The following is a 72,089-nucleotide window of genomic DNA, read 5'->3' on the forward strand; positions in this document are numbered from 1 at the left end:
GCAACAAACAAAGCCTCTTTGCAACAATGCAGGAAGCAACTAGGAAAGATGTGAAGAGGGCATTCAGAGTGCTTCAAGATCGTTGGGGAACAGTTCGCGGAGCTGCAATGATGTGGAAAGCAGAAACTTTGTGGCCACTCAAGACATGTTGTGTTATTTTGCACAATATGACTGTCGACGATGAGGGTGATGGTGTAGCCCAAACCAATGATTTTGAAGCACCTGGAGAACAAGTTAAAATTCTGGAAGATAAAGATGTAGCTCAGCTTAATTATGAACTTTCTGCAGATGCATCAGAATCTTCGATATCATCACGTGCACGCGTAGCTACTCAATGATTCTATCGAGCATATGTGGACCCACAAGGGACACCAAAGAGCTAATGTTTGAGTTGTGCACTTAAAATAAGTTTTATGTAAAAAGACCTATGTATTTTTGGTACCAACATTTGCTACTTACATGCGACATTGGAGTGTATGATCGACGTGCATGAATTTGCATGGATTTAGAGTCCGGATTTGAGATATGTGAATGCATGGCAGAAGATATGAGGGGCCAGCGGGCGCTGCCGCAGACGCGCCCGAGCGCGCCCGTGGGCGTATAGGAGTCCGGGTTTGTCAAATCCGGCTTTAGATGCTCTAAAATAAAGAGTAGCTGACTAGAGTTGTGGAAGCAATAGTTATTTTCAAGTCACGAAAGATATCTTCAAATCTTTGTCGTCTTTCGAGTCATTTGTTAAAATTCAACTATCCTAGCTTAAAATTGCAAGCCCAAATAAATGAGGGTACACAGCCAGTCAACTAGCACTTGCATCTCTTTAAATGATGCAAGCTCTTATTATTTGGTTGTAGATTAGCATAGCAGGTCCAATTACGCTCCTTCACTCCTATAGAGCCGGTCTCTGTTGCTCGCGCACCAAACAAAAAATTAGTAAAACATGCTCTGTCGGCACGTTTGACACCTTCCCCTCTCGTTAGGGTTTCGTCCTCTCCTCTCGGGCGGCGGCGATCTAGCTCTCCCCGTAAAGATTTTCATCCCCTGGCCTCTCCTCCCCGCCGGCGTCAGCAGGGGTCCGAGGGGCTCCTCCAGCGGGCGGAGGGAGGGGTTCGTCTTAGGGTTTCTTACCGCCCGCGGATCAACTTCTCGGGCAAGAGAACATGGAGGATATCGCATCGGGATCGGGACAGGTGGTCTCCGACCTGGAGGCGATGATGGAGGAACTAGGTCTGAAAGAGGATGATCTCCAAGATGTAATGGTTGAGGATGAGGAATTACCGGTGGAATCGACCCGGTGGATGGCAATTGCTAGGGTTCACACAGAAAAACCCTACAGCCAATATTGGTTCTTCAGAAACACGAGGATTGCATGGGACTTGGCGAAGGAGGTAAAGATCCGTCCCCTCGAGGATAACCTGTATACGATGCAGTTCGGCTGCCTCGGCGACTGGGAGCGTGTTATGGAGGAAGGTCCGTGGACTTTCAAAGGGAAGGCCGTGGTCATTGCGCAGTATGATGGTTTCACCAAGCCGTCAACAATTGAGCTGAATAAGATTGATATATGGATGCAGATCCATGATCTCCCAGATGGCTTCTTTCCCAAGATCAAGGCTCTTTCCGCCACAGTTGGGGAGTTTATCTTTGCTGAGCCAAAATCACATGACTTCGAGGGTAATTTTGCACGGGTTCGACTGAGGATTGATGTTACAAAACCTCTTAAGAATGCCATGTCGCTGGTAATCAAGAAGAAAGACGCAGTCCAGAGGGTGATCTTTAGGGTGAAATATGAGCGTCTTTCGGATTGGTGTGCAGTCTGCGGGTACTTGGGGCATCTGTTCAAGGAGTGTGGCGATGGAGTCCATCCCCCTAAAGCCCTAGTCTTTAAGGACCTAAAAGCTACTTGGTTCAAAGGTCCAGGCAACGGGCCAGGAGAAGGTCGCAGCTCATATGAAGGCAATGGATCACGAGGAGGACGGGGCAGAGGCCGATCGGGAAGGGGTCGCGGTCGTGCGCGGGGACCCGAAGAGCATAGCACCTCGGACGATCTTTCTGAAGTTGACAGAGAGCAGGAGGACAGAGATGTCGCAATGCAGGAGGCAGAAAGGAATAGAAAGAGGGGAGCCGGGATGGACTCTTCGGCAGTTGGGACCGGGGCAAGCAATTTGCTGTTACTTCCGGGACCAACTGAGGTCCGTGCTAGCCCATCCTCAAAACAGGAGAAGAAAAGGAACAAACCAAGCTCGACAACAAATGAGAAAAACAATGGAAAGAACACGGCAGCAAACAAGAACCCTGATGCGCGTTTGGCGGGTCCCCAAGTGGGGTCGCGCCTAGCGCAATGAGTCTCCTCTGCTGGAACTGTCGCGGGGCTGGCAAACCCGCGACAGTTCGAGAGCTTCGTGACCTAACGAAGCAGTTTGCCCCATCTGTACTTTGTATTTTGGAAACTCAAATAGAGGGTTCTAGAGTCGAGAGTTTGGTTGGTTCTTTAGGTTATAATAAGAGCTTTGCTGTTTCTAGCTCTGGCAGAAGCGGCGGCTTAGGAATTTTTTGGAACGAAGAAATAAAGCTTGAGATTCTCGGTTATTCTCGGTACCACATTGACGTTGTAATTGATGAAATGATGGATATAAAAACAAGGGTCACCTTTGTCTATGGAGAAGCACAAGTAGCGAAAGATACAAGACGTGGGACATGCTCCGCGGAATTGTGGGTGCTAACGATACACCATGGCTCGTCGTTGGAGATTTTAATGAAGTTTTACATGCCCATGAACATGGAGTGGGTAACAGGAGCCAAGCGCAGATGGATGCGTTTAGGGACGCGCTTGATACATGTGGACTCATGGATATAGGTTATACGGGTACAAGATGGACCTTTGAGAAAAAAGTAACAGGACGTACTTACACACGGGTGCGCCTAGACCGGGGAGTGGCAAACCCGGCATGGACTATGGCGTTTCCATCGGCTATGCTCGAGCACAAGACAGCAGCTACCAGCGACCACGTCCCAATTTACGTGAACTTCATGCATGGCGAGGCATGCAGGCGGGTCCCGCGAGCATTTAAATACGAAGTTGCATGGGAACGAGACCCCACGCTCAAACCTGCTGTCCAAAATGCTTAGGCCAATGGCGCAGGAGATTCGGTCGGCGCTCTCAATGATAGGCTCCGGTCGCTGTCAACAGATTTGTCCACATGGGAGAGGACCCACTTTGGGAATGTACGGCAAGACATTCCCCGCCTGAAAAGAGAGCTACAGGAGCTGCGGGAATCCCCAAACCGATTCGGTCCTACACATGTTGAGATTAAATTAATTGAGAGACTAACTGAATTATATCACAGGGAGGAAATCTTGTGGCGCCAGCGAGCCCGCCTCGAATGGCTTATGCACGGCGACAAGAACACTTATTTTTTTCACCTCCGAGCGAGCCATAGAAGAAGAAAGAACCAAATTAGAGCACTCCAAAAACCGAATGGCCAGACGACTGATAATGTGGTGGAGATGGAAAATATGACCAACATGTTTTATAGAGACTTGTATACGTCAGAGGGGGTCCATGAGATGGACCAAGTCTTGGACACATTGAAGGAAATATGCCCTAGAGACAATAATAAAGTTATTATTTATTTCCTTATATCATGATAAATGTTTATTATTCATGCTAGAATTGTATTAACCGGAAACTTGATACATGTGTGAATACATAGACAAACAGAGTGTCACTAGTATGCCTCTACTTAACTAGCTCGTTGATCAAAGATGGTTATGTTTCCTAGCCATAGACATGAGTTGTCATTTGATTAACGGGATCACATCATTGGGAGAATGATGTGATTAACTTGACCCACTCCGTTAGCTTAGCACACGATCGTTTAGTATGTTGGTATTGCTTTCTTCATGACTTATACATGTTCCTATGACTATGAGATTATGCAACTCCCGTTTACCGGAGGAACACTTTGTGTGCTACCAAACGTCACAACGTAACTGGGTGATTAACCGGAAACTTGATACATGTGTGAATACATAGACAAACAGAGTGTCACTAGTATGCCTCTACTTAACTAGCTTGTTGATCAAAGATGGTTATGTTTCCTAGCCATAGACATGAGTTGTCATTTGATTAATGGGATCACATCATTAGGAGAATGATGTGATTGACTTGACCCATTCCGTTAGCTTAGCACACGATCGTCTAGTATGTTGCTATTGCTTTCTTCATGACTTATACATGTTCCTATGACTATGAGATTATGCAACTCCCGTTTACCGGAGGAACACTTTGTGTGCTACCAAACGTCACAACGTAACTGGGTGATTATAAAGGTGCTCTACAGGTGTCTCCGAAGGTACTTTTTGGGTTGGCGTATTTCGAGATTAGGATTTGTCACTCCGATTGTCGGAGAGGTATCTCTGGGCCCACTCGGTAATGTACAGCACTATAAGCCTTGCAAGCATTGCAACTAATGAGCTAGTTGCGAGATGATCTATTACGGAACGAGTAAAGAGACTTGCCGGTAACGAGATCGAACTAGGTATTGAGATACCGACGATCGAATCTCGGGCAAGTAACATACCGATGACAAAGGGAACAACGTATGTTGTTATGCGGTCTGACCGATAAAGATCTTCGTAGAATATGTGGGAGCCAATATAAGCATCCAGGTTCCGCTATTGGTTATTGACCGGAGACGTGTCTCGGTCATGTCTACATAGTTCTCGAACCCGTAGGGTCCGCACGCTTAAAGTTCGGTGACGGTTATATCATGAGTTTATGTGTTTTGATGTACCGAAGGTAGTTCGGAGTCCCGGATGAGATTGGGGACATGACGAGGAGTCTCGAAATGGCCGAGACGTAAAGATCGATATATTGGACGACTATATTCGCACTTCGGAAAGGTTCCGAGTGATTCGGGTATTTATTGGAGTACCGGAGAGTTACGGGAATTCGCCGGGAAGAAGTATTGGGCCTTATTGGGCCATACGGGAATAGAGGAGAGAGGCTAAAAGGAAGGAGGCGAGCACCCCCCCCCTCTAGTCCGAATTGGACAAGGGGTGCAGCCCCCTTTTCGTTCTCCCTCTCCCCTCTTTCCTTCTCTCCTACTCCAACAAGGAAAGGAGGAGTCCTACTCCCGGTGGGAGTAGGACTCCCCCCTTGGCGCGCCCTCCTCCTTGGCCGGCCGCCTCCCACCTTGCTCCTTTATATACGGAGGCAGGGGGGCACCACATAGACACAACAATTGATCTCTTGATCTTTTAGCCGTGTGCGGTGCCCCCCTCCACCATAGTCCACCTCGATAATACTGTAGCGGTGCTTAGGCGAAGCTCTGCGTCGGTAGGACATCATCATCATCACCACGCCGTCGTGCTGACGAAACTCTCCCTCAACACTCGGCTGGATCGGAGTTCGAGGGACGTCATCGGGCTGAACGTGTGCGGAACTCGGAGGTGCCGTGCGTTCGGTACTTGATCGGTCGGATCGTGAAGACGTACGACTACATCAACCGCGTTGTGTTAATGCTTCCGCTTTCGGTCTACGAGGGTACGTGGACAACACTCTCCCCTCTCGTTGCTATGCATCACCATGATCTTGCGTGTGCGTAGGAATTTTTTTGAAATTACTACGTTCCCCAACACACAGTACCTACCAAAGTTACTACGGAAATGAACGAGTCTCTCAATGCTCCGTATAGTGCATAGGAAGTGAAAAAAGCTCTCTTTCAGAAGTACCCCACCAAGGCGCCCGGCCCGGACGGATTCCCGACGCATTTTTTCCAGCACCACTGGGACGTGTGTGGGGAGGACGTTACAAAGGCTGTCTTGAGGATAGTCGAAGGGACGGAATCAGCGGAGTGCATCAATGAGACCGTGCTGGTTTTAATCCCAAAGGTCAAAAACCCACTGCTCCTGTCTCAATTTCGCCCAATTAGTCTCTGCAATGTGTTGTATAAAATTGCGTCACAGGTGATTGCTAATAGACTGAAAGAAGTGCTGCCTGAAATTATATCAGAGGAACAGTCTGCTTTTGTTCCAGGTAGACTGATCACAGATAACATTATAACAGCCTACGAGTGCTTGCATTTCATGAAGAGGAACAAGGCCAAGAAAAACCAGTCATGTGCTCTAAAGCTTGATATGACGAAAGCTTATGACAGGGTGGAGTGCCTTACCTCAAAGCTATAATGCTAAAGCTGGGTTTCAGTAACAGGTGGGTGGACATAGTGATGGGCCTGGTAACCACGGTCAGTTTCTCTGTTTTTTTCAATGGGAAGAAGCTTCAACAATTCAAACCTTCACGAGGGATCAGACAAGGGGACCCGATATCTCCATACTTGTTCTTGCTATTAGCAGAGGGTCTTTCGTGCCTCTTAAAATCAAAGAGTGAGTCATCCAACCTAAGTGGTCTGCAGGTTGCCCCTACGGCACCACCTGTGAGCCATCTTTTATTCGCTGATGACAGCCTGCTATTTATCAAGGCCAATGGTGTGGGTGCTAACGAGGTGTACCATGTTTTGGAGACCTACTGCTAGGCAACTGGGCAGCGGATCAACCATGAAAAATCGTCCATATATTTCAGCAAGGGGGTTCCTGACTTGGTAAGACAAGAGATCAAAGAAATACTCCATGTACCCAATGAGACCCTTAATGAGAAATATTTGGGTATGCCATCTGATATAGGGAGCTCAAAGAATGGGACCTTTAAGTACTTAAAAGATCGCTTGTGTAATAAAGTTTAGGGATGGATTGAACGTACTATCTCCTCAGCGGGAAAGGAAGTGCTAGTTAAATCTGTGGCCCAAGGAGTACCAGTTTTTTCTATGTCTTGTTTCAAGCTCCCAAGAGGATTATGTGAACATCTGAATATGCTTATCAGAAAATTCTGGTGGGGTAGCAAGCAAGGAAAACGGAAGCCTCATTTGGTCTCTTGGAAAACTATGACGCAGCCCAAGGGCATGGGGGGTTTAGGGTTCAAAGACTTTGAGCTCTTTAACCTAGCAATGTTGGCAAAACAAGCTTGGAGGCTGCTACAGAATCCTGAAACTTTGAGTGCTCGTATTTTGAAAAGTATATATTACCCTAATTCGGGTATACTGGATGCCGAACTAGGGAGCCACCCTAGCCAAGTTTGGCGTGCCATCGTCGAGGGCAGGGATATACTCAGGCAGGGCCTGATCAGACGCATAGGAAATGGAGAGTCCACTCATATTTGGGATCAGAATTGGCTGCCACGTGAGGGCATGTTTCGGCCCCTCGGAAGTATTTCTCCAAACCCACCCACTCGAGTGTCAGAGCTTATCATTGGCGCAACAGCATCTTGGAACAGGCAAGTGATCCAAGAACATTTTATACCAATAGATGCACAGGTCATACTTGCAATCCCTCTATGCACAAGGAATATAAGCGATTTCTGGGCTTGGCACTATGAGAAACATGGAGTTTTTTCTGTCAAATCTGCGTACAAGATGTTGGTTGCAACTAAACTTAGATGGGAGGCTTGGTTGGAAGGGTCCGCTGGACCTTCAAGCTCCATTGCAGAGGAGGGATCATGGAAGAGATTATGGAAGACGGAGGTGCCGGGGAAAATTCGCATGTTCTTATGGAGACTCTCGAAACACTCCCTCCCAACAAACGATGTCAGGGTACATCGACATATGGCTGACTCCGACCAATGCGGGCTTTGTGGTAACCTGGACTCGTGGCGTCACTCTTTGCTGGAATGCTCATCTTCAAGGAGCGTGTGGGCACTCATTGATGAGGATATCACACATAAAATCATAGAGAATACGGAACCAAGTGCGCGGCAGTGGCTGTTCACACTCATGCAAGTGTTGTCACACGAGCATTTTATCCTTGCTGCAGTTACACTTTGGTCCATCTGGCATGCACGACGAAAGGCGATCCATGAATCTATTTTTCAGAGCCCTCAATCTACCTACGGCTTCATTGGCCGTTTCATCGCTGAACTAGATACTATACGGACGAAGGAACCAGGTCGGGTCACCACAACAGCGTTTGCTCCATCTGTTCAGCGCCGACCGAAGAAGCCTCCTATGGGATACTGCAAGATTCATGTTGATGCAGGGGTTATGACAAGAAGAGGAGGATCAGCAGCGACAGTGTGCAGAGATGAGGGTGGAAACTATATGGGCAGCTCGGCCCTAGTTGTCGAGGGAGTGGAAGACCCAGCAACCCTTGAAGCTTTCGCTTGTCGGGAGGCTTTATCGCTTGCAGAAGATATGGGTATCCAGAATTTTGTTATAGCTTCGGACTGCCAACAAGTGGTATCGGACATCAACAGGAAGTCACATGGGACGTATGGAGCGATCATCGCGGAAATAAATCTTAGAGCATCTTTATTTCATTGTATCTTTTCCTTTGAAAGTCGTGCTGTCAATTATGAGGCACATAGCTTAGCCAAGTTTTCCCTCTCGAGAGGTCCAGGGCGCCACGTCTGGTTCGGCGTTCCTCATGACCAGAGATGTATCCCACTTCATGTGGAATTTAATGAATAAACTTGGTTTTACCCCTAAAAAAACCAACAAAAAATTAGTTTTTATTTAGGATCAAACAAAAAATTAGTTAAATAATAGGGCATCACCTCCCTTCAGAAATATCTACTTTTTTGGCAGATTTAATTTTTTTGTGAATTCAAGAAAGCATTCAGAGAAATTAAATGGCCTAGAAAATATTTAAAAATCATGAATGTGAGAAATATTCACAAATTTAAATGACGACCACAAAATCTAACAATATTCATGGATTGGAAACCAAGAGGAAAACATGTGGAGCGAATAAAAGAAAGGAACAAAACTGAGAAATAAAATTATAAAAAAAAACGATCACAAAAAATGGAAAGCAGAAAAGAAAGAAAGAAAGAAAGAAAAGACATAAAATTGCTGAAAAATAGAAAACCAGATGAAACAACGTAGAAATTCAAGGGAAAAGTGGACTGGAGTCCGTACCACCTCACAAGTGTAGTGGGCGATTTGTACCGTTTAGCTATTGTTCATCGCAACTACCAACAACAAAAAAAGCAGGCTAGGGTCTCTCAAATGAAATCAATGATTTCACTGTAAATTATCAAATTGAAAAGTAAAGTTTGGATCCAATTTCTCGTGAAACCACTGCCTTCACTGTAAATTAATTCCGTCCGTAATAACGCCCGTGCCACAACGTACGCACAGACAGGTGACAAGTAACGTAGCTAGTGCAACAAAGTGCGCACTGTCCAGGGCCACTATCAGCCCCTGAGACGGGCCAGGTCAGCGGTCATCGCGGCATGGAAATTCCACCAGCCGGACAAGCTCTGTATGTCGCCATGCCCTCCCAGCGATGGAGCGCGACGCAACGCAACGCGTGTACGATGGATATGGCCGGACTGGATGGTGCCACTCGTTCAACCGGTTTCCACAGGCTAAGAGCATCTTCGACAGCCGCGCTAAAAAATCAGTGTTTTTTGCACGCGCTACCGTTCCGGACACTCCAGCGGAGGCGCAAAAACCGTGCGCATGGCATATCTAGTTCAGCGCACGGGCCGAAACGCCATCGCGCGCCGCTTATTTGCTGCGCCCACTCCCGCGCACTGGACTCTCGAGCGCTCACTCGCAACTCCACCTATCCCATCCAGCCGCGGCGCCGCCGCCGCCCGCGCCACCAGGCGACCGTTCCGGCGCTTCCCCGGCCTATCCCCGCGCCGCGACGGCTTCCTCCGCCTCCCTCTTGTCACTGCCGCCCCTCGAGCGCGGCGGTCCTCCGACGAACAGCGCGCGGCCGCTCGCTGCCGCTCGGCGCCCACAAGTTGTTCGACAAAACGCCCGCAAGGTATGTATTGCTCAAACTTCATGAATTTGGTGCATGTTGATTGTAGTTTTTATAGCCTAGTATTGAACATTGTAGATGAGTTCGTCGTATGATTCTTCCGAAAAAGAATTTGATATAGAAGAGGAGGAGGATCTTGCAATGATCCTAGCTATGCACATCAATATAAAACCGAAGCGCGGTGGTTCGGTTATGGCCGGCAGAAAATTTGGAGGGATAGGATCGATGCCCACAACAGATTGATCGGGCATTATTTTGCGGAGAATCCCACATACCCCGAGTCGTACTTTCGTCGCCGGTTTAGGATGAGCACCGAGTTGTTCAGGCGCATTGCAGAGAAACTAGCGAGCCATGACCGGTTTTTTCAGCAATGGAGGAATGCCGCCGGAGAGCTCGGGCATAGCACCTTTCAGAGGTGACAGCCGCTTTGCGTATGTTGGCATACGGTATCCCGGCTGATCTAGTTGATGAACACTTGGCTATGGGCGAGAGCCAAACCATCATGTGTGTCAAGCGCTTCGCAGTCAGAACTGTCCAAGTGTTTGGCCAGGAGAATTTGAGATCTCCCAATGCTGAAGACGCCGCAAGGCTATTGGAGATGAACAAAGCTCGCGGGTTCCCAGGTATGCTTGGCTCAATAGATTGCATGCATTGGAGTTGGAAGAATTCTCCAAAGGCATGGCATGGGCAATTCCACGGCCAAAAAAAAGGGTTCCACTATAATCCTTGAAGCGGTGGCCGATCAAGAGACATGGATTTGGCATGCTTTCTTTGGAATGCCTGGATCTTTGAATGACATCAAAGTTGTCAAGCGATCACCACTGATGAATAAGATTGCAAATGGTGATTTGCCACTGATGCAGTTTGTAGCAAATGGCCGTACATACAACTATGGCTATTAAGTTGCGGATGGCATCTACCCAAAGTGGCAAACATTTGTGAAGCCGTTGAAAAAACCGGAAGGTAAGAAAAATCTTGACTTCCACAATGCTCGGGCGGCGGCTAGAAAAGACGTGGAGAGAGCTTTTGGGATTTTGCAAGCCCAATTTGCTATTATGAGAGGACCGGCTAGATTTTGGGATCAAAAGATGCTTTGGTACATCCTGCACGCTTGTGTGATCATGCACAACATGATCATCGAGAATGAGCATGGCCACGATGTAGACTACTCTCAGTATGAGCTTTTGCGACATCCCGTGCGAGTGCGACGGAGGGCTGAAAGGGTGGCCCGTTTTGTTGCCTTCTATCATGCCATTCGACGTCCCGCAGTGCATGATGATCTTCAGAAGGATCTCATAGAGGAGTGGTGGGCATGGAATGGGCGATAAAGAGCATCATGATTTGTGCGTTTGATGCTGTATTGTTGAACTATTTGTTGTGTTATTGAACTATTTGTTGTATTGAGAACGATAAACTATTTGTTTGAGTTGTAATAACGAAATTGAACTATTTATTGTTGATTTATTTTGTTTGTGTTTGGAATGCATATGTTGTTTGTGCGAGAGTCAAACGCCACAACCCCCAGCCTCCCATGTGTCTCTCGTCGGGCGCCACAACCCCCACCCTCCCCACGCGCGTTTTGCTGCGCCGCGGGAGATCACCGGGGTTGGCGACGGCGACCAACGCGCTGTAAAACCACCACCTCGGCGCCGGTGCTTCCCGGCCATAGATTTTTCTCAGACCATCGATGTGGATGCTGGAAACATATTTGGAAAATGCTGGAACCGGCTATTAGAGATGTTGCATTTGATAATGTTTTTTGTTGGAACCAGAGCTGTGGCCAGAAACGCGGTCGTCGTCGTTTGTTACAACCTTACCCGATAAAGGCTACATCCACGTTTGTACAGAGCTGCAACCTTTTCACACCAAAGCTACATCCATCGACGACATATGTTGACAAATGTTACAACTGTACATTGAAAAATCTTCGTCCATGTTCGCGAAAGCTGCAACCGGCGAGCGTGGTGACCGTGCACGGTGATTTTATTTTTGCTACAACCAACTTCGTTTTCTTTGCTACTACCGGCTTCGTTTTTTTATAGAGCCATGGCTGGTGAGCGTGGTGACCGCAGCGGCGAGGACGGGCAGCGCTTCTCCAAGCAACATTCGCGCGAGAACGGACTCGTGGATTTGTGATACATGCTACAACCGGCATTGAAAATTGCTACCACCACGTGCCGTATAGCTACAACCGCAATCGTGATTTGCTGCATCGCACGACAATGCGTTTTTTGCTGGAAGCGATGCTCATATTTGCTGGAACGGGGCGAGCGAGTTGTTGCAACGGCGAGGGATCTGTGCGACGAGCTGCGACTCACGGACATGAGTGGCGGCGAGCCCGACGGTGAGCTGCTGCCATCTCCACCGGAGCTACAACCGTCGCGTCGAGAGCTGCAAAACAGCAGGTTGTGTGGGTGCGTGAACGACGACGAGGACGGCCAGCGAGGGTGGCGAACAGCGACGAGGACGGCCGGCATGGGCGGCGACCGGCGACTTGGACGGCCGGTGTCGGGGATATACCCCGCGGTATGACCCGGCCAGACTTGGCGACTCACTAGAGACCTGGCCAGACTTGGCGACTCACCAGAGACCTGGCTAGAGCTTGGCGACTCACTGGTGATCCGCCCGAACATGGCGATTCACAGGTAACCCGCCTGGACATTGTGACTCACTGGAGACCCGGCGGGCGGATCAGACGGACGACAAGGCCCAAGGCCCAGTAGGCTGGCTTATACTCTGGTGGGCCGGCTTAAGGAGAAAGGGATGACGAATATTTCCTTTACGAGGAAGCAAGACCCGGACTTGTATTCAACTTGTAAGAAAAGATAGACTAGTCCTAGTCCTACTAGGACTCCGCATGTAACCCGCCCCTCTAACTTATATAAGGAGGGGCAGGGCACCCCAAAGAGGGACAAGCAACAAGAAACAATCTTTAGGGCTAGACACAAAGAGCCGGCTTACCGGCGACTCTCTCATGAGCATAATGAGACCTAGCCACAAACAGCATGTAGGGCTATTACCGGATGATGTTTTCCGGGGCCCGAAGATGTCTAAATCCTTGTCTTGTGTTGCGCTCTCAATTCCGCCCAACCCCTCTCAAGCTACCACATAGATGTGTTGGCCTCGCGACTAAGTCCTGACACTAAGGACATCTGCCGTGACAATTCCACAACAGTTGGCGCCCACCGTGGGGCCTGCGCACGGTGGTGTTGAGTTCTTGAAGGGATCTGTTCTTAGGGATCGAGAAACTCGTGATTAGCCAGATAAAGATGAGCGGGCATGGAAGGATTACGCGGAGTAACCCGGCATGGGCTAGCTTAAGACAGAACCGGCAAAGTCAATTTTCTGCAAGAAGTTATGGTTTTTTCCTTATGCTGCCGCCGCTGCGTTTTGTCGTCGGAGATCGATTCTGCTGCAAGCTGCTGTACGACGCCGCTGCACTGTACGTCGTCAAGACCGACAAGAGTTCCATCACGCGCGTCAGGTTCGGAAGTACGAAACATGTCTCCACCTCAGCTGTTTCCGAGGCGTTCCCGACGCAGAGTACCAGCAGCCAGGAAATCAAGTCGGACTCCTGGCTCAAAAGGAAAGGAAAAGGGGGTTACTAGCCCACGTGAGATACATCAGGAGGTATATTCCTTAACTGATTAGACGCTTGAGCTAAAAGCTAAAGGTGAACTAGTCTGATTCGAGTACAATTCAGATTTTTTTAGTCCATCTACGACCGAGAGCGGGCATCCGAGTCAATCGGGGAAGAGGTCAAGTACTACTACTACTGGATCATCAATAGGACGGCCAACACATGACCTAACACTCCAAATTTCAAGACCGCAGCCTCGGGCGCCACGCTTCACGAACAGGATACACGTGCATAAGCTGAAGCATGCAGTAAAAAAAAACACGACCCGGGCGGGCGTGGGTTATCCACGGCCACCACAACTCGGTCAGACCCGCCTGGATCGACCCGGCCGCTCCCCCGCTGCTGCGGCTCTGCCATGGCCGACGCGTCGCTCCGTCACATCGCCTCCCGCGCCTGCTGCCTCCGCGGCTAAAACAAGCAACCCTACTACCAACTCGCCTCTGTGCCATGACCCGATACTGCTGCCTTCGTGAGTGTGTGTCCCGGAGGACGTACGCCCAAGTCATCTTTTGTCCAAGGAAAACAGGACAATGGCTCACTGTTTATGGAGACAGACGAGATCATCTCTCGTTCAAACATCAGGTGAAAATCGTCCAGTCTGTTTTAACAACACATATTAATTTTTGAGAACAATTACTTTGTCCCGTAATATTTTTACGCAGGATAATCATTCAGGACAAAGGTGTTGTACGGCGGATATGGAGCGCACACCAGTATAAATCTACACTGACGTTCGTCCGTGTCATATTGCTCGACGGATACACATGCAAGTCGTCGTCCCCGCTGCCTGGTTTACATCAACGCGCCGGCCGACTCGCCCGTCCGCACCGCCTTACAACACCACGGACGAATCGCCCGTCCGCCCTCGCGGCCGGTTCACGCGTCCACGCCGGTTTACGACGCGGAGAACAATTTGCTCGTCCGCACCGGCGTACAACGCTACGGCCGACTCATCCGTTTGCTCCTTCGGGCGACTCATCCATGGTTGATTTTAGCTTCACCGTGGTGACCATCAACTCCATGGCGGATAATTTCCGGCCTAACATATCAGGTGACATCTATCTAAGTCTATTTTTGACACATTGTTTTTGTCAAAAGAACAGTTACTTCGGACCGTATATTTTGATATGCAGGACAATTATTCATTATAAAACGTGGTTATGGAGCACGAGCTGGCAACGTACTGCCCGGTGTTCGTCCGTGTCACATTACACGGTGAATGAACGTGAGCAAGTCGCCGTCCCTGTGGCCCGGTTTACATCAGCTTGCCGGGGCCACGCCTACGATTAACTCGCCCGTCTGTGCCGGTTTACAACACCGGTGCCGATTTTCCCCGTCCGCAATGGTTTACAATGCCGCATCCGATTCATCTAAGCTGCCCCTGATGCTGCGATCATCTTTGTCGTTCCGTTTCTCGCGGCCTGGTCTATATCAACATACCAGGCCACACCTGTCTGCCCGCCGTCGGCGCTGGATGGTTCAAATGGGCAGGCGCACAAGTCGCCGCCACTAAAGTTTGGTTAACTTCAAACAGCCAGTTGGAAGGGACCATTGGCCGAGTTGCTGACACGGCTCATACAGGATCATTTATAACCCGCCGCAGTCACCTCAACCTTCTGTGGATTCACATCGCGCTATCAACACCAATGATATAAACCTTATGCTATGGTCAATATGGAGAATCTCAAAGCCAACTCCTCGAGTCGTCTTGAGACTCGGGGGCTACAATGATATGACTCGGCGGCATTGGTCGGTTTCAATGCATTCAAGAACTCCGGGTCATTGGAGGGGAAAATAACCCGGTCCCGGAGGCTACCGCCATATTGGTAAAAAGTTTAAAGGCCGTCAGAAAATTTCCGGCTTAAAAAGAAGGATTCCGGTTTAGATCCGGCTCAAGAGACTTGACATCTCCCACAAAGCACTGAAGCTCTTAAATATCCGGTTTAAAATCCGGTTCAAGGGAAATTTATCTGCCACAAAGTTTTGAAGCTCTCAAATCCGGTTCAAAATCCGGTTCAAGGTAAATTTGTTTATCACAAAGCTTTGAAACTCTCAATATCCGGTTTTTCCGGTTCAAAAAGAATTTATCTCTCGCAAAAGTTCGAGTTCTCAGGAAAAATTAAAGGGACCAAAAAGAGTCTGTTACAAAGCACAACCCAAACATAGGTACCCTGCTTTAATGACCATTGGGAGCTGATCGTATTCGAATTTAGCTTAACCCTTTAGGTGTGACCCTGATCGTATTCGAATCAGAGTCGTTAAATATTCTCATGATCACTAGGGGGCTTCCTGTTCAAACATAGGTCGTATTCGAACCAAAGAGAACATAGCTGTCGGTACCCTCTTGATCGGCACACTGCCGAGCTCACTAGGGGGCTTCTTGATCGTATTCGAATCATAGCTCAACCCCTTTTGGGAACCGACGTGGATCGTATTCGAATCAGCGTCGTTAAACAACTCTCAAGGTCATTTGGGGGCTTCCTGTTCAAACATAGGTCGTATTCGAACCAAAGAGAACATAGCTGTCGGTACCCTCTTGATCGGCAACGCCAAAGCCACTGGGGGCTATATGATCGTATTCGAATCTTAGCTTAACCCCTTTGGGACGGTTTTCTGATCGTATTCGAATCAGAAGCCTCAAATTTTTTGAAGTCTCTTTTTGCAAACAATTTTTGGATTTTATTTGAAGCTCTTTTGATCATATCTAAAGTGTATATGAGTGGTTGCTATTTAACCCGGTTTGACTTTGGATGATAAGTCGCCATCATATGACAATCATAAACATTTGGAAGTCTTGATTTCTAAAGATTGGGTTATCACCCTTACTGCACAGGTCACATAAACCGGCAGTGAAAATTCAATATCACAGGTATAATATTATTATTATAGTTATGTTTCAAAGTTATGATTCATAACAGGCTTATCTGTGACTCCTTGTTACACATCAATGGTTATATGTGAGATATTATGACCCGCCCTGCGGTAAACCGCCAAGGGATCTTGTGATCTAATTATGTGCAGGATAAGACTACATTTGGGTGGTTACCCGCCCTGGTTTTTGACGTTAAGTCGCCAGGGCATATGTTGTTTAAACTCTGCAGGATTTACAGAGCTATGACTTACATAAATGATTAAATTCAAGCCCATCATCATAGATTGAAATTGGTGTCTCAAAAGGGTTATCAATTCTTGATTTTCTCAAAGGCTATAAGCCGCCGGGTTGTACAAATTCCGGCTTACAATGGAGGCGTATTAAATCGCCATCGGCCAAGAGCCGCCGGGTATTTAAACTCCGGATTGACTTATCAGCAGATGAGGTATTCAAAGTCGCTTTGGCGCAATGGCTATTATTTTATCAATGGATATGATTTATTCTACAATGGAAAGAATAGTCCCGAGTCGCTGCAGGCTTACGACCCGGCACTTGGGGGCTACATTATTTAAATTGAGATCACATCAAATATGCAAGTCCCATGTCACTGCCAGCATGCACCATGGCACTTGGGGGCTAATGTAAAGACATTTTTTGCTCAACTTATTGAAGACCCGACTCATCACATTGTAATGAGCCGGCCCTTGGGGGCTACCAATTGCTCCTGTCGAAAATTCAAGGTACACAAGCCTTAATCTATTATATTGAAAGATCCACTACTCAGTTGGTAGAGTACAAAGCTCTTAACCTTGTGGACGTGGGTTCAAGCCCCATGGTGGAGATTACATCATATGCTGTTATTATCAATGAATCATATACAAAGTCCCAGCTCGGTAATATCTTACTGACCCGGCCCTTGGGGGCTACACGTTGCTAGTCAAGTTTACATGATCATATTTACAAAGTCCCTGCTCATTATTATATAATGACCCGGCCCTTGGGGGCTACACTGGTTGAAGTTTTTATGAGCATAAGGCAATTACAAGTCCCAGGTTGCTGCAAGCATGACAACCCGGCACTTGGGGGCTACATATGTGGAATATTCAGTTTATGACTAATGATTGAGATGAATAACCCGGTTTTCTTCAAGGTTGCAACACTTATATTGAAGCAAGTCTTAAGTTATCACTATGTTCTCCTCTTAAGACTTGGGGGCTACAGGTGATATGCATATAAGGGAGAAAAAATCTTCAAATTCTCAGTTTGGAGCAGACCAGATTGACCCGGTGTTTGCAACAAGCATGACCCGGTGTCACCAATAATAATGACCCGGCGTCGGCAACAGTTATGACCCGGTGTTATCAATATTTACAAGACGGTAATTTTGGCAATTATAACTAGCCAGCCTCTACATCTTTAAACTGGCGGATCACCAGATGAATCTTGAGTCTAAGATGTTTATTAAGCCGGAGTTTTGGAAACCGACTCAAATGGATTATTTCGTATAATATTTCTTTATAAGAGCCAATGTCAGCAAATGGATTATGAAGCTGGCCTATTGACCCGGATATTCCAGGAGAAAATGTCAAGGACTAAAGGATGATCAGGTGTCGGCTTACAAGAATATTTAACCCGGAGCACAACCTGTCAAATTTGTTCTTCAGTTATTTTGCAGGATCAGTTTAACATGGATAAATCCAAATTAAACTGGGGGCTAATGTCGGGGATATACCCCGCGGTATGACCCGGCCAGACTTGGTGACTCACCAGAGACCTGGCCAGACTTGGCGACTCACCAGAGACCTGGCCAGACTTGGCGACTCACCAGAGACCTGGCTAGAGCTTGGCGACTCACTGGTGATCCGCCCGAACATGGCGATTCACAGGTAACCCGCCTGGACATTGTGACTCACTGGAGACCCGGCGGGCGGATCAGACGGACGACAAGGCCCAAGGCCCAGCAGGCTGGCTTATACTCTGGTGGGCCGGCTTAAGGAGAAAGGGATGACGAATATTTCCTTTACGAGGAAGCAAGACCCGGACTTGTATTCAACTTGTAAGAAAAGATAGACTAGTCCTAGTCCTACTAGGACTCCGCATGTAACCCGCCCATCTAACTTATATAAGGAGGGGCAGGGCACCCCAAAGAGGGACAAGCAACAAGAAACAATCTCTAGGGCTAGACACAAAGAGTCGGCTTACCGGCGACTCTCTCATGAGCATAATGAGACCTAGCCACAAACATCATGTAGGGCTATTACCGGATGATGTTTTCCAGGGCCCGAAGCTGTCTAAATCCTTGTCTTGTGTTGCGTCTCTCGATTCCGCCCAACCCCTCTCAAGCTACCACATAGATGCGTTGGCCTCGCGACTAAGTCCTGACACTAAGGACATCTGCCGTGACAATTCCACGACAGCCGGCGTGGGCGAGGACTGGCGATGCGGCCGGCCGGCCCGCGAGATGAGAGAGAGAGATGGAGCAGCGCAGCCGCACAAGGCGTTGATGGCGACCAGTTGGTGGACCCGGTCAGCCACGCATCCCACCACGCAAGAAGGCTGCGGTACAATAAAAGTAGATCGCACGGGTCGCGATCGCATGGGTCGCGCGCGACCGGCCGAGCGTTCGGCCGGCGTGCCCATTGTAGACGTTTACCTTTTGGGAAGCGATGCTTCTATTCTGTTTTTTGTTTTCCTACGTTTTTATACCAGGTTATTGTTTGTTTATTTCTTTTGCATTTTTTTTCAAAATTTGCGAAATTTTCCATATCCATGAATATATTTTTAAAATTCACAATTTTTTTTGAAATCCTGAATATTTGTTAATGTTTTAATATTTTGTACATTTTGGAATATTTTTTCAAATTCATGAACATATTGTGAATTTATTTTTTGTTCAATTCATAAAAAAATTGAAATTTCAAATATTTTTAAAAATTTACTGATATTTTTCGAAATCCATAATTGTTTGTTTGTTTTTACCATTTTTAAAAATTTCACAGACTTTGTTTCTTCTAAAATAGCGGACCAGTAGCAGCAGAAAAAGGGTGAAACAAAACAGCATGCGGCAAGCTAACCGGTGAGCAAATGGCGCAAACTGACAAGACTACTAGCCCGCGGCCTATGCGCACACGGTGTGTTCGATACGCACAAGTTAGGATGCGTCTGGTAACCCGCATATACCTCAGCCAGGCCCGCGCGGGAAGAAAATGGCCCGTTTGGTTACCGCACTGGATGTTGGGCCTGTATAGCACGAACATTAAAGCACCTTTGGGCCTGCATCCAGATGAACGCTCAAATCGGGTGCTTTTGTGGAGCCCGGTCCGAGTGGTGCAACCCTAGGTATGTGGGCGTGAACGGTTGCACACGTGGATGCAGTCTCAAGAAGTCATGTTGTTTCCCGACGCGTCGTCATAAAGTACTCTCACCTCCCTTCCTCACCGCTCTCTTCCCTCTTCCCCACTCACACCGGTGGCAACGACCACCGGAGCAATAGCACGACGATGCAGGACGGCGGCTACCAACGGAGCGACTGCAGACCTCCACCGGAGCACATCGGCCATGGCGGTAAGTCCTCGCCCTCTCCGTAGATTTACTGCTTTCGACTCGGGCTAGATTAGATTTGAACACACGGTTGGAAAGTTAGGGAGGGGATTGAATACATTGGGGGTGGAGGATTGGATTAAAACACTACTATCAATCAGTTCTGCATCGACAACTTCTAGGGTTCGTAGGTCAATTTTTGATTACATCGGGGGTGGGGATTGGGGTACAAACTTTATTGTCTAGCCGCGGCGCTCCTGGAGTCGCGTTGAGATGACTGAGTGAGATGGTGGGTAAGTAGTGACCGTGAGGATGGGTAAATAAAGGGGTTATGGACGATAGGTTTTAATTGCGATCAACCTCGAAACTTTCTTGTGCTCTTCATGATGCGCTCTCTTCGTAATGCAGATCAACATGGACAACAAGGGCAAGGAGGTGTGCTACCCATGGAGAAGGGCAAGGAGGTCGTGCCGCCATGGAGGTTGTGCCGAGCACGCCTGAGGAGGTGGCCACAGATGAGGACGTTGTGCCGAAGGAGCCCCGGAGCGGCAAGTACCGTAACTATGGCCACTACCAAGAGCAGGGAGGTCCAACCCATTTCTGCAAGGTGATCCTTGCCCCTCAGCTTGAGTCCATCACGATGCCTATGGACTTCACCAAACACTTCCCGGCAGTGCCGCAAGAGTTCAAGCTGAGGACATGTTGGGGATCGTTGCAGAAATTAAAAAATTTCTACGCATCACAAAGATCAATCTATGGAGTCATCTAGCAACGAGAGAGAGAGGAGTGCATGTACATACCCTTGTAGATCGCGAGCGGAAGCGTTCAAGAGAACAGGGTTGATGGAGTCGTACTCGTCGTGATCCAAATCACCGATGATCCTAGCGCCGAACGGACGGCACCTCCCCGTTCAACACACGTACGGGACGGAGACGTCTCCTCCTTCTTGATCCAGCAAGGGGGAAGGAGAAGTTGATGGAGATCCAGCAGCATGACGGCGTGGTGGTGGAAGCAGGGATTCCAGCAGGGCTTCGCCAAGCGCTACTGGAGGAGGAAGAGGTGTCACGGGAGGGAGAAGGAGGCGCCAGGGCTTAGGGTGCGGCTGCCCTCCCTCCCTTGGAGATCCCATCTAGAGGGGGGGGCGGCGGCCCCTCGGGGGGCAACGGCCCCCTTAGGGTTTCCAACCAGGGGGGCGCATGCCCCCTCGGGGGCAACGGCCCCCTAGGGTTTCCAACCCTAGGCGCCTTGGGCCCTTGGGTGGGGCGCACCAGCCCACCAGGGGCTGGTTCCCACGTCACTTCAGCCCATGGGGCCCTCCGGGATAGGTGGCCCCACCCGGTGGACCCCCGGGACCATTCCGGTGGTCCCGGTACAATACCGGTGACCCCCGAAACTCTCCCGGTGGCCGAAACTGGACTTCCTATATATAAATCTTTACCTCCGGACCATTCCGGAACTCCTCGTGACGTCCGGGATCTCATCCGGGACTCCGAATAACTTTCGGTTAAATGCATACTAATATCTCTACAACTCTAGCGTCACCGAACCTTAAGTGTGTAGACCCTACGGGTTCGGGAGACACGTAGACCTGACCGAGACAACTCTCCGGTCAATAACCAACAGCGGGATCTGGATACCCATGTTGGCTCCCACATGCTCCACGATAATCTCATCGGATGAACCACGATGTCGAGGATTCAATCAATCCCGTATACAATTCCCTTTGTCTATTGGTACGTTACTTGCCCGAGATTCGATCGTCGGTATCCCAATACCTCGTTCAATCTCGTTACCGGCAAGTCACTTTACTCGTTCCGTAATGCATGATCCCGTGACTAACTACTTAGTCACATTGAGCTCATTACGATGATGCATTACCGAGTGGGCCCAGAGATACCTCTCCGTCATACGGAGTGACAAATCCCAGTCTCGATCCGTGCCAACCCAACAGGCACTTTCGGAGATACCTGTAGTGCACCTTTATAGCCACCCAGTTACGTTGTGACGTTTGGTACACCCAAAGCATTCCTACGGTATCCGGGAGTTGCACGATCTCATGGTCTAAGGAAATGATACTTGACATTAGAAAAGCTTTAGCAAACGAACTACACGATCTAGTGCTATGCTTAGGATTGGGTCTTGTCCATCACATCATTTTCCTAATGATGTGATCCCGTTATCAATGACATCCAATGTCCATGGTCAGGAAACCGTAACCATCTACTGATCAACGAGCTAGTCAACTAGAGGCTCACTAGGGACATGTTATGGTCTATGTGTTCACACATGTATTACGATTTCTGGATAACACAATTATAGCATGAACAATAGACAATTATCATGAACAAGGAAATATAATAATAACCATTTTATTATTGCCTCTAGGGCATATTTCCAACAGTCTCCCACTTGCACTAGAGTCAATAATCTAGTTACATTGTGATGAATCGTACACCCATAGAGTTCTGGTGTTGATCATGTTTCGCCCGTGGAAGAGGTTTAGTCAACGGATCTGCGACATTCAAATCCGTATGCACTTTACAAATATCTATGTCTCCATTTTGAACATTTTCACGAATGGAGTTGAAGCAACGCTTGATGTGCCTGGTCTTCTTGTGAAACCTGGGCTCCTTGGCAAGGGCAATAGCTCCAGTGTTGTCATAGAAGAGAGTCATCGGCCCCGATGCATTGGGAATAACTCCTAGGTTGGCAATGAACTCCTTCATCCAGATTGCTTCATGTGCTGCCTCCGAGGCTGCCATGTACTCCGCTTCACACGTAGATCCCGCCACGACACTTTGCTTGCAACTGCACCAGCTGACTGCCCCACCATTTAAAATATACACGTATCCGGTTTGTGACTTAGAGTCATCCAGATCTGTGTCGAAGCTAGCATCGACGTAACCCTTTACGACGAGCTCTTCGTCACCTCCATAAACGAGAAACATATCCTTAGTCCTTTTCAGGTACTTCAGGATGTTCTTGACCGCTGTCCAGTGTTCCATGCCAGGATTACTTTGGTACCTTCCTACCAAACTTACGGCAAGGTTTACATCAGGTCTGGTACACAGCATGGCATACATAATAGACCCTATGGCCGAGGCATAGGGGATGACACTCATCTTTTCTTTATCTTCTGCCGTGGTCGGGCATTGAGCCGTGCTCAATGTCACACCTTGCAATACAGGAAAGAACCCCTTCTAGGACTAATCCATATTGAACTTCTTCAATATCTTATCAAGGTATGTGCTTTGTGAAAGACCTATGAGGCGTCTCGATCTATCTCTATAGATCTTGATGCCTAATATGTAAGCAGCTTCTCCAAGGTCCTTCATTGAAAAACACTTATTCAAGTAGGCCTTTATGCTTTCCAAGAATTCTATATCATTTCCCATCAATAGTATGTCATCCACATATAATATGAGAAATGCTATAGAGCTCCAACTCACTTTCTTGTAAACACAGGCTTCTCCATAAGTCTGTGTAAACCCAAACGCTTTGATCATCTCATCAAAGCGAATGTTCCAACTCCAAGATGCCTGCACCAGCCCATAGATTGAGCGCTGGAGCTTGCATACCTTGTCAGCATTCTTAGGATTGACAAAACCTTCCGGCTGCATCATATACAATTCTCCCTTAAGGAAGACGTTAAGGAATACCGTTTTGATGTCCATTTGCCATATTTCATAATCGTAGAATGCGGCAATTGCTAACATGATTCGGACGGACTTCAGCTCCGCTACGGGTGAGAAGGTCTCATCGTAGTCAACTCCTTGAACTTGTCGATAACCCTTAGCGACAAGTCGAGCTTTATAGATGGTAACATTTCCATCTGCGTCCGTCTTCTTCTTAAAGATCCATTTATTTTCTATCGCTCGCTGATCATCGGGCAAGTCTGTCAAAGTCCATACTTTGTTTTCATACATGGATCCTATCTCGGATTGCATGGCTTCAAGCCATTTGTTGGAATCTGGGCCCGCCATTACTTCTTCATAGTTCGAAGGTTCACCGTTGTCCAACAACATGATTTCCATGACAGGGTTGCCGTACCACTCTGGTGCGTAACGTGTCCTTGTGGACCTACGAAGTACAGTGGTAACTTGATCATGATCGTCATCATTAACTTCCTCTCTAGTCGGTGCAGGCACCACAGAAACATTTTCTTGTGCTGCGCTACTTTCTGGTTCGAGAGGGGTCATCTCATCAAGTTCCACTTTCCTCCCACTTACTTCTTTCGAGAGAAACTCTTTCTCCAGAAAGGACCCATTCTTAGCAACGAAGATCTTGCCTTCGGATCTGAGGTAGAAGGTATACCCAATGGTTTCCTTAGGGTATCCTATGAAGACGCATTTTTCCGACTTGGGTTCGAGCTTTTCAGGTTGAAGTTTCTTGACATAAGCATCGCATCCCCAAACTTTAAGAAACGACATCTTAGGTTTCTTTCCAAACCATAATTCATACGGTGTCGTCTCAACGGATTTTGACGGAGCCCTATTTAAAGTGAATGCGGCAGTCTCTAAAGCATAGCCCCAAAATGATAGCGGTAGACCGGTAAGAGACATCATAGATCACACCATATCCAATAGAGTGCGATTACGACGTTCGGACACACCACTACACGGAGGTGTTCCAGGCGGCGTGAGTTGTGAAACAATTCCATATTTTCTTAAGTGTGTGCCAAATTCGTGACTCAAATATTCCCCTCCATGATCTGATCGTAAGAACTTTATTTTCCTGTCACGTTGATTCTCAACCTCACTCTGAAATTCCTTGAACTTTTCAAAGGTCTCAGACTTGTGTTTCATTAAGTAGACATACCCATATCTACTCAAGTCATCAGTGAGGGTGAGAACATAACGATAGCCACCGCGAGCCTCAACGCTCATTGGACCGCACACATAAGTATGTATGATTTCCAATAAGTTGGTTGCTCGCTCCATTGTTCCGTAGAACTGAGTCTTGGTCATTTTGCCCATGAGGCATGGTTCGCACGTGTCAAATGATTCATAATCAAGAGACTCCAAAAGTCCATCTGCATGGAGTTTCTTCATGCGTTTGACACCAATGTGACCAAGGCGGCAGTGCCACAAGTATGTGGGACTATCATTATCAAACTTACATTTATTGGCATTCACACTATGAATATGTGTAACATCACGTTCGAGATTCATTAAGAATAAACCATTGACCAGCGGGGCATGACTATAAAACATATCTCTCATATAAATAGAACAACCATTATTCTCGGATTTAAATGAGTAGCCATCTCGCATCAAACGAGATCCAGATACAATATTCATGCTCAACGCTGCCACTAAATAACAATTATTGAGGTTTAAAACTAATCCCGTAGGTAAATGTAGAGGTAGCGTGCCGACGGCGATCACATCGACCTTGGAACCATTCCCGACGCGCATCGTCACCTCGTCCTTCGCCAGTCTCCGCTTATTCCGCAGCTCCTGCTTTGAGTTACAAATATGAGCAACCGCACCGGTATCAAATACCCAGGAGCTACTACGAGCACTGGTTAGGTACACATCAATAACATGTATATCACATATACCTTTGGTATTGCCGGCCTTCTTATCCGCTAAGTACTTGGGGCAGTTCCGCTTCCAGTGACCGTTTCCCTTGCAATAAAAGCACTCAGTCTCAGGCTTGGGTCCATTCTTTGTCTTCTTCCCGACAGCTTGCTTATCGGGCGCGGCAACTCCCTTGCTGTCTTTCTTGAAGTTCTTCTTACCCTTGCCTTTCTTGAACTTAGTGGTTTTATTCACCATCAACACTTGATGTTCCTTTTTGATCTCCACCTCCGTTGATTTCAGCATTGAATATACCTCGGGAATGGTCTTTTCCATCCCCTGCATATTGAAGTTCATCACAAAGCTCTTGTAGCTAGGTGGGAGCGACTGAAGGATTCTGTCAACGACCGCGTCATCCGTGAGGTTAACTCCCAGCTGAGACAAGCGGTTGTGCAACCCAGACATTTTGAGTATGTGTTCGCTGACGGAACTATTCTCCTCCATCTTACAACTGTAGAACTTGTCGAAGACTTCATACCTCTCGACCCGGGCATGAGCTTGGAAAACCATTTTCAGCTCTTGGAACATCTCATATGCTCCGTGCTGCTCGAAACGCTTTTGGAGCCCCGGTTCTAAGCTGTAAAGCATGCCGCACTGAACCAGGGTGTAATCATCAACACGTGTTTGCCAGGCGTTCATAACGTCTTGGTTTGCTGGGACGGGTGCTTCACCTAGCGGTGCTTCAAGGACATATGCTTTCTTGGCAGCTATGAGGATGATCCTCAAGTTCCGGACCCAGTCCGTATAGTTGCTACCATCGTCTTTCAGCTTGGTTTTCTCTAGGAATGCGTTGAAGTTGAGGTTGACATTAGCGTGGGCCATTTGATCTACAAGACATATTATAAAGATTTTAGACTAAGTTCATGATAATTAAGTTCATCTAATCAAATTATTAATGAACTCCCACTCAGACAGACATCCCTCTAGTCATCTGAGTGATACATGATCCGAGTCAACTAGGCCGTGTCCGATCATCACGTGAGACGGACTAGTCATCATCGGTGAACATCTTCATGTTGATCGTATCTGCTATACGATTCATGTTCGACCTTTCGGTCTCTTGTGTTCCGAGGCCATGTCTGTACATGCTAGGCTCGTCAAGTCAACCTAAGTGTATTGCGTGTGTAAATCTGGCTTACACCCGTTGTATGCGAGCGTTAGAACCTATCACACCCGATCATCACGTGGTGCTTCGGAACAACGAACCTTCGCAACAGTGCACAGTTAGGGGGAACACTTTCTTGAAATTTTAGCGAGGGATCATCTTATTTATGCTACCGTCGTTCTAAGCAAATAAGATGTAAAACATGATAAACATCACATGCAATCAAATAGTGACATGATATGGCCAATATCATTTTGCTCCTTTTGATCTCCATCTTCGGGGCGCCATGTTCATCATTGTCACCGGCATGACACCATGATCTCCATCATCATGATCTCCATCATCGTGTCTTCATGAAGTTGTCTCGCCAACTATTACTTCTACTACTATGGCTAACGGTTAGCAATAAAGTAAAGTAATTACATGACGTTTTAGTTGACACGCGGGTCATAAATAAATTAAGGCAACTCCTATGGCTCCTGCCGGTTGTCATACTCATCGACATGCAAGTCGTGATTCCTATTACAAGAACATGATCAATCTCATACATCACATATATCATTTATCACATTCTTTTGGCCATATCACATCACATGACACATGCTGCAAAAACAAGTTAGACGTCCTCTAATTGTTGTTGCAAATTTTTACGTGGCTGCTATAGGTTTCTAGCAAGAACGTTTCTTACCTACGCCAAAACCACAACGTGATATGCCAATTTCTATTTACCCTTCATAAGGACCCTTTTCATCGAATCCGATCCGACTAAAGTGGGAGAGACAGACACCCGCTAGCCACCTTATGCAACTAGTGCATGTCAGTCGGTGGAACTTGTCTCACGTAAGCATACGTGTAAGGTCGGTCCGGGCCGCTTCATCCCACGATGCCGCCGAATCAAGATAAGACTAGTAATGGCAAGTAAATTGACAAAATCGACGCCCACAACAACTTGTGTTCTACTCGTGCATAGAAACTACGCATAGACCTAGCTCATGATGCCACTGTTGGGGATCGTTGCAGAAATTAAAAAAATTCTACGCATCACCAAGATCAATCTATGGAGTCATCTAGCAATGAGAGAGAGAGGAGTGCATCTACATACCCTTGTAGATCGCGAGCGGAAGCGTTCAAGAGAACAGGGTTGATGGAGTCGTACTCGTCGTGATCCAAATCACCGTTGATCCTAGCGCCGAACGGACGGCACCTCCGCGTTCAACACACGTATGGACGGAGACGTCTCCTCCTTCTTGATCCAGCAAGGAGGAAGGAGAAGTTGATGGAGATCCAGCAGCACGACGGCGTGGTGGTGGAAGCAGCGGGATTCCAGCAGGGCTTCGCCAAGCGCCACTGGAGGAGGAAGAGGTGTCACGGGAGGGAGAAGGAGGCGCCAGGGCTTAAGGTGCGGCGCCCTCCTCCCCTCACTATATATAGGGCTAGGGGGCGCATGCCCCTTGGAGATCATCTAGAGGGGGGCGCCCTGGGGGGCACGGCACCCTTAGGGTTTCCAACCAGGGGGCGCATGCCCCTCGGGGGGCAACGCCCCCTAGGGTTTCCAACCCAAGCGCTTGGGCCCTTGGGTGGGGCGCACCAGCCACCAAGGGCTGGTTCCCACGCCACTTCAAGCCCATGGGGCCCTCCGGGATAGTGTCCCCACCCGGTGGAACCCCGGGACCCTTCCGGTGGTCCGGTACAAACGGTGACCCCGAAACTCTCCCGGTGGCCGAAACTGGACTTCGTATATATAAATCTTTCTCCGGACCATTCGGAACTCCTCGTGACGTCGGCGATCTCATTCGGGACTCCGAACAACTTTTCGGTTAACCGCATACTAATATCTCTACAACTAGCGTCACCGAACCTTAAGTGTGTAGACCCTACGGGTTCGGGAGACACGTAGACATGACCGAGACAACTCTCCGGTCAATAACCAACAGCGGGATCTGGATACCCATGTTGGCTCCCACATGCTCCATGATAATCTCATCGGATGAACCACGATGTCGAGGATTCAATCAATCCCGTATACAATTCCCTTTGTCTATCGGTACGTTACTTGCCCGAGATTCGATCGTCGGTATCCCAATACCTCGTTCAATCTCGTTACCGGCAAGTCACTTTACTCGTTCCGTAATGCATGATCCCGTGACTAACTACTTAGTCACATTGAGCTCATTATGATGATGCATTACCGAGTGGGCCCAGAGATACCTCTCCGTCATACGGAGTGACAAATCCTAGTCTCGATCCGTGCCAACCCAACAGGCACTTTCGGAGATACCTGTAGTGCACCTTTATAGCCACCCAGTTACGTTGTGACGTTTGGTACACCCAAAGCATTCCTACGGTATCCGGGAGTTGCACGATCTCATGGTCTAAGGAAATGATACTTGACATTAGAAAAGCTTTAGCAAACGAACTACACGATCTAGTGCTATGCTTAGGATTGGGTCCTGTCCATCACATCATTCTCCTAATGATGTGATCCCGTTATCAATGACATCCAATGTCCATGGTCAGGAAACCGTAACCATCTACTGATCAACGAGCTAGTCAACTAGAGGCTCACTAGGGACATGTTATGGTCTATGTGTTCACACATGTATTACGATTTCCGGATAACACAATTATAGCATGAACAATAGACAATTATCATGAACAAGGAAATATAATAATAACCATTTTATTATTGCCTCTAGGGCATATTTCCAACAGGACCAACACTGGCTGCTCGTGGAGGGTGACTGTCCAGCTGATGGACGGCAGGGTGACCCTCGATCAGGGTTGGGTCCCCTTCGCCGCCATCCATCAGATCAGGATCGGCTACATGGTGATGTTCAAGCTGCTCACTCCGGATACGCTCAAGGTCATCTTCTTCGACGACGAAGGCATTGAAGTGGTGACCAAGTGCGGCAAGCATGACGACGCCTTCGCCCTCAACGTTTAGGACTGCCCTTCCTATGCTCCATTTATTGTCATATCTTACTGCTTTGCGTTTGAACTCATATGTTTAAGTGTGGCACTTTATTTAAACTGCGGATAGCTATGGTTGAGAACTATGTTCTGTTGTGTGTGTATGATTTTTTTCTTCACGCTGTTGTGTTTGTTAAAATTTGTGTTTATCTCCTTGATGTAATCTCAACCTTATTCTATCTCTCTCCCGTAGCCTGCTAGGATTCCTGTAAACAACCAACTCCTCTCCACGACAGGGCTGTTCTGTCTCTCTCAATATAAACCAACGTGGCTCCTCATCGAGGAGTAGGAACGCTTCCAAATCTTACATGGTAATCAGAGCATCCTCTTCCTTACACATCTAGCCACAAAAATCAAACACCAAGCACATCCGCATCGCCCCCATGTCGTCGTCAACAGGTGTTGTCCTCAACCTCGGCGCGCCCCCGTCTGAGAAGCTTGCGAGAGGCAACTTTATCCTCTGGAAACGCAAAGTGCTCCCAGCCCTGCGAGGTGCGTAGGTGACGGGGCTTTTGGACAACTCCGATGCTGCTCCCCCCAAAGATGGTGGAGATCACCAAGGCGGACAAAACTCGGCCATGGAGCCGAACCCGCTGTAACGGGCCATGGATTGCCAAAGACAGCAGGTCCTCTCATACTTACTCAATTTATGACTCTAGAAATTCTTGGACAAGTCGTCGGAAGGACTCTACCTTCGAGCTATGGACGACGGTGACAAATCTCTTTGCCTCTCAGTCGCAATCCGGATCACAACCTGAGAATCGCGATCACACAACCAGAAGGGTCCATGTCAAGCTCTGCTTCATGGTGAAGATGAAAAACCTTGTAGATGAACTAGCTGCTGCTGGCCGTCCGGTGTCAGATCCGGAGATGGTTGATTATATTCTTGCAAGGGCTAGACCGTGACTATGATCCTGTGGTTGCGGCGGTTGGTGCTGTCAAGAACTTGATCACGGCGGACGACCTCTTCACCCAAATCTCCGCTTTCGATCAGAGGATGGAGATGTTGGGCGATTCATCTTCAGGCACTTTCCATACATCTGCAAACGCGGCTTACAGAGGCCGTGGCCAAGCTCGTGGAAGATCCTATCGCGGGCGAGGAGGAAGGGGAACGGCCGTGGCGACCGCCAGCCCCCTCCTACTGGTGGAGGCGGTGCCTACAGAGGACGTCCTCGACAGCAACCACAACAGCAGCAAGGGCGTGATCAGCAACAACAACATGACTACCCTGAGTGTCAGATTTGCTATAAGCATCATCCAGGGGGTGCACGCACATGTTGGTGGCGCTATGAAGAAAATAATCAGGAGGAAAAGGGGGCACATGCTGTCTCCTATGGTGTGGATACAAATTGGTATGCCGACAGCGGAGCTACAAACCACATCACTGGGGAACTTGACAAATTGACGATGCGAGAGAGGTACAATGGTGGTGACCAAATTCACACAGCGAGTGGTTCTGGTATGGAAATTTTACATTTGGTAGTTCAATTGTTAAAAACCCCGTAAAAACTTTGCACTTGAAAAATATCTTACATGTTCCTGAAACATCCAAAAACCTTGTTTCCGTTCATCGATTCACTCTTGACAACAATGTTCTTATAGAGTTTTATCCTTATTTTTTCTTGGTAAAGGACCTAGCCACTGAAGGAAATATGCCCTAGAGGCAATAATAAAGTTATTATTTATTTCCTTATATCATGATAAATGTTTATTAGTCATGCTAGAATTGTATTAACCGGAAACATGATACATGTGTGAATACATAGACAAACAGAGTGTCACTAGTATGCCTCTACTTGACTAGCTCGTTGATCAAAGATGGTTATGTTTCCTAGGCATAGACATGAGTTGTCATTTGATTAACGAGATCATATCATTAGGAGAATGATGTGATTGACTTGACCCATTCCGTTAGCTTAGCACTTGATCGTTTAGTTTGTTGCTATTGCTTTCTTCATGACTTATACATGTTCCTATGACTATGAGATTATGCAACTCCCGTTTACCGGAGGAACACTTTGTGTGCTACCAAACGTCACAAGTAACTGGGTGATTATAAAGGTGCTCTACAGGTGTCTTCGAAGGTACATGTTGGGTTGGCGTATTTCGAGATTAGGATTTGTCACTCCGATTGTCGGAGAGGTATCTCTGGGCCCTCTCGGTAATGCACATCACTTAAGCCTTGCAAGCATTGCAACTAATGAGTTTGTTGCGGGATGATGTATTACGGAACGAGTAAAGAGACTTGCCGGTAACGAGATTGAACTAGGTATTAAGATACCGACGATCGAATCTCGGGCAAGTAACATACCGATGACAAAGGGAACAACGTATGTTGTTATGCGGTCTGACCGATAAAGATCTTCGTAGAATATGTGGGAACCAATATGAGCATCCAGGTTCCGCTATTGGTTATTGACCGGAGAGGTGTCTCGGTCATGTCTACATAGTTCTCGAACCCGCAGGGTCCGCACGCTTAACGTTACGATGACAGTTATAGTATGAGTTTATATGTTTTGATGTACCGAAGGTTGTTCGGAGTCCCGGATGTGATCACGGACATGACGAGGAGTCTCGAAATGGTCGAGACATAAAGATTGATATATTGGAAGCCTATGTTTGGACATCGGAAGTGTTCCGGGTGAAATCGGGATTTTTCCGGAGTACCGGGAGGTTACCGGAACCCCCCGGTAACTTAATGGGCCTTATTGGGCCTAGGTGGAAGAGAGGAGAGGAGGCCAGGGCAGGGCCGCGTGCCCCTCCCCCCCCCCAGTCCGAATAGGACAAGGAGAGGGGGGCGGCGCCCCCCTTCCTTCCTCCCCTCCACCTTTTCCCCCTTCCTCTCCTAGTCCAACATGGAAAAGGAGGGGAGTCCTACTCCCAGTAGGAGTAGGACTCCTCCTGGCGCGCCTCTCCTCTAGGCCGGCCGAACCCCCCCTTTGCTCCTTTATATACGGGGGCAGGGGGGCACCTCTAGACACACAATTGATCATTGATCTCTTAGCCGTGTGCGGTGCCCCCCTCCACCATATTACACCTCGATAATATTGTAGCGGTGCTTAGGCGAAGCCCTGCGTCAGTAGAACATCAACATTGTCACCACACCATCGTGCTGACGAAACTCTCCCTCAACACTCGGCTGGATCGGAGTTCGAGGGACGTCATCGAGCTGAACGTGTGCTGAACTCGGAGGTGTCGTGCGTTCGGTACTTGATCGGTCGGATCGTGAAGACGTACGACTACATCAACCGCGTTGTGTTAAACGCTTCCGCTATCGGTCTACGAGGGTACGTGGACAACACTCTCCCCTCTCATTGTTGTGCATCACCATGATCTTGTGTGTGCGTAGGAAATTTTCTGAAATTACTACGTTCCCATCAGCCACGAGGAGAATCATTCTTAGAGGACGGTGCGTGGGAGGTCTCTATCCACTCATATCATCATCATCATCTTCATCATGGTCAAATAAACAAGCTTATGTCGTCACTAAGCCGTCTTCAGCAAAGTGGCACAGTCGTTAGGGTCATCCATCTTCAGTTATTGGTAGATATGTTCTTAGCAAAAATAAATTCTCATATGAGTCTAGTATTGAGTCAGTTTGTGATCCGTGTCAACAGGCCAAAAGTCATCAGCTACCTTATCCTATTTCTACTAGTGTATCTACCGCTCCATTGCAACTTCTTTTTTCAGATGTATGGGGGCCAGCCCCTACCTCGGTTGGTAGATTTTCGTATTATGTAAGCTTCATTGATGATTATAGTAAATTTACTTGGATTTACTTATTGAAGAAGCGATCTGATGTCTTTCAAGTTTTCATCAACTTCCAAAATCTTGTTGAACGCAAACTGAACTCTAAGATCATTGCTATGCAGACTGACTGGGGTGGTGAGTATGAGAAGCTAAATTCCTTTTTTCAAAAACTTGGTATTTCGCATCATGTCTCTTGTCCTCATGCTCACCAACAAAACGGATCGGCTGACAGAAAGCACCGTCATATTGTTGATGTAGGACTCGCATTACTAGCAAATGCATCCATGCCACTCAAATTCTGGGATGAAGCTTTTTTAACTGCTACATATCTTATCAACTTGCTCCCAAGCAAAGCTATCAAACTTGAAACACCCATCACACGGCTTCTTGGTGTCACACCCGATTACACATCTCTCCGTATCTTTGGTTGCGCGTGTTGGCCAAATCTTCGACCCTATAACACACGCAAACTTGCTTTCCGTTCAAAAAAATGTGTTTTCTTAGGCTATAGCCCTATGCACAAGGGGGTTAAATGTCTAGATGTTCCCACTCGTAGGGTTTATATATCTAGAGACGTTGTCTTCGATGAATCCATGTTTCCCTTTGCATCTCTTCATCCAAATGCCGGTGCTCTTCTTCGAAAGGAAATTCTCCTTCTTCCATCACATCTTCGAAATTTTGATCACGGGGGAGACAATTGTATTGACCAATATGATGATAATCCTGCCAGTCCCTCTACTCTTATGCCTGTGCAGGTTCCTGAAGAAAACGGCGTTCAAAAGGTCAAAACCATGAAAATTTAGCTCAAGATGATGTGTTATTTCATGCTCCAGAAGAAGACGAACCTGGCGCCGATCCCGGTGATGATTTGGCGGCGCCTGGTACTCCTGCACGCTGGCAGGCCTCGGATCGGGTGCACACATCCTTTTTGGATCGCATCCCAGGCGGCCCAGATTCCCCCACGCCGACGCGTCCCCCGACAGCGGGACCAGCCGCGTGGTTGACTCCTCCTCGCGTCCCGCGCGCATGCACTCTGGCGGATCTTCTGCGCCCGCAAGTCCTGCAGCTTCCAGGGCGTCCAGTGGCAGGGGGGCCACACCGAGGTCCACTGGATCTTCTGCGCATGCGTCAGATGGATCTCCTGCACCAGCAGATTAGGAGCAGCAAGCGGATCTTCTGCGCCAGTGCTCCCTGTACACATGCAACAAGAAGCTCCCTTGCGAGTTATGACTAGATTACAAAAAGGTATACGTAATCCAAAAATACGTACTGATGGTACTATACCGTATGGCATGCTATGTATTTCAGGGGAACCAACAACATTAACTGATGCACTTGGTGACCCTAAGTGGAAGACAGCAATGGATGAGGAGTATTCTGCACTTATGAGGAACAAAACATGGCATCTTGTGCCTGACCAAAGAGGTAAAAATATTATTGATTGCAAGTGGGTGTACAGAATCAAAAAGAAAGCAGATGGCTCCATTGACAGGTATAAGGCACGTCTAGTTGCAAAGGGCTTTAAACAACGTTATGGTTTAGACTATGAGGATACCTTCAGTCCCGTTGTAAAAGCTGCGACTATAAGACTTGTGTTAGCCATTGCTGTATCCAGGGGATGGAGTCTAAGACAGCTAGATGTATAGAACGCGTTTTTACATGGTGTTCTGGAAGAGGAGGTGTTCATGAGGCAGCCACCAGGATATGAGAATAAGAAAATGCCACAGTATGTCTGCAAGCTTGACAAAGCACTCTATGGTTTGAAACAAGCACCTAGATCATGGTACTCCAGGTTGAGCTCACAGTTAAAGTATCTTTGCTTTATTGCTTCCAAAGCTGACACATCTCTGTTCATTTATAACAAGGGAAAAGTAGTCATCTTTGTGCTCATATATGTGGATGATATCATAGTTGCAAGTTCATCACAAAGTGCTACTAATGCTCTTCTACATGATTTGAGCTCAGAATTTGCTTTGAAAGATCTGGGTGATTTGCACTTTTTCCTAGGCATTGAAGTTAAGAAGACTCAAGATGGCATAGTACTAAATCAAGAGAAATATGTTACTGAGCTTCTATCTCGCATGGGGATGAAAAACTGCAAGCCTGCGCCTACACCTTTGTCCTCCTCAGAGAAACTTTCAGCATATGAAGGAGAGCCACTTCAGGAGGGAGATAGCACAAGGTATAGAAGCACTGTTGGAGCATTGCAGTACTTGACTCTTACTCGTCCAGATATCTCTTTTGTTGTTAATAAGGTTTGTCAATATCTACATGCACCTACTACTGCACATTGGACAGCTGTCAAGAGAATTGTAAGGTATGTTAAACATACTATGGGAACAGGACTGCATTTCAGACGCTCCAATTCCACTCTTGTGAGTGCATTCTCCGATGCTGATTAGGCAGGTTGCAATGATGACAGAAAATCAACTGGAGGCTTTGCAGTATTTTTTGGTCCTAATCTTATTTCTTGGAGTGCCAGGAAACAGGCCACTGTATCAAGGTCAAGTACTGAGGCTGAGTATAAATCCTTGGCTAATGCCACTGCAGAAATTATTTGGATTGAGTCACTACTAGAAGAATTGGGAATTAAGCAGAATCGCATCTCATGCTTATGGTGTGATAATTTGGGAGCAACATATTTGTCAGCAAATCCAGTGTTTCATGCAAGAACCAAGCATATAGAGATTGACTTTCACTTTATACGTGAAAGGGTTGCAGCAAAGAAACTTGAGATACGGTTCATTCCTTCCAAAGATCAAGTGGCGGATGGATTTACTAAGGCACTACCAGCAAAACCATTTGAAGAGTTCAAGAGGAATCTAAATGTAGGATAGTTGAGATTAAGGGAGGGTGTTAGAATTTGTGTTTATCTCCTTGATGTAATCTCAACCTTATTCTATCTCTCTCCCGTAGCCTGCTAGGATTCCTGTAAACAGCCAACTCCTCTCCCGACTTGGTTTCCTCTTCTTGTAAGCCACGACAGGGCTGTTCTGTCTCTCTCAATATAAACCAACGCGGCTCCTCATCGAGGAGTAGGAACGCTTCCAAATCTTACAGTGTTCTGGTAACCTCACCACCTCGCCGAAGAGGTTACAAGACAACAACTATTGCATGGAATCAAACACCGTGTATTTGCGTGAGCCGAGCCAATGCAGGCAACCAAACATGGTGTCAAAATTGTCACCCTAATGCGAAAGGCGTAAATGCGGGCAACCAAACTATATACAGATGTCGACTTTTTTTCTGTTTTCCTCCAACTAGGCTGGGTTCAGCCAAGACTGAACTAGTCAGGCCTGGCACCTACGGCAACCAAAAACACGCCCCTAGTGGCTGGAAGCAACAAAGTGCGCACTGTCCAGGGGCCACTATCAGCCCCTGAGACGGGCCAGGTCAGCGGTCATCGCGGCATGGAAATTCCACGAGCCGGACAAGCTCTGTATGTCGCCATGCATGCCCTCCCAGCGATGGAGCGCGACCTGTACCGGCACCGGCCGGCACGTCGACGACCCGGACGCAACGCAACGCGTGTACGATGGTGACACTCGTTCAACCGCTTTCCACAGGCAAATACACATTTTTTGTTTTTTGAAAAGGGACAGGCCAATACACATACAGGCGCTATAGCAATTGGTGGAAAATGGAAACCGAGAAGAAACTGCAAACGGTGGACTGGATCGGGAGCGAACGTGTATTATTGCGCCAAACTTCCCGGTAATGCTGAGATTTTTTAGGGTATATAAGGGACGAGTTTGCTTGGTACATTCATGCAAATAAGGGTTATAGTACCGCACAAGACACCTCAAGAGACACAGAGATAGGCGAGGAGGATGGCGAAGCAAGGTGGTTCTTCCATGCATGCAGTGGCGCTGGTCCTTGTTGCCCTCGCAGCATTTCCAGCAGGTAATATGCTTACTCAGCATACCGATCTACCAGTTATTGTGCAGTCTGATTCTTCAACTTTCTATCCTGTCTATCCGATTCTAGTTTAGATCGTTCGGCTTATGGTCATTTAGGGTCAGTTTGGTTCATTTTCCTCGCCCTTATGCCTGGAGGTTCAGGGGTGCCTGGTGTGGACATGGATGCTACAAATTTCCTGCCTGACCAGGCTAGTACGAAGAGAAAGCATTTGGTTGGTGGCTTGGTGGTTGTTAGCCTGGTAGAGCATTTACTATCCATTAGTATATTCTGTGGGGCCATTACTTTATGGTTATTTTATCTAATTTCTAGCCAGGCTGCAGTTAGGGGCCAGGCTGCATGTCCAGGCATCCCAACTCGGTCTCCTGGGCCGGGCTAATTACAGTACCGGATATCCAGGCCAGGCAGGGTAGAATTTTTCCAGGGTAGCATCCAAACACTGATGCATCAAACCCAGGCACAATCTCAGGTCAGGAAAAAAGTGGCGAGGATGCAATCCAAACACGCCCTTAGTCTGTGTGGTAGAGTGTTTATTCCACATAAACTTCATAGATCTTAAAATAGAGTTATAGATTGCCTATCAAGGTATAGGCGCTCGGAGCTGCAGCTGGCCATGTCTGTGTGGCTCGGAAGAGGACCCTATGTATTGAGAAACTCTTGTCTTTGGATGGTGGCTCTTTCATATTGAAATAAATTATTATTGATCTCGCAAAAAAATGCTTACTAATATGTGTGTACGCATGTATATCAAGTTATCAACATATTTTCTTGAAATCGTTCACTGCTCTCCGGGCAGCTATTCCTCACGCGCATATATATGCTAATAATTAAACATTTATGAGAGCAATTAATAGTAATTTCTTCGTTTGTATTTGGGCGGTGATTACATGCTGTGCCTAACGTAACAAATCAAACTTATTAGCTCTTGCCGCACTTTTTTTTTCCAGTGCACTCCATCGGGGTCTGCAACGGCGTGATCGGCAACAACCTGCCGGCACCGAGCGACGTCGTGAAGCTCTACCAAACCAAGGGCATCGACGCCATGCGGATCTACGCGCCGGAGAGCAACGTCCTCAATGCGCTCAGCGGCACGGGCATCGGCCTCCTCATGGACGTCGGCAACGGCGCGCTAACCAGCCTCGCCAACGACCCCTCCGCCGCGCCCGCCTGGGTCAAGGCCAACGTCCAGCCCTTCCCTGGCGTCTCCTTCCGCTACATAGCCGTCGGCAACGAGGTCACGGACAGCGCCGGCCAGAAGACCATCCTCCCGGCCATGAAGAACATACAAGCGGCGCTCGTGGCGGCCGGCCTCAGTGGCAGCATCAAGGTGTCGACTTCGGTGCGGTTCGACGTGGTAGAAAACACTTCCCCGCCCTCCAACGGTGTGTTCGCGGACACATCATTCATGGGGCCCATCCTTGAGTTCCTCGCCAGCACCGGCGCACCGCTGCTGGCCAACGTGTACCCCTACTTCGCCTACAAGGGCGACCAGCAGAACATCAAGCTCGACTTCGCCACCTTCGTGCCAGGCAGCACCACCGTGACCGACAACGGGCTGACATACACGAACCTGTTCGACGCCATGGTCGACTCCATCTACGCCGCGCTGGAGAAAGCCGGCAAGCCCGGGGTTAAGGTGGTCATATCCGAGAGCGGGTGGCCGTCGGCCGGTGGGGTCGGGGCGACGGCGCAGAACGCGCGGGCTTACAACCAGGGATTGATCAACCATGTCCGCCGGGGCACGCCGAAGAAGCCCAGCTTGCTGGAGACGTACATTTTCGCCATGTTCAACGAGAATCAGAAGACAGGTGATCCGACGGAGAACAATTTCGGGCTGTTCAATCCAGACAAGTCGCCGGCCTACTCCATTACTTTCTGAGTCCGACAAACAAACGCCAGCTGGAAATTTCCTATATTCGAATAAGCTGCCTGTTAAATGCAAAATGCATGCATTTCAGTCAACCACTCGTCTGTCTGTGTTATGTTCTAATTTTCTTATACCTCCAATAAAACAAGTCACAGAAAAGGAAAAGACCGAGTAAATTACACTTTTTAGAAGTCATATTTGTACCCTCAATAAGGTGAAGGTGTGTCTCCCCTCAAAAAAATAAAATAAGGTGAAGGTGTGTCAAATTTTGCCCCATCTATTCATTTGCTCTCGTACAATATACTCGCTCCATTCCACAATGTAGTGCATCCGCATTAATTTTCCGAGATCTAAGTTTTCTTTTTAAAACGGAGGCATAAGATTTGCCTCATCTATTAAATAAGGAGAGAGTAGAGTTTAGAGTTTTACAGGACGCCCCATATAAGCGACATGACAATTACTCACACACAATGATAGTCCCTATTCTTTGCGCCGGCAGTAACCCATAACTTTGCCTCTCCAATGATGGTTTGGAGGAGAATAGGCGGTGGCACAAATTTTTGCCGAAATACCCTAGCATTTCGCTCGTTCCAAATGGTCCAAGAGGTGAGCATGATGAGAGAGGACATGGCATGCCAATTAGGGTTTTGGTCATCGGTTCGCTTGACCCACCACTCCTTGACGGATTCATCAAGATGCCAACCGGGAATGTTGACGTGAGGTAGCCCAAGCTTCTCGATGATAGATCTTCAAAGCCTAAGTGTGTAACGACACTTGAAGAAGAGGTGTGGCCCTAAGTTCGACCATACATTTAACCAACGAGACCGACTGCGGCCTACTAGAGTGACACGTCGGACCCATCTTTCTGGGAGAGACTAGTATAAAATATCACATTAGGTGAAGAGACCAATGAGATCATTTTTTTTTGAAAAATACAAAACATGTTCAAACATTCTCAAAAAAAATTACAGACACAAATCAATATTTGATGTACAATCTCAAAAAGTTTCAGCTCTGAATCCAACCTACACTAATAGAAACAAAAAAGCCAGAATTGGATGTGAACAGTGTCAAAATGCTATTCACCAAAGATGCCACTATTCACATTCGAATTGTGTTTTTAAAATCTCTAACTGTTCATCGAGTTTTGGGCTGGTTTTTTCAGAGTTGTAGACATACCCTGCAGGTATGTTGTCAAATAATTTCAGTTATTTTTGGAATGCCTAAATATGAAATTTTGTGTTTCATCTCATTAATCTCTCCTAACGTGAGGTCCTTGTCTCCCTTGGCCAAACTCGATGGGAGAAAGTGCACATTCCTCTAACTTGTCTAACAACTCGATCACAATGGTGCAATTCTGAACTAGCATTAATGGCCCTAGTCTAAGTTACGTTGTGAACACGTTTAAGCTGCAGCCCAGCAACCCGGTAGGGTCCAGCAAGGGAGAGGGAGAAACACTGCTTAGATCCTGGTGAGAAAGCGTCTGGTGAGAAAGCCTCGCCCACTAATATTTAACTATTCCCAAAGAAAAAATTAATTTTTAACTGCCCCTGGTGAGAAAGCGTCTGAACGTAACATCCAGTTGTTAGAGCAATTCTAGCAGACCCCGCATCCTCCCGACCCGCAAAACGTTTTTGCAGTTCGCGGAAAAACGTCTTTGCGGGTCGGCGCGGACGGTTGCAGTTGCAGACCCCGCATAATGGACCCGTAAAAAAGGATATTTCCAGAATATGCTTTTTTACGGGTTGGGGTTGCGGCGTCTGATCTGGCGCATCTCCTCCCGGCCCGCAAAACTTAAATTTGCAACTCAATTTGATCTAGCATATTGCATTGCTTTGACAACATTGGATAAAAAAGCATCACCAAATCTTTGCTAGAATAGCAAGACCAAAGAAAACAAGAACTACAAGAATGAATTTTAGAAGATTTCCAATTTCCATAACTGCTCCCACTAGTTGGACTAATATCTTCTCCATGCATTCGTTGTTGATCTGTGGATTCTTGATTTTGCATTCTTCTTTCTTCATCTTTGGTTCGGAAGAAGTAGATGTTGCTTCCCCTCTAGTTGCACATGCAGCCGCATCATTGCCTTCGATTGTACTAAGGAGTGCACTAACATCTATTAAATTTCTTTCTATCAACAAATCAATGTATTGCCCTTCCCAAAACCAAAATGAGCATCCTTCGTCCTGCACAAAAGAATGAGCAAGCTCGAAGTGAGCCACCGCAATTTAGCTAAAGAACGAACTGTGAAACGAGCTACCGCAAGTGCACGTACCCCGTCATTTTCGCATTTGAAGAACACCCATCCGGGGTGCTTCGGCATGCTCGAAGTGAGCCGCAGCACTTTCCGCGTGCAGTTGTCGCACTCTATGAGCGGCATCGGCAAGCCACAAAGACATTGCGCGAGCGCCGAGCCCGGTGGACGGCCGGACGAGTACGGCAGGCGACGACGGCGGGCAGACGAACTCGCACCTGCATGCGGCGATGTGCCCTTGCCTAGGCTGCGGGAGAGGCTCCCCGACCACTCCATCGCTTGGGGCAGCAACCGGCGGCCGGAAAAAGCCAAATCCGGCGGCCCGCGATGAAGTGCCGCAGATATGCAAATCCGGCGGCCCGCTGACGCAGGGGGAGGGGGAAGGCCTCGTGCGCGTGGCGGCCATCCGGCGTGCTCCTGCCGGCTGCGGTCGCCGGAATCTTGGGCGGCGGCGCGAGAGGGGAGAGGAGAGGTGGTTGGTGGGAGAAAGCGCGGGATGAAATGTCACCCACCAACCGCTTCCGCTTATATGCAGGGCACCGCAGCCACGAGGGGGAAACCCGCGTTTTCCCAGGTTGGGCTCGGAATTTTGCCGCGCCCCTTAAAAATTTTTGCGGGCCGGGGCGGGATGCGGGGTCTTATCGGGCGGATTTTTCCGCCCCGACCCGCATTTTGGCGGTTATTTTACGGGTCGGGACGGGATGCGGGGTCTGCTAGAATTGCTCTTAAGCCTAAAAACCATCAACTTAGGATGTTGGTAGAGGCGGAGAGGCAAAGCGGAATGTGATCTGCGGTTGTACTTGTGACAGATTAACAAAGGCCTTATCAAGCTTAGTAGCTAAAATTGCATTGCATTGATTGTTAGCCCAGTTGAAGGGCCGATTTAGGAATCTCTCTTAGAGCCATGGAGTTAATGGCAACAGCAAAGGCAACCGCTTCCACCAAATTGAAGTTTGATGGGGATTTATCGGAAGGCTTTAAAGTTAGGTTAAAATCCCTGAAGACCGTCTACGGTATGACAATAGTGGTAGATAAAACGATGAGTTTGTTGAGGAAAGATTTTTTATCCCGTGTAAGTGATAGAGCCGTAGACATTCATGATAGCGAAAGTGACGTCTGAGATAGTAGACTCGAACCAGCAAGATATAGAAACCAAATCCAAATGAACATTAGTAAACTTAACATCACTGCTATCCGAAGCAATCATGGTCCTCCTGAGGCACCAATAGACGGAAGAAATAGAAATTTTTTGACATTAGGAGGTAGCAAAGAGGAAGCTTTAAACGTTAAGACATGTTGAAGCTTGGTCTCTTAAAGAAAAATAATAACAGCACATGAAGGAAGAGTGGATGACTTCCGCAAAGCTTTTGATTCTATTTATTGGGAGGCTCTATCTCAAGTGTTGCACAAAAGGTTTCCCTCCAAGAGGGTTGGATTGGATTCATGCCTTAACACCTCTAGAATGTCGGTTGTTCTTCTTAATTTGAAGTCTGCGTCATGGATTCAATGCTGCAGGGGGCTACGCCAGGGAGACCCTCTCTCCCCCTTCTATTTATCATTGTCGCAAATGTGCTGCAACATCTTCTTAATAAGGCTTACGACGAGGGACTCCTGGAGCACCCAATTGTCGATCACCTACCTTGTCTGGTAATCGAATACAAATCTTTTGCTACAAAAATTCTTTTCTCGACTCTTGAGGTGTTCTGTATTTTGACGGGCATCCACATCAATTTTGACAAGAGTATCTTTGTTCCCATGCATGTCGATAACAGTATTTCCCGACGCTCGGCCAATCTTCCCTGTTGCTCCATTTCTTCCTTCCCAAGTACCGTTGCCTAGTGATCTGCGTCCACGCAGCATCATGGCCGCATCTACCGCGGGCCGGTCAAGGGCCTACAAATCGATCGAGTAGCTAGCTAACTATGATCGGGGTGTGAAAGGAGGATGAGAAGTTGTGAGACAAACGGGCGGTGGCACGTGGATTTTGGCCGCACGATTGCATTGAGTAGCTAAGGCTGGTCGTAATGGGAGTATCAGAAGCGCTATCATGCATGCCAATTTGACTTTTTGGATAACTAGCAAAGTGGCCCGCTCGATGCGCGGGCTAGGATTTTATGAAGTCAAACTTTGAGAATATATTATTTGATTTGTCAATTAAAAATTGAAAGCAAATATGATTTCATTTTCAAATATATGAATTTTGCAAACATATTTGTGTCTTTGGTATGTTTAATTTTTGTATTGATATATATAAATATATGTGTTTTCCTTCATTCTTTACTTGCTAATTGTGCATGTTATACTAACTGTAGTTTGCTGATCGGAGGCATTCTTCAAATTATATTTGTATCTTTTGGCTGGCATTTTTATCATGTTGCTTAGTTTTACTGTAAATAAAAAATTAGTAGTTCTCATTATTTTTCATGTAGTCATAAGTTATTTTGCTAACGGTATGCAAGATTGGCATATTTATTTAGTGAGTTTGTACTGAAATTGATTTTGGATTTTTATATAGTATAGATATCCATAAACTCTTTGTTGGTAGTTATTTGCTTCCATAGACGTGGACACCAGTACCAAGGGTGCACACTGTGAGAGCAAAATATAAGCCACCCATGGTATATTTTCGCTATCATATCAGTCCCTTTTTCTTACTACCAAAAAAGAACCCTTGATATATTTTGGATTGATATATGAGACACGTGCACTGACAGTAGCAAGGTGCATGTAGAAAATGTCATTTTTTTATGGATCCCACCAATTCTTCACTTTCCCATTCTATAGTATTCTTGACTTCTCCGTCTTCTTTCCCCTACTCATACTTTCACATATTGAGATTTTTCATCTTCCCTGACCCCCTTTCTCTTTCCCTAAATATTTCTTCTCACTCAACAATTGATGTCGTCGGAATGCTCCCATCAGCTTCCTTTGTTGATTTGTTGCATTTTGTTTGGTCGTCCACACCTAGAGCCACCCCCGCAGCTGGTTCGGCCACACATTGACCCTAGACGGTGGCTGGTTTGTCTCCTAGGCTGATAAACAGAGATGGTGGCGTCCGTGCCTTTGCTTGGTCATTGATTTCATCTCCCGTAGACCCGCAACCCTCTTGGATCCAGCTTCTGTTGTCGGCGACGTTTTCTTTCACAAGGGCGCAAGCCAGATGGATAGTCTCTGTATTTTTGCTCGCGGTGGGCACATCCTCATCCTCCATAGCGGCAACATTCTCTGAAGTTCGACCTACAGGTCACTATTTTTCCTTTTCCGACTCTGTAATATTCTCCCTCCTTCATATCGTTTTCCCGTGTTTGTGCGATTCAACAAATATAATGTAATTTACGAAATTCCTGTTCGTGGTAAATATTTCATCATATTTCTTTCAAATCTTGGAAAAACATGTGATTCTTTTTTAAGTGGTATATAAGGGTTGAATGAGGTACATCTAGCTATTCTTATTTGTTATGATATGTCGGATGTGGCATACTAACAAATAGATGGTCCACCAGATTGATGACCAAAAGTTTTATTTCCTGTTTGGGAATTACTACGGTGCCCCTCTTTTCCTATTGAATTGTGGTATTAGTTGAAGATATGAGTATCTCCAGGATTGATTTTTCCAAGATTTACTTACGAAGCTCTAATGATTACAATCTACTAATAAAAGGATGGTTCACCCGGTTGATGGCCGAAAGTTATCGTTTCCATGGATGCAAATATTTCTAGTATGTGATTAATATGATAATTTTTTGAAGCGCCTACTGGTGCGATGATGGAGTTGTGGTGGCATGACCCCTTCTAGCATGGTTCAAATGCTGGTGCTCAAATTTATGATATACGAGTCTTCCATATATTCTTTCTATCAAAAGAGAATCAGTATGGTAATTTGTAACTACTTAGTCTCACAGTAAAACCGAGTCATCAAATATAGTCTAGAACAATGTCATACCCAGCTTCTTGCACCTCCCCTAGCTTGAAGGCACCAGGCATCTAGGAACGATAACAATATATGTATGGTTTTACAGGAACAATATATGTGTATTTGTTATGGGACATTACGCGTAGCATTTATATTTCAAACATATGACGTGGTAAATTTGTTATGTAGACTCTTTCTTTATCCTTGAAAAATTAGTGAAAATGTTAAAGATTTTATTGTTTCTTTACTTAACAAATATTCTTTTCTGAAATATTTTCAAAAATTTCGTTTCCCCGTTTATACAAAGAGATGTCGGACTTAAGGGGAACGATCTAGTAAATGTGTTTCTTCAATGCGTGACGTAGTTTGTAATTTTACACTCTAATTAGTAATAGTAATTAATTCTTAATAAAATAATAATATTTCATATTAATTTTTAAAAATTTTGTTTGATGATCTTTCTATACATAATTATTTATATTTATGCATATAATTAATAATATTGCATATTTTTTTAAATATGTTTGATTATCTTTCTATACATATTCATTATTTATATTTATGCGTACAAATAAATAATATATAACATGTACCTAGTGTACGTACAGCTACCTTGATTTTTGTTTATACAAAGAGATGTCGGACTTAAGGGGAATGATCTAGTAAATGTGTGTTTTCAATGTGTGACGTAGTTTGTAATTTTACACTCTAATTAGTAATAGTAATTAATTCTTAATAAAATAATAATATTTCATATTAATTTTGAAAAAAATTGTTTGATGATCTTTCTATACATCATTATTTATATTTATGCATATAATTAATAATATTGCATATTTTTTAAAAATATGTTTGATTATCTTTCCATACATATTCAATATTTATATTTATGCGTACAAATAAATAATATATAACATGTACCTAGTGTACGTACAGCTACCTTGATTTTTTTTTCTGAAAAACACCTTATTAGTTGGTTAACGTACGTGTGTGTACCATAATAAGATATGTGGTTGAGGAGTGAAAGAAAAACCACGTGCGTGGAGTCCAAGCTCAGTGCAAGATGGATTTAATTTTAACGTGCGTACATGGCAAGGACTGTACGACACAAAAAAAATCTCTCTCTAAATCTTAGTCATAAATTATGGACCCAACCATCAAGCTAAGTTTAATGATCTGGCTAACGTGGCGCGTTAACAGAATTAGTTTTTTTTTCCTTTTCATGCGCCCATATAAAAGGAATAATAAATGCATGTATAAACAAAGGCATGAAACCATGTCACGTTAGATTTGTTTTTTAGGAAAGTTCAACTCTAATGCATGCGTGCATATAGGAAGGAGTCAGGCCACCTCACCACAGCCTTTTTTAGGAAGCTAATGCATGCGTGTATATATGGAGGAATCAGCCCACATCACGTTACCCTTTTTTCCTTGAAACGAAACGTTTTTTTTCTGGTAATGGCAATGGTGGCTAATTTTATTCACTTAAAACACATCTAATGGCTGTAAATATTTAATCTATTAAATAGATGGATGGATGTTTCTAATTATTGTGGAATTTTCTAGTCTATTTATCTTTTTTTTTGGAGCCCGTCAATCACTTTTTATATATAAATAGATGTGTCATAATTGAGGAGGATGTGGGATCATATCATGATACCATATCATATTAAATGTCTTACTACTTTGTGCCATACATTGCAATTAATAAGGCAACCTAAGATACTAACTTATGATACTATGCATGAAAGTAGTATCATATAATAGTATCATATGCATGATACTAGTATATGATACTCCCCATTACGACCAGCCAATAGACTAGGGTGTGAAACCACTAGATTGAAATTAAATATGTCCTTGATAACGCCCGTGCCACATTTAACGTATACACAGGCAAGTAAGGATGGCAATTTTACCCACGGGTACGGGTACCCGCGGGTTCCGTACACACATGGGCAGATATGGACACACTTTTATACCCATGGGAGTATCCATACCCTAGCCGTTAAGTCATGGGTACGGTACGGGTATAACCTTGTACCCGCGGGTATACCCATACTCTACCCGTTTGTGAACTAATGTTAAGTTGTCCTCAATTAATTATTAATTTTTCATGTGACTCGGCTAATCCAATTGACTTACGAGTATGTTGTGATTTCTAAATTTTTATACTGGTCATGTACTCATCTACCTGTTATTGAGCTGAGATGTTTATTTTTTTTGTCAAATGTGCTATCAATGAGTGTAAAATTGTGAACAACCTATGTACTATTTGTTCTACCCGCTGGGTACCCAATAGGTACGGTACCCATCGGGTATGGGCATGAGTAAAGTTTCATACCTGTGAACACATAGAATTTTACATCCATTGACTATACGGGTATGGGTATAGTATTGCTATACCCTACCTATACCCTAGCCATTGCCATACAAGAGACAAGTAGCTTCGTTAGTGGCGGGAAGCAACAAAGCGCGCACTGTCAAGGCCACCATCTGCCCGGCCGTGAGACGGGCCTGGTCAGCGGTCAGCACGCCGAGGAAATTCCACGAGCCAGACAAGCTAGTCATGGCGCGGCTCTCTCTGTATATACATATTGCCAAGCTATGCAAGCGACCGGCACCGGCACGCCGATGACCCGATCACGAGTCAATCACCGAGACGCGCGTATGTATGATCGATATGGCTGGCAAGCAACCCCGGACCGGATGGTGACATCCGTTCAACCGGTTTCCACGGTCCAGCGAACAAGTTGCGCATGCACTTGCGCCGGCGGCCGGTGTCATGCAAGCAGCACTTGGCACTTAGCACGTACGACAGTGGGTGCTCTGCTAGTGGTGGAAAATGGAAACGGATAAGAAATAAAGAAGCGCATGGTGGACTCGATCGACCCCGAACGAACGTCCGAACGTGTATTGCGCCAAACTGCAGGACACTAGTGCTGAGAATTTTCCTCGCAAAAAAAAAGCAGTGCTGAGAATTTCACATATAAAGAGACGAGTAGTGTGCGTGGTACACATACACTGCATTGACGATCGATCATCGATGGCGAAGCAAGGTGTTGCTTCCATGCTTGCAGTGGCGCTCGTCCTTGTCTCCTTGGCAGCATTTCCTAGAGGTATTATATGATGGTATCTATGATTAAGATGCATCTACATCAACACATTTTGTTATTATTGTACACGGAAACTTAATATTTTTTAAAACTAGATAAAAGATTTATCATTTTCATTAATTAAGAAGAGAGTATTGTTACAAAAATGCCGTTAATTAAAGGCAAAAGCCTAAATGGATTACTCTCACGGCATTACATTGCTCAAGTTCTTGGCACCGGCAATAGCCTAAATAGACATTTCTTCTTAATTAACGCACGATATTTTTGCATAACAGAGTGCAGTGCGCACCGGGCAGCTGCTAACTCCCACGGAAAAACAAAAGGTTCACTAACTAATCCTGTTAGCTGAACATGTATTCGAGGAACTATTTTTCATTGATCGTATTCAATCGAGAACTCACATTATTCTGTACCTTGAGACGCAACGAAACTGATTTTTTTTCTCTTGGACTGTTCGATCGTAACAGGGGTGCACTCCATCGGCGTCTGCAACGGCGTGATCGGCAACAACCTGCCGGCACCGAGCGACGTCGTGAAGCTATACAAATCCAAGGGCATCAACGCCATGCGGATCTACGCGCCAGAGAGCAACGTCCTCAAGGCGCTCAGCGGCTCGGGCATCGGACTCCTCATGGACGTCGGCAACGGCGCGCTCCCCGGCCTCGCCAACGACCCCTCCGCCGCGGCCGCCTGGGTCAAGGCCAACGTCCAGCCCTACCCGGGCGTCTCCTTCCGCTACATCGCCGTCGGCAACGAGGTCATGGACAGCGACGGCCAGAAGACCATCCTACCGGCCATGAAGAACCTCCAAGGGGCGCTCGCCGCGGCCGGACTCGGCGGCCGCGTCAAGGTGTCCACGTCGGTGCGGTTCGACGTGGTGACCGACACCTTCCCGCCCTCCAACGGCGTGTTCGCGGACCTTGACTACATGGGGCCAATCCTGGACTTCCTGGCGAGCACCGGCGCGCCACTGCTTGTCAACGTGTACCCCTACTTCGCCTACAAGGGCGACCCGCAGAACATCAAACTCAACTACGCCACCTTCACGCCGGGCACCACCGTGAACGACGACGGCAACGGCCTGACCTATACGAACCTCTTCGACGCCATGGTCGACTCTATCTACGCCGCGTTGGAGGACGCCGAGACGCCCGGGGTGAAGGTCGTCGTGTCCGAGAGCGGGTGGCCGTCGGACGGCGGGTTCGGGGCGACGGCCCAGAACGCGAGGGCGTACAACCAGGGGTTGATCAACCATGTCGGCGGGGGCACGCCCAAGAGGTCCGGGCCGTTGGAGACGTATATGTTCGCCATGTTCAATGAGAACGAGAAGAAAGGGGATCCGACAGAGAACCATTTTGGGTTGTTCAATCCCGACAAGTCGGCCGCCTACTCCATTCGCTTCTGATGAGTGCGACAAACCCTGAATATTTTATGTTCCAATAAGCTGCCTTGTAAATGTACTAAAATGCATGCATTGCAGCCAACCACTCGTTGTGTGTGTGTTATGTTCTAACTTTTTTTAATCTCCAATGAAACAAGTCAAAAAAGGAATGAACAGATTAATAAATTCCACTTTCTACATGCCATATTTTACCTTCAAATCTCTATTATTAAAAGAGAATCTACTATTGTCGTGATGGTTCGACGTCACCCCTGTCCCTCACACATCCTGGCAAAATCCCCACGTTGCCAACCAGGACAACACAAGTCCTCCACCTCTCTCCCACACCCGACTCTCTCCATCTCCAAACCCCTCTTTCTCACGACCCCGAACCACCCCGGCGCCCCTTCCCCACTTCTGTTCCTGACCCAGTCTCTCCATCTCCAACCTATGAACCACCCCGGCGTACCTTCTCCCATGAGGCCGCGACCATCCTGGCCGCCCCTTTGTGTCGCGGCCACTCTGGTGTATCCACCGCAGCCTCCCCTGCTCCAGTTGCATGATGTTGTCGCCACACGTGCCCTAGCCTGTGCCGCACCTGTTAACCTCCGCTATGGCGCTACCCTGCACCTATAGCCCACGCGAGGTGCTACGCTTAGATGCCTGATGGCGACCACAACAACGGCCCACACCCTCGACAAGCTCAAGCTCGACGCTTCCTCTTCTTCTTGATCAACTCTGCCAGTGCCACTTCGTCATCAATGTCCTCCGCGGCTACACCACCATGTCCCCGATGATTCCAAACGCCGCCGATGTCAAGAACTCATGATCTATGCCTATACATCGTGTCCGTCATGGCCCGGGATGCTCACATGGGACCCTTGAACCTGCAGTGGCTACGAAAAAAGGCGAGCTCCGTCTTGGTCCAGTTCATTGACCATCAACCCCAATTCTCTTCTCTCGTGCAAATTAATAACCACAATGTCTTGGATCTTGTTCTAATTGTTCTACGAGTGGTCACCAGCAGTTTCACCATGGTCCGCCGCTATGAACATGTGTGAGCTCATTTGCTGCCGTGACCAGCTGCGACCTCGTCCTCCACCGCGAGCAGCCAGGAGAGCTTGTTAGTATCCCTCTAGGGCTATTGCATTTCGTGATAAGTAAGTGTCGAATCTCACAGGGAGCGAATAGGTAGACACTACCAACCCCGCAACTACATTGTCTGCATAGCGCGTTTGTACCCAAACCGTAGCTTGGAAAAAGGGTTACACTAAACTACAAGTTCGAACGTAGAAATAAACTAAGTTAGGACACAAAGTAAAGAAGTGGGTTTTGTAAATGTAGGGTTGAATAGAGAGAACGGCGGTGTCTAGGCTTCGGTCTCACTAGTACTAGAGGGGCATCTTAGTGGCAATAGAATACTAGTACAAATATATGTGCAGGTGATAACAAGATCACAAGAAAGGACGCCTCCCAACATTACGTGCAACACAAGCAAATACTAGATCATACCACAAAGACTAATTTTGCATACAAGATCATACATCAACCTAGAACCAGATCATATATAAGCCATGGGGTTTAGTCTTTAGAGGCACGATTACCATCCTTAGGGTTTAGAACACAACCATACAATCTCGAGGTAGATCATCTTGTACCTTGTACTCCATCACATCAATACAATCAAAACAAGACGTAGGGGTTTACCTCTTTGAGAGGTCCCGAACCTGGGTAAACATCGTCTCCCTTCGTCCCCCGTTACCATTGTTCCAAGATCTACAGCTCGGAAACCTCTACCTGAGATCTGCCGGTTTTAGCACCGACAGCGGGTAAGCGCTCCTCACGGAGAAGACACCTCTCGCACCACGGGCCCATGCCAACACGTCGTCTTGCAGGCGCCGGCACAGTTAATGGCCTGCCAAGTGGAAGAGGCAGTACCTGCAAACACGGTTACTTATAGACAACCATTAGGGTAGTATTTTCCCTTGAGGACCTTAGCACAAAGGTTGTTCGGGTTGGTCGACAAGCGCCATGCCTGCCTTGCAAGCAGAGCTTAATTGAATAAGCAAAGGTCATGGGGACCTATACCTCACTTCGCCTTAGGTTGGATCAGACTATGAATTTATTGCTATTTATTGGGTTACTAAAGATAAGAGACTGATTGCTATTTATTTGTTTACAGACTATGTATATACTGCTATTTATCGGGTTACCAAAGATGTTTGACCGGCAACTAATCTTACCATAAGAAATCGTTTGTCTACATATTGTGAATTTAGTGCTATACAAAAGATTGATCTGGTTTACTGGGTTACCAAATATTGGTTTTTATAAAAGCCGGAACAGGGTGAAAACCAGGAAAAAATTGGCGGGAGGTGGGAGGACGAACAAAGAGGTGGTGGGGACAAAAACTGATGTAAGAAACCTTACGTATTTGAAGTAGTAGAGGTAAGACATTTATTTCATATGTGAGCTGATTGTCCAACACATCTGGATGCAATGTAATTGCCTTCTGCGATGAATGATAAAGTTTATGCCTCTCCGCAAAAAAAAAAGAAGAGATAAAGTTTATGCCTCTTCGGATGTACATCCGATACTTCTGGCATTTGAATTGCAATGGAACTTTATGGTATTTTTTTTTACTAGACTACTGGTGGTTGTATGTAAAATGCCACTTCAAATGATAGAATTCTTGGTTATATATTGCAGGCCGGTTGTGCCGTCCCAGAAGGTGGAGGCGGTTCTACATGCGAAATCCCTTGTGGCAGTGAGAAATTGGAGGTGGTTTCCTCCGCTATGTGAAGTATTAGCAACGTAGACTTCCAGACGAAACAATGAACCACCGTTGGCCCTTGTATCAAAGCTTCCTCCAAAATCTGATTTCGTACTAGTGGACCATTTCAAGGAAAAAAGATGAAGATCCAACCGTCCGTTTCACATGCAGCGGCTCACGGAGACGACAGACGGAAACAGTTTTTCAGTCGCCTGAGAGATAGACGATCCCATACTTGTGTAATAGTAGAAATTACAAATATAAATTTATGGCGCACACAGTGGGCGGGACAGCTAGCATGCATCCCCATCGATCGAGCCCTTACATATGACACCAGCTGCCTCCTCCAGATCCCAGTGAGCGAGAGGGAGAGAATACGAAGCTAGCACACGACGAGGACACACACCGGACGTCACCGGCGACGTCTCAGCTAGTAGTATATAGCTTGACACAGTAAATCCAGGCTTGCATGCATGGACGTGCATGCCTTCCATGGATGAGCGGAAGGCATTGTTGGTGCGGAGGGCTGCGGCACGCGACGGTGATCACTGGAGACACGACCAGAGAGGAGGAGGAAGAACACAGAGAGTTTGCCGGCGCACGAACACCCCCCCGCACAAACGGGTTCTTTGTATTTCTCCTCGAGCACAAACTCGATCTCCTCAGCAACTCACACAGGGGGGAGAGGGTTTTGTACCCGCGCGCACGGACATGCCCGCGCCGCGCCTCAACTCACCCACCTCCCACTCACCACGCCCCGCACGCTCTGGCTCGCGTGCGCCCATCGCGCTCTGACGTGATCGCCGCGGCCATTCCGCGCGCCCTACGCGGCCCATGCCCTAGTCCTACGCTAACTAACCCGCGCACACACGCGCTAACTCATGCACACACGCACACCTACACTTGGGAGCGCACGCACGCACCCAAGTCTGCTCCGCCCCGAGCCTGACGCGGCCACTGCGCGCACGCACGCACTCGCCGTGTCTAAAACCTAGCCGAGGCTTATTGCCTACAGGCATCAACCATCAAACTGGACGTCGGAGCTGTACACGGCTTCGGGCTTCCAGTCGGCGGGGATGACCTGGTCGGCGACAAGCGACCTGCCGGACCCGTTGGTAACCCGCAAGGAGAAGGGCCCCCGGAGCTGGCGGCGGGTGTCCATGCGCCAGATGGAGCCCCACGACTGCCTCATCGGGGCCCAGGCCCCAGTCGCCTCGTCGCCGTCCATGAGGTCCACTTGCGCCACGTCGCCGTCGCCGTTCCCATACTCCACCAGGATCGCGAGGTAGTTCGGGTTCGACCCCTTCTCCACGTGGAACGTCACCGATAACCCTGGGTACTGGCACGGCACCCTCTTGAACTGCATGTCGATGATGCCGGCGTGGCGGAGCTCTTCGTTGCGGCCGTCCTTGGCCATGGCGCCGAAGGCGGTGCCGCTGAGGTCAAAGTGGTAGCGGGCGACAGGGTAGTATTTCATGTCCGTGATGATCACCGTCTCGGGGACGCCGGAGCACGCCGGGTGAGCCTTGCCCACGCACCTTATCTGCACGCAACGCAACGCAAATGCATCAGGCTGGAGCTGGACAAGCACTTTACTCTCTCCTCTCCTGTCTGTCAGTGTGAAGCAACTAATAAGTGGAATGCCGGCTTACCTGGTAGCAGGAGCCGCACCCCTTGCCGTCCTTGAAGATCGGCTCATTGCCGCACGACGTCATGGCGTTGAACGGCGGCAGGTTCACGTTCTTGAACCCACACGCTCCACCGTTGTCCAACGGCCCGGCGCCATCCGGAGCGCCGTACCAGGTGGCCCGGGCGTCCAGCCAGCCGCCGGCATCGACGTTGGTGCTGCCGGAGCCGGGGCTGGGGGTAGCGGGGACAGGTGTAGGTGTAACGGGGCGAGGGGTGGGGGTAGCGGGGACAGGTGCAGGGGTGTAAGGGGTGGGGGCAGGGCAGAATGCAGCAGGAAGAAACCAGGGGCAGCCGCAGCAGCCATCGGCGGCGAGCAGGCAGAGGAGAGCGACGGCGGTGGCGTAGGAGGAGGCCGCTGCCATCTATCGCTTGTTGGTATTGATTCACTTACTTCGATGGTTAATGGCTTATTGACGTTCAATCTATATATAGGCCGGCAATTCAAGTGCCTCTTGTTCGTGCACTACTCGACATCAAAATGAACTAGAAGCCGTACGTGATCGTGATGGGGTTCACATGTTGATGGAGGGAGTCACCCACACTCTTGCCCGTGGTCACGAGATGCCAAAATATCAAACCATGGTAATGTGGTGCAGTGACGGACGCTGGTTGTGAACTTGACGCTTTTTCCTGTGTTGTTATGTTTTAGAGGAGATAAAAAGGCTTCATCCATTTATTTTCCTGTGTTGTTATGTTTGTCTTATTCTTTTGGTTTTCCCATTTCTACTTAAGGATTTTTTGTAAATACATGAATAATTTTAAAAATTATATAAACATTTTTTGTATAAATATTTTATAAAATTACTTGTTTTCTAAATTTTATTTTAACATTGAATGCATTTTTGTGTAATTTCTATTATATTAACTATAGTTGCACACTCCTTAGCTATGCACAGTTGGATGTTCATCGTCCATGTGAAACTATTTTTTTCAAAAACTATTCAATCTATCAATCCATATCTATACCTATACTAATTCTAGACTCTCAAGAAATTTCCATGTTAATTAGATTTTACGAGCCATTAATATGGTGGGACCGAATTATTACGATGGAGATTGACTCGTGAAATCATACATAAAAAATATATTTTTTGGCTAGCTCAATCTTTCATGCCTCTTTCTTTCTTTTGTCACGTACCTCTCTTTCTCATGTGTCCCTTTTAAACTCCCAGGTCTGTCTCTTTTTTATTAATCTATCTATCTACATATCATCTATAAATTAATCACAAAAAGGAAAAAACATGATCCAAATTATGACGTCCCATCATGCCCGTAATAATCATCAGAAAAATAAAAAAACCTACCCACGTGAATCATTCCAACAAACTACCTATAAGTAGGGAAAAAAGGAGCATCTCTAATCATGGGTGCATTCAGATCTTCTTGCGTGGATTATTGAATCTGATCCAGCATCCATCCATGGCGCTGCCTTCAACTTCCCACCATGGCAGCGCCTCCCTCACTAACTATGCTTTTCAATCGACCTTCTCCCCTTTGAATCCTAAAAACTCCTCTTTCTTCAAACAAATGGAAATTTCCTTTGGCTTATTTTATTTTATTTTATTTCTGAAAATTATTTGTTTATCATTTCAGCGACTAGTTCAACAAATTTCCTCCAAGAAACTAATTAGACTTTGGTTAGTTAATAGCTTCTCTCATGGTATAGTTTTAATTTATCTCTGCAATGACCAAAATATATCATCTTCTTTTCTAATTTACTGATCTCACATAACTAGGTTTAGTGTTGAAGTCAGCAGTCTGAAGGCTCAACAGATTCCTTTTCTATCGACGTAAAACGTTACTCTCGCACAGTGCACCTCCGACATCAGCCGTTAATAAAATCTCCAGGAGCATTGGTTTGCGGCGCTTCAACCTCAACTCGGATCATTCTGGTAGGTAAGTAATGTGTGCATCTACTCTTTGCGGACAGCTTTGGAAGCTTATAAGCTGCCTCCACCCATCATGGAATAGCTATTGCAGTATTGGGGTCTTCATCATCCGTGATTGATTCTTCACATGACTCCTTCAGATTGGTATATCATTCTGGCATATAGGTTATAGTACCTAGCAATTAATCCCAGCAACCATTGTTTAAATCTATTACCTTAAATATTTGTATTACATGAACGGATCGAATAAGTGGATGCTTGAGATGTGAGACCTATGATATATACATAGTTACATACCCGTGAATCGAACTATGTACATGGAATTAAAATTAAATATGATGCATGCTTTTAAATTTGGCCCAAACATGATAAGCCTATTGATTTTATCATGATAATATTTTTTAGGCATAATGTTTTCATGGTAATAAGTACGAAGAACCAAGAAACTATGATTTTATAGCATAGTTCTGTTCTACCAAATAAATTAATATCGTTGTTACTAATCTTTATCTGTTGGTAGTATACAGTGTGCAAGTCTTGATGGCAGACAACCTCAGTATGTGATATTCTTTTCGATCCCTTGACTGTCAGAATTTGATTACCATCCTAACTGATGGTGCAAAGTCAATTTTGATTTCCCGATCTAATGTTGGGCTAACGGATTCTAACAACACAAAGATAAGTTGATGTCCAGTTTATATTTTAAAAAATAGCATCTTAATTCTCAACACATTAGGGCCATTAAAATTGGTTTGGGGTTACTTTGAGGAGTATTCAAGACAAAAAGTTCCTTCGTTGGACATATAACCTCCAACGTGCACGTAATTACCATCAGAAACCAAAAAACCACAAGACCATCACAGTTACTCCACACCACGTGAATTTGAAGAAAAAAAGCCGGCTTCCCGTGGCCTACGTTCATGGCCGAGGTGTGCCCACACCATGGCCAGACCATGATGGACCTTAACTCAAAAGCAATGCAGTTCGACATGTTGGAGCGAGCCAGGTTTGACTGCAAGTGATGGCGACGGAATACACTACTATCACTATCGTTTCATTTTGGGTGAGTTACTTTTATATCAAAGGCAGTAATATATGTATGTTAGTTTGAGCTCAACAGATTAGAGATTTTTTTGTATACTGTGGTGTAATATTTGACAAGTATATTTTTCTATGTTCAATTTCCTATAATGCTATTTTTTGCAGGAATTTGTATTATTAGCGGAAAATTATGCGGGTACCATTTTTAATGTAATTAATTAAAGAAAGTGTAAAATAATAGTTATTGTAATTTTCTTTATTACATAGATAAATAAATCATTTCATTTAAATAACGAACATATAAGTATTACCCCAGTTTCAATTTACATCGTATATTCGCATTGTCTTAAGTCAAACTTTCCAACTTTTGATCAATTTTTTATTGCAAATATTCTTATTGTTATCTATAAAAGATTGACTTAGGACAAACCTAATATGAATAGTAAATTAAAACAAACAAATATAAAAATCATGATGTCAAAGAAGGCCACCAAATGAATTTAAATTGGTTAGGACATGTCATTTTAATTACCACTCATTTTGTAGGCTGGCCCGTGCGTATACACAAGTTGACGACTAGTATAATTAGTTTTTCAAAAGAAATATTTTTATGTTCTTCTTTTATTTGTACTTTCTATCATTTTCTTGTATCGACATTTTTCTTTTCTGTTATGCACACATGTGCCATCTGCGTGTAGTTCACATGAGACTTTTGTGTGTAAGATATGACTTGTTTTTATTTATTGATTTTAAACGGCAACGCCAAGTGTGGGCTCCTTGGAAAAATATCCTGCAAGTGTGGGCTCCCCGGAAAAAAAATCATAAGTATGGGCAGGTGCATGTATGCCACCAGGCACGGGTGTTCATACAATGATATAATAATGACACATCGAAAGGCTAAATGTTAGGAGACTAAAAATTGTTGGAACATAGATCGATCTGCACAATCTTCCCATAACGTACAAGTAACAACTACAAACTTCTCTCCACATCATAATCTGCTTCATTGCACTTGTGCAATCAGTATAACATGCACGTCAATGGAGACCGGAGTGGAGGTGTATTCTATCCCTTTGTATTTTGAGTAAAGCTATAATAGATAAATCACTTGGTCTACCACCTATTTGTCGGGGTGGATAGATCATATCATTTCTAGCACCTTATTGACAACATGTGTAAGACTCATTAGTTGACAGAGAAAATACATCTTCTGGTGGAAAATAAGTCTTGATAAAAGCAGTCATTCAAGCAATAACAACCGATGACATTCTTTAGGACACCCAGAGAGATATGCAAAGAGCTAATCTTTGCAGTATCCTGATTCTGGGTGGATGATGGCCAACAAAAACATATATATGCACTGGTTTGTATGGTGGAAGTTGTGTGTTCCCAAGGAACAAGGTGGCATGTGATTTAAAGACTTGGAGTTTTTTAACCTTGCAATGTGTTTGAAGGAATGTTGAAGGCTACTATCTGAACCTGAATCTTTATGGGCAGAAGTATTGAGAGATAAGTATTTTCCATCAGGTTGTCCCTTCAACAGCGAATTAGAGAAGGAAGACTCCTATACATGGAAAAGTTTGTGGGTTGGGATAAAACTTTCAAGATATGACATATGTGGAATGTTGGAGATGGTGAAAATGAACATATGAAATGATCCTTGCTACCTAGCAGTTAAAGTAAGAATATTTTAACTAGGAGAAACAACATTGGGTTGATGAAATTTCTGAACTTATTGGTGATGAGTGATACGTCTCCAACGTATCTATAATTTTTGATTGTTTCATGCTGTTATATTATCAATCTTGGATGTTTTACAATCATTTTATAGTCATTTTATATCATTTTTTGGTACTAACCTATTGACATAGTGCCAAGTGCCAGTTGTTGTTTTCTGCATGTTTTTTACATCACAGGAAATCAATATCAGATGAAGTCCAAATGCAACGAAACTCCACGGAGAATTTTTATGGACCAGAAGGAACGTAATGGGCCCTGGATGCACCAGGGGGGGTGCCCCGAGGGGGCACAACCCACCAGGGCGCGCCAGGAGGCCCAGGCGCGCCCTGGTGGGTTGTGCCCACCTCGGGTGCCCCAAGGACCGCCTCTTTGCTCTATAAATACCCCAATATTCTAGAAACCCTAGCAGGTCGACGAAATATTCATCCAGCCGCCGTAGTGTCCAGAACCACCAGATCCAATCTAGACACCATCTCGGATGGGGTTCACCACCTCCATTGGTGCCTCTCCGAGGATGCGTGAGTAGTTCTTTGTAGACCTTTGGGTCCGTAGTTAGTAGCTAGATGGCTTCCTCTCTCTCGCTGAATTCTCAATAAAATGGTCTCTTGGAGATCCATATGATGTAACTCTTTTGCGGTGTGTTTGTTGGGATCGATGAACTATGAGTTTATGATCAGATCTATCTTTTTATATCCATGAAAGTTATTTGAGTTTCTTTGATCTCTTATATGCATGATTGCTTATAGCCTCGTACTTCTTCTCCGATATTTGGGTTTTGTTTGGCCAACTTGATCTATTTATCTTGCAATGGGAAGAGGTGCTTTGTAGTGGGTTCGATCTTACGGTGCTTGATCCCAGTGAAAGAAGGGGAACCGACACGTATGTATCGTTGCTACTAAGGATAAAATGATGGGGTCTATCTCTACATTGATAGATCTTGTCTACATCATGTCATCGTTCTTATTGCATTAGTCCATTTTTCCATGAACTTAATACACTAGATGCTTGCTGGATAGCGGTCGATGTGTGGAGTAATAGTAGTAGATGCAGGCAGGAGTCGGTCTACTAATCTTGAATGTGATGCCTATATAATGATCATTGCCTGGATATCGTCATGATTATTTGAAGTTCTATCAATTGCCCAACAGTAATTTTTTTACCCACCGTTTGCTATTTTTCTCGAGAGAAACCACTAGTGAAACCTACGCCCCCGGGTCTTCTTTCTCATATATTTGCCTTTGCGATCTACTTTTTCCTTGCATTTATTTTCAGATATACTAAACAAAAAATACAAAAATACCTTGCTGCGTTCTATTTCTATTTATTTTATTTGGCGTTCGATCTATCAATCTACTACAATTTACCTCACGTCTGTTTGCCTATCTTGAGGCGCCGTACCCTGGAAGGGATTGACAACCCCTTTAACACGTCGGGTTGCGAGGATTTGTTATCTGTGTGCAGGGGTTGTTTACTTGTGTTGCTTGGTTCTCCTACTGGCTCGATAACCTTGGTTTCATATATGAGGGAAATACCTACCGCCGTTGTGCTGCATCATCCCTTCCTCTTTGGGAAAATACCGACGTAGCTTCAAGCGACATCAATGAGTCACGTGAATGGGATCAAGATATAATCATGGATATATCCAGTGCAACAAACTGAGTTCGGGAGGGGGGTGGGGTGGGGGGGGGAGGGGGAACCAAATGTGTTTCATACTGATCATAGTTGAGATAGAGGCCAAATATAACGGGATATATCAGAAATTTTCAATGGGCTAGGGGATGGGGAGGGGGTGCTAGCCTAGGCTACTCCCCAGGAAGTTTAGCCACTGGTTGTGTGATGTCACACTTATGTCAATTTTAGGGAGAAACTAACCAGGGGAGGTGGGGGGCTTGGGAGGCCTTCCAAATGGGCAGTTTGGTGGGCAGCCACCCCCAAAGTGGTGCGTCCAACCGCTGTCTAGTGTCGCATGCTCGGCGCACCCCGCGGTAGCATAATTTTTTTTAATTAAAAATACGGTGTTGCTAAATTTCAGTCGACTAACACTTCGACCGAGAGTTGCTTCAAGATTTGCGCTGGGAGTGGGTTTATCTCATTTGGGCCTGTTAAGGTCCATGTTCGGCCCGGTTCTCCTTTTTTTGTCTCTTGTGGTTGTTTGGGCTATTTTTTGTTCGCGGACTAGGTGGTTTGCGCTATGGGATGGTGAGGTGTGGGGGCTTTTTTTTTGTTATGGGGCATTTTTGCTAGGCATGCTAGTATCTTTCCCCTAACTCGTTTCTTTTTTTTTCAATTTTGCTTTTATTGTGGTGCACTGACGGACGCTAGTTATGCACTTGGTTCTTTTTTCCTATGATGATATGTTTTAGAGGAGACAAAAATGCTTCATCAATTTTTTTCCATTGTTTTTATGCTTTTTTATTCTTTTTGGTTTTCCCATTTCTACCTTTCTAAAGGATTTTTTGTAAATATATGTATGATTTTTAAAATTTAAAAAAAATTCGCATAATTTTTTCTAAAATTACATGTTTTCTAAATTTTATTTTATTTTTGCATGCATTTTAGTGTAATTTCTCTTATATGTAACTATAGTTGCACACTCATTAGCTATGCACAGTTAGGTGTTCATCGTCCATGTGAAACTTTTTTCAAAAATCAAAATTATTAGCTTTTCAAAAAAATTATGTTCTTCTTTTATTTGTAGTTTCTATCCTTTTCTTGTATTGACAAATTTCTTTTCTGTTATGCACACATGCGCCATCTTCGTGTAGCTCACATAAGCATTTTGTGTGTAAGATATGGCTTGTTTTTAGTTATTAATTTTAAATGGCAACATCAAGTGTGGGCTCCCTGGGAAAAAAATCCTGCAAGTGTGGGCTCCCCGGAAAAAATCATAAGAGTGGGCAGGTGCATGTATGCCACCAGGCACGGGTGTTCATACACTGATATAATAACGACACATCGAAAGGCCAAATGTTAGGAGACTAACAATGGTTGGAACATCGACCGATCTGCACAATCTTCCCATAATGTACAATTTACAACTACAAACTTCTCTCCACGTCATAATCTGCTTCATTGTACTTGTGCAATCAGTAGTATAACGGTATATTACTTAACTTGAACAGCAGCAGATGTCATGCTGGATACTGGGGTTTACAAAAGCTTGCACAATCTGTTAAGGATATTAGATGATTCACTGTGGGATGCTTTGAGAATAGTGTGCAATATATTTGAATGAGATCTGATTATGTGAACATAAATATTTTGATTAATAATACTAGAACTAATTCTCTGGATAGAATTTCTCCAGATCCCGCAAGCAAACTAACAGTTGCGTGAGAGATAGGTGCTGCCATACTTGTGTAAATTAAAAATGGTAATTTATAGCGCACAAACCAGCTGCCTCCTCCAGATCCCACAAACTAAAGTTGTCACGTATGTATGTGGGACGAGAGAGAGAATACGAAGCTAGCACACGACGAGACAAGGACACACACCGGACGTCACAAGCGACGTCTCGGCACAATAAATCCATGCACGTGTGCATGGACGTGCATGTTTTCCATGGGGATGAGCGAACGTGATCAATCAATCATCGAACTGGACGGCGGAGCTGTACACGGCATCTGGCTTCCAGTTGGCGGGGATGACCTGGTCGGCGACGAGCGACCTGCCAGACCCGTTGGTGAGGTCCACCTGCGCCACGTCGCCGTCACCATTCCCGTACTCCACAAGGATCGCCAGGTAGTTTGGGTTCGAACCCTTCTCCACGTGGAACGTCACGGACAGCCCCGTGTACTCGCACGGCACCCTCTTGAACTGCATGTCGATGATGCCGGCGTGGCGGAGCTCGTCGTTGCGGCCGTCCTTGGCCATGGCGCCGAAGGCGGTGCCGCTGAGGTCGAAGTGGTAGCGGGCGACGGGGTAGTAGTTCATGTCCGTGATGATCACCGTCTCGGGGACGCCGGAGCATGCCGGGTGAGCCTTGCCCACGCACCTTATCTGCAGGCAATAATGCAAGATCAATGCATCAGTTTGGAGCTGGAGAAACGGAACGACAAGCACGTACTATCAGTGTCCTTGAAGAGCGGCTCGTTGCCGCACGACGTCATGGCGTTGAACGGCGGCAGGTTCACGTTCTTGAACCCGCACGCGCCACCATTGTCGTCCGGCCCGGCGCCATCGGGAGCGCCGTACCAGGTGGCCCTGGGCTGGGGGTAGCGGGCGAAGGTGGAGGTGCGAGTCCAGGGCAGCCGCAGCAGCCATCGGCGGCGAGCAGGCAGAGGAGAGCGACCGCGACGGCGTAGGAGGAGGAGGAGGTCGCTGCCATGGCTCGCTTGCTTGCTGGTCTCGCTGGTTACTGATCGAAGGCTCTACTGTGGTGGTTAATGCCGTTGGGGAGCTTGCAAATTTATAGGCCAGCAGCTTAAGTGCTAGGGAGCGTCTTCTTGGTGTACCACTCGAGATCAAAAGGAAGGACGGAATGAATGGAGATGATCGACGGGTGGAGAAGCGGACGAGGAGCCGTGATTGGCAACCTAGCTTTGGGCCCTACCGGTTCACATGTGCATGGAGGGAGCCACTCAACCGGCTGCCCGTGGTGACGAGATGCATTTCCCTCGACTTTTAAAAATCATCTTCCGTCCCATCATCAATCATACATATATAGTACTACTCTACATTACAGGTACTTCCTCCACGTATGCAGCCAGTTTAGAATCATGCAGATTGCAGACCACATAGAAACAACTGAGGCCTCTGTTCTTGGCGTTTTGTTGTCTGTTTAAGCTACGTGTGCTTCGGCAGACGATCAGGACATGCATGTTAATTAAGGAAAAATCAGATGGTGGTTACAGGAGTACCCGTGAAACGGTATGTAGACGAGTTTCGATCCACTTGACATAATAACGAAACATCATCTAAAGGAGAAGACTACAAACTGTTGGAACATTTGTACAATCTGTCCATTACAAATTTGCAACGACACACTTCTCTCCACATCATGGTCTGCCTCAGGGTAGTGTGCAATCAGTACAACGGTGGTTGCAAATCATTGATTAGCTAAAGATCACACGGCACAACAAGTTTTTCATTTTCAGACCGTTTTTCCGCAAAGAAAGTGGAGAATGTTCAACAGAAGGAACAGAAGCAGACGAGTGATATTGCTGGACTGGATACATGAGCTTACAAAAGCCCGCACCAGGAACACACCAGCGGAGGAATTGTAGCCTGTTTAATAGATAAATGACCAGCCAAATTTGAACTGCCGAAATGTCATATATTTTGAAATAGAGGAAGTAGTGCGCAAAGTGTTTTTTACCGGTTCTGGTATGTACGGGTGATTCTCGCACCAATAGCATGCTGCCAGCTCAAAAGGTGTACATTTGTATTGCCCTACTTTCTCTATTTTAAGTCATCGTATTTCATCAGACCGGACCCACCATGCGCATGCAAAGGACGCATGCATGATCCTTCTCTCTTTTTACTGCTCATGGTACAGACTATGACATGCATGTCTCTGACATTATCTCTCCTCTCTCAATCTCTAAATCCATCACTTTTAATCCCCTTTTCACTATTTAGATTGTTCATATCTTCAAAAAAATTCGTTTTCAAATCTTTGTATATATTTTAACTCCTGGAGCCAAGACCTTTATAACAAGATCAATCTTGACTACATTCAAACAAGTTTAAATTTCAACATTTGAAATGAGTGGAATCAGCTTTCTTAATATAGTGAAATATGATCTTTGAATTGGGTGAAACCAAAATTTTAAAATGAGTGAAATATGTTTCTCTTACACATGACATATTTTTGGGTGTGAAATACGTGAAACTTGTTATTTCAAAATTTTGAAACTAGTCATGTAAAACATGCGAAACTAGTTATTTCATACCTTTTTAAAAAATGAGTGAAATATGTTTTACGAAATAAGTGAAATTGTTTTTTGAATTGAGTCAAATAAGTTTTTTGAAATATATGAAATTAGTTTTTTGCTTTGAGTGAAATCAATTTCCAAACGAGTGAAATCAGTTTTCCGCTCTGACTGAAATCCATTTGGAACTGAAATATGAAAATGAGTGAAATCTATTTTCTCAACTTAGTGAAATTATTTTTCTGAAATGAGTGACATCAATTTTTCCATATGAGTGAAACCATTTTTTAACATAGTGAATTGAGTTTTTTGAAATGAGTGAACCAATTTTACGAAATTAGTGTAGCCAGTTATTTGAAACGAATTAAATATGTGTTTTCAAATATGTGAAATCGGTGTTTAAATTGAGTTAAATTTGTTCTTTGACACGACCGTAATGTGTTTTCTGAAGTGAGTGAAATTATTTTTGTAAATGAGTGAAATATGTGTTCTGGAGTAAGTGAGATCTGTGTTTCAAAATGAGTGAATTAAGTTTTTTGAAATGCATGAAATCACCTTTTTGAAATGAGTGAAAACAGTTCTTTGAAATGACCTAAATATGTGTTTTGATACGAGTGAAATCAGTGTTTAAAATGAACAAAATTAGTTTTCCAAAATGAGTTAAATCTATTTTAGAATGAGTTAAATCTGAATTTTTGAACGACTCAATTTTTTTTCTTAAATATGAAATCACTTTTCTAAACAAAGTGAAAAAAGTTTTTTGAAATTAGTGAAATCCATTTTTTAAATGCCAAAGCGAATGAAACGGTAAAATTCAAACTACACTAAAATATATTAAATATTGGTCTTGTTTTAAAGATCTTGTCTTTAGGAATTCAAATATATAAAAACATTTCAAAATAAGACATTTATTTAAAAGATATCAATCGTTTAATAGCTAACAAGAAATTAAATGTTAGTCCTATAGGTTGAGTGGTTGATGTTTACTACACAACTTATTCTTGGAGACTCGTGTTGGGCCTCCAAGCGCAGAGTTTTGTAGGATAGTAACAATTTTTTCTCAAGTGGATGACCTAAGATTTATCAATTCGTGGGAGGCGTAGGATGAAGATGGTCTCTCCTAAACAACCCTGTAACCAAATACAAAAATCTCTTGTGTCGCCAACACACCCAATACAATGGGAAATTGTATAGGTGCACTAGTTCGGCGAAGAGATGGTGATACAAGTGTAGTATGGATAGTAGATATAGGTATTTGTAATCTAAAAATAAAAACTAACAAGATAACAAGTAACAAAAGTGAGCACAAACGGCATTGCAATGCTTAAAACCAGACCTAGTTTGTCGTTGGAGCAAAAAAAAAGCTACAACCGGCGACGCTCGGGGCTGTAACCGGCGAAATGATTTGCTGGAACCAGGGAACTGCTGGTGTTGCAAAGCAGGCCATCCAGCCACCCGATGCTGGAATCCGAGGCGCTAATTGCTGCTGCATGTGTAGCAGACCACACGGGGACAGATGTTGCAACTGTCGCACGATTTTGCTGGAACTATACACCACATAAGTTACATCCACGTTCGTCAGAGCTACAACTATTCACACGATATCTGCAACTGACGACGCCGTCGTGGACAAATACTACAGCCATACACCGCAGAAGCTACATCCATGTTCACCAGAGCTGCAATAGTTTTGCCGATGTTACAACCGTGTATGCCGGTTCTGCAACCGACTCGTCGCCTGCAAGGATACAAGTAGGAGCACGCAGGAGTTGCAACCGATCACCCTGAATTTAGCCAATGACCTTGCTGCAACCGGCGGTGAGCACCGCATTGGGGGCGGCAACGAGCGGGGCTGCAACTGGTGGCGGGGGTGAATGCCTCATCCATGCCCGATTGGGACTTCTGTCTTCCCTATTACATCCATGGCAGATGGAGAGCTACTCATACGTTGCAACAGAGGAGGTGAGAGATGCGGGCGTCGTGGGGGATTTTCCCATGTGCGTTGACCAAGCAGGTTGGGGAGAGATGGTTAAGATCCAAGGGTGTGGGGTGCTCTAATCTAACGGCCACGCGGCGACAGGCCGAGTTTTGAGCCAGTCGACCGCGCCTATTAGTGGCCCCAAGGACACGGGGCCTGCCTTGTTTCTTTTCGATCGCCACAGTATTTTCTAACAAGAAGATTGCTACAATTATTATTTTCCCAACAAGATTGCTACTTATTATCCCTAAAAAAAGACCGCTACTATCCCTAATTCCGCTATTCCACCTGACCAGTCGCTACGATCGCGAAAACCACGAGTGCCCACGCATGGGATGTCGATGAACTTTGATCGCGAAACTCCACTCTCCAAGCGCCGGACGCACACCATGGCTGAGGGCCTCCAGCTAGGTGCTACAATAGTTCACTCCACATCTCGTCATGGCCAAGCGCGGATCGACATATGTGAATCCAAGGTGTATTAAATTACTGTTCTGAAATTCAGCCATCTGTGATGTATACATGCTCGTTATTGTACTCACAAATTATATCGCTAATGTTAAAAACAATTAATCTTCCTCAAGTTTATGCCGGGCTAAAATGACGAGCGCTGAGGGCATACGTGGTAGTGCATCTATGACATGTGGACCCATCAGGAAAACACTTGGCTACACTCGGTGATGGCTTGTGGCGTGGGGCCCTCCACCGATGGGAGAGATCGAATTTATCTCTCCCCGCTTCTTCGCAGCGACCAAGAAGAAGAGAGATCCGGCGCCTCCAGCCATCACCGGCGCCGTCGTCGGCATTCACGAGGTGATCTTGGCAAGCAGCGCTGCTGGGGGCGGTAAGCAGCAGCAGGCGCGTAGCACTGACTGCGGAGAGGCGGTGAGAGAGACGGCCCAGATGGATTGCCACTGGGAGTACGGAGTCCGTCGGAGCCGTGGGCGGGGACGGTGGTGGGTGGTTGGTTGGCGAGCGCAGAGAGCAGTTCCTGCATGCCCCGCCTGCCGCGACTCTGGCCTGGCCTGAAGCAGAAAGCCCTGAAACCACCTAGCTGCGTGTCGAGCCCAATCAAAGCAAGAAGCACCGAGTAGTAGTAATCGCTGGGCCTACGTGGGTGCGGCGCCGTTGATTGCTAGCACTATATATATAATTAAGTAGGCAACAGCCAACAGGTGCACGCAGGCGTTGCTAACAGTCTAACACGAGTAGGGCCGAATCATTTTTACACGAAAGGCATACGGCCCGACTTTATAAATAAAGCCATAAGGCAGGTAACAATAGAATCACCGAAACGTATCAAACACACCCAAGCCCCAACGCTGGGCAAGACAACGAGGATAAAGTCATGGTACATGGCTCCCACGCCAGTACACGGCACGCAGGCCGGAATAGAAGGAACCAACTAAGCTAAAGACTCAGGCCCAAAAGAATCCCTCAAGCATCGTGCTCTTGTCTGCATAACTGAGACGCCGTGGTCCGGATTTTGTCGATCAGCATAGATAGCGCCTCTTGGTCGTCGGCCTTAGTCAATGATTTCCACTGCTGCAGGAAAGCACACGATTTAAATAAGCAGTCATCCGGTTTAGCCGGAAACACGTGCTCGATAGTAAATTTGTTCCTAGTAGTCCACAGAGACCAGCATAAAGCCCCAAGCCCACCCAAAAGATCCGTCTAGAAACACCGGAAAGGTTGGATGCCAGGCTACGCAACTCGGCAAAGGAGGCAGGGGCCCAAGACACATGAAGCCAGTCCCTCACACAACTCCAAATAAGCTTAGCCAGGTGACAGTGAAAAAAGATATGATCGGAGTCTTCCACCTCACCACAAAGAGCACAAAACTGGGAGCCCGGCCCGTTTCTCTTACGAATCTGATCAGCCGAGGGCAGCCGGCCTCGAAAGGCTTGCCACAAGAATTTTTTTATCTTAGGGGGAATACGGGCCTTCCAAACTTGGGAAAAACGACTGGTAGGTGTGCCACCAACTAGCTTAGAATAGAGCGACTTAACAGAAAACCGCCCAGAGGCAGAAAGCGGCTAGAGCACCGAGTCCCTAACCGTCGAGAGCGTAGGGAAGAGGGCAGTAAGACGTTGCCAATCTTCAAACTCTACAGGCGATAGAGAGCGACGGAAGGCCAGGTTCCATCCCTGGGAAGCAAGCTTCGCAATAGAAATATTAGGTTCAGAGCAGTAAGAGAAAAGGGTAGGGAAGGTCACCGAGAGAGGTGAATCTCCACACCACCAATCAAGCCAAAACCGAATAGAGGAACCATCCCCAACAACAAACTTAACAAAAGATTGAAAAACAGGTCTAACTTTGACCAGAGACTTCCAAAACTGAGAGCCACCACGCGGCAGAGCGAACATCGGGCTTGAGGATGGGAAATATTTAGCCTTAAGGATCAACAGCCAAAGGGGTTGATCCTCAGCGCTCATAATCTTCCACCACCATTTAATCATCAAGCATTGCTTCATGATGGAAGTATTGAGAATCCCTAACCCCACAAGGTTTTTGGGCCTGCACATCAATTTCCATTTGACGAAGCGATATTTGCGACGGTTGTCCGCAGCATTCGAGTAAAACGCCCCACGGTGTTTGTCAAAACCAGCATGAATCCCAGCCGACAAGAGAAAGAAGCCCATAAGGAACATGGGGAGGGAGGAGAGACAAGCATTAATTAGGGCCACTTTACCAGCGTTCGTATTATATCTACCCTGTCAGGGAAGGACCCCGTTTCCCACCTTAGTGACTATCGGGGCAAAATCTTTGGCATGTAGCACATCCGGGGAAATAGGCAACCCCAAGTATTTGAACGGATAGGAGCCCTGCTTACAGTTAAGAAGGTGGGCCACTCGCGCGGCTTCCGACTCGTCCACACCAGTCACAACTACTTCGCTCTTGGCAAAGTTAATCTTAAGCCCCGACATAGCCTCGAAGCAAAGGAAAATAAATTTGAGGTGGGCAAGGCAGGCCTCATTCATCTCGACCAGAATAATAGTGTCGTCCGCATATTGGAGATGGGTGAGACCATGGGGAATGAGATTAGAGCAAACCGGAGTATTGTGCCCAGTGGCAACCGCCCTAGAAAGGAGGCGAGATAAAGCATCTGCAACGAAATTGAATAGGATGGGAGAGGCAGGATCGCCTTGCCTCAGGCCCCTACCGTTGGCAAAGAATTTGCTAACCTGACCATTAACATTGATGGCAGTGTGGCCTCCCGAGACCAACTACATAATCCTATGGACGAGGGGCCCCTCGAACCCTTTGGCCAATAAAACTCTACGCAGAAAATGCCAACTCACCGAGTCATAGGCCTTCTCAAAGTCTAATTTTAGAATCACCGCTTTCGACTTATGAATCTTAAGATCATGAACGATTTGATGCAAACAGAGGACCCCGTCCAGAATGAAACGACCCTTGATGAAAGCCGACTGGAAAGGGCTAATGGTACGGTGGGCAATGGGGGAGAGACGAGTGGCTAACCCTTTAGCCGGAAACTTGGCGAAGCTATTAATAAGGGCGATCGGCCTAAATTGCGAGATCAAATCCGCGCCCTTGACTTTAGGAATAAGGGTAATGACAGCGTAGTTAAGGCGAGAAATGTCCACCGTACCCAACCAGAACCCTTGGATGATCGAACAAATGAGAGGCCGCAATTGCGGCCAGAATTTTTTGAAGAAGGGGATCGAGAAACCATCAGGGCCGGAAGCAGCATGCGGGTTAGCCGAGCTAATCACCTGCCAAATCTCATCATCAGATAAGGGAACCATCAGGTCCGAATTTTCGTCCGGAGAGATCTTAGACCCCTCACCCCAAAAGTCAGGACAAAGGCCAAGCCCAGGGTCCGGCTTAGAGCCGAGTAGAGTAGAATAGAAACTAACAATGTGATTCATAATGGGGGACTGGTCAGAAACTCTAACACCGTCAATCAACAGAGTGTCAATGAAACACCTGCGGCGTCTGCCATTCGCGATCGCAAAAAAATAGGCCGTCATAGCATCCCCTTTTAAGGTCCAGTTAAGGGCACCTCGTTGGCGCCAGTAAATCTCTGACTGTTGGTGGAGCAGCAACAGAGCGTCTTCCAGGGAGTAGCGAGAAGCCCACTGAGAAGGTGAGAGCCCAGATGTGTCAGCAGATAGGTCCAAATCCCGGATTTGAGATTCGAGGGACTCCTTGTCTCTACGCAACTCGGCCGCCCTATTCCGAGACCACCCCCTTAAGAATTTACGCAACTCATAAGATAGCTTGTGCCAATCATCCAAGGGGCCAAAGGAGCGGTGAGGAGAGGAGAGAAGATTAGTGATCTTAGAAGCCACCATGTCGCAAAAACCCTCCACAACAAGCCAAGAAGCATCAAACTGGAAACGGGAGGGAGAAACAAGAGAGAGGATACCCGCATCCAGGATCAGGGGAACATGATCAGAGCCCACCGCAGGCCTAGCCTTAAGCAACGCGCGAGGAAATAGCGAGTCCCACTGAACAGAAACAAAAACCCTGTCCAGCACCGACCGGACAGGCGAGGATTGATGGTTAGACCAGGTGAAACGCGCCCCCACCCTAGGGAGCTCACGCAACGCGCAGTTACTGATGAAATCATTAAAAGCATTGGCAAGAGGCCAGGAGAAATTAGGATTATTCTTGTCGGCCGGAGAACGTAACAAATTGAAATCACCCCCAATTAGTAGAGGAATAGAACATGTTTCAATCTTAGTCGATAGTTCGTCCAAAAAGAGAGGAGCAAGCGTGTGATCCGCAGGGCCATAAACCACCATAAATTCCCACAAAGTGTTGAGCTGACGATGATGAACCACACAGCTAGCCCAAAAGACGCCATGATCAAAAGTAATGAAATCAAAAACGTCCCGCTTGGACCCAATCAAGATTCCCCCAGAGTGGCCCGAGGCGGGGAGAAGGTGCCAATCAAACCTATCCATCCCAGCTATCGCAGAGAGTTCAGAAGGGGAAAATGATTCCTTGAACGTTTCGACCAGCCCTAAAATGTCAATATGTTCACCACAAACCAAGTCATGAATCTGGTCACGGCGCCCCCAGCACCGAAACCACGAATATTCCAGAATAGAGCTCTCATTTGAAGGAAAGGTTTTTAATACGGAGACTCGATCTGCACGGAGCCCCACAAGGCTTAGATCGCTTGGGACGCCCCACCTTAGCAAGGACCGGGGGGGGGGGGGCGACGACTGGCCACAACCATTTGTCGCCTCCAGCCCCCCGGCTTGGCCCTGAGCACCAGCAGGACCAACACCTTTCGCGGCCTCAACGGCCTTAGCAATGGCAGCCTGGGCTGCCTCATTGGCCCTAATGACAGAAAGAAGGTGAGAAGGGGAGCTCATCCCCGGTATCGCAGCCACCCCAATA

General features: G+C 46.4%; 3 protein-coding genes and 1 pseudogene across 4 annotated transcripts; 2 read left to right on the forward strand and 2 right to left on the reverse strand.

Annotated features, from left to right (window-relative positions):
- Positions 1-36,926: 36,926 nt before the first annotated feature.
- On the forward strand, positions 36,927-39,337 carry LOC123080643 (glucan endo-1,3-beta-glucosidase GIII). The gene is made up of 2 exons (XM_044503571.1): positions 36,927-37,181; positions 38,144-39,337. Exons 1-2 carry the CDS (start codon positions 37,109-37,111, stop codon positions 39,073-39,075), a joined length of 1,005 nt encoding a protein of 334 aa, XP_044359506.1. The 5' UTR covers positions 36,927-37,108; the 3' UTR covers positions 39,076-39,337.
- An 8,932-nt stretch (positions 39,338-48,269) lies between these two features.
- On the forward strand, positions 48,270-49,925 carry LOC123080642 (glucan endo-1,3-beta-glucosidase GIII). Of its 2 annotated transcripts, XM_044503569.1 has the most exons (3): positions 48,270-48,352; positions 48,625-48,672; positions 48,817-49,925. In XM_044503569.1, the coding sequence occupies exons 1-3, from the start codon at positions 48,280-48,282 to the stop codon at positions 49,752-49,754; spliced, it is 1,059 nt and encodes a 352-aa protein (XP_044359504.1). In that variant the 5' UTR covers positions 48,270-48,279; the 3' UTR covers positions 49,755-49,925. The 2 variants fall into 2 exon arrangements, with proteins under 2 accessions (XP_044359504.1, XP_044359505.1); XM_044503570.1 differs by lacking the exon at positions 48,625-48,672 and having other exon boundaries at positions 48,273-48,352.
- Positions 49,926-53,521: 3,596 nt separating this feature from the next.
- Positions 53,522-54,554, reverse strand: LOC123076567 (expansin-B7-like). Its single transcript, XM_044498741.1, has 2 exons — positions 54,156-54,554; positions 53,522-54,046 (listed from the first exon to the last, which is right to left on the reverse strand). Exons 1-2 carry the CDS (start codon positions 54,552-54,554, stop codon positions 53,522-53,524), a joined length of 924 nt encoding a protein of 307 aa, XP_044354676.1.
- A 7,852-nt stretch (positions 54,555-62,406) lies between these two features.
- LOC123075595 (expansin-B7-like) lies at positions 62,407-63,189 on the reverse strand (annotated as a pseudogene).
- Between the last annotated feature and the right edge of the window lie 8,900 nt (positions 63,190-72,089).

This window comes from Triticum aestivum, chromosome 3D (genome assembly GCF_018294505.1).
Source record: "Triticum aestivum cultivar Chinese Spring chromosome 3D, IWGSC CS RefSeq v2.1, whole genome shotgun sequence".
Lineage (NCBI taxonomy): Eukaryota > Viridiplantae > Streptophyta > Magnoliopsida > Poales > Poaceae > Triticum > Triticum aestivum.

What these genes read in the sequence shown, in the direction of transcription:
- LOC123080643 (XM_044503571.1), top strand. Translation starts at nt 37,109, where the DNA reads ATGGCGAAGCAAGGTGGTTCTTCCATGCATGCAGTGGCGCTGGTCCTT. An exon ending in CCTCGCAGCATTTCCAGCAG is followed by an intron (nt 37,182 to 38,143) that starts GTAATATGCTTA and finishes TTTTTTTTCCAG; the next exon opens with TGCACTCCATCGGGGTCTGC.
- LOC123080642 (XM_044503569.1), top strand. Translation starts at nt 48,280, where the DNA reads ATGGCGAAGCAAGGTGTTGCTTCCATGCTTGCAGTGGCGCTCGTCCTT. An exon ending in CTTGGCAGCATTTCCTAGAG is followed by an intron (nt 48,353 to 48,624) that starts GTATTATATGAT and finishes TTTGCATAACAG; the next exon opens with AGTGCAGTGCGCACCGGGCA. An exon ending in CTCCCACGGAAAAACAAAAG is followed by an intron (nt 48,673 to 48,816) that starts GTTCACTAACTA and finishes CGATCGTAACAG; the next exon opens with GGGTGCACTCCATCGGCGTC.
- LOC123076567 (XM_044498741.1), bottom strand. Translation starts at nt 54,554, where the DNA reads ATGGCAGCGGCCTCCTCCTACGCCACCGCCGTCGCTCTCCTCTGCCTG. An exon ending in GGTGCGGCTCCTGCTACCAG is followed by an intron (nt 54,047 to 54,155) that starts GTAAGCCGGCAT and finishes CGTTGCGTGCAG; the next exon opens with ATAAGGTGCGTGGGCAAGGC.